A 72,089-nucleotide genomic window follows, 5' to 3' on the forward strand; every position below is an offset into this window, starting at 1 on the left:
ATCCCAAAGCTTCGGCAAAAAAATCTGTCTTTCCTGCACTCCCTGTCCTGTCATTTCAGATTGAACTTCTGAGATTTATTAGTTTTATTCTTCTCCATTCTTCTCAAAAAGAAGAGACATTTCACCCTTTCCTTTTGACTGGTTTAAAAAACTACAGAATTGTTTGTTCTGCCAAAATCTCAAAGACTCTTCAGTTCTACGTATGAACTTCTGTGCCACAGATATTTGTCAGTCACAGGATTCCAGAGCTTTCCAATGGCTCACTAGTTTAAAATAAGAAGGCCAAGAGTAACAGACTCTTCCCTCCATGTCAGCGGAGGCTCAGATGTTCTGAGCTGACTCTGCCGTTGGCCACAATTGATTGTTGTACGAGTTATCCCCAGATCCAAGGGGCGTTCATCAGAAATCTCTTCCAGGGTTTTAAGGTGAGATACATATAACAAAAACTTTACCATCTTAACCATTTTTAAATGTACAGATCAATAATGTTAAGTACATTCACGTTGTTGTGCAATCTCCAGAACTCTCTTCAGCCCACAGAGCTGAAATTCCACACCCACTAAACAACACCCCAGTCCTCCCTTCCTCCAGCCCCTGGCAGCCACCTTTCTGCTTTCTGTTTCTGACTATGACTACTCCAGGTGCTTCATATAAGCGCAATAATACAGTATTTGTCTTTTTGTGGCTATTTCACTTAGCATAGTGTCCTCAAGGTTCCTTTTCAGACTCCCTTCTTTAGCATATGTTGTAGCTTATGTCAGAACTTCCTTTCTCTTGAAGGCTGAAGAATATTCCATCGTATGTACATACCACATTTTGTCTACCCATTCATCAGTCAAGAGACACTTGGGTTGCTTCCACCTTTTGGCCATTGTGAATAATGCTGCTATGAATATGGGTGTACAGATACCTCCTTGAGACCCTGCTTTCAATTCTTTTGGGTACGTACCCAGAAGTGGAATTGCTGGATCATATGGTAATTCTATTTTTAAGTTTTTTGAGGAACCATCATACTATTTTCCATAGCGCCTACCGCATTTTACATTCCCACCAATAGTGCACAAGGATTCTAATTTCTCCACATCCTTGCCAATGACTGTTACTTTCATTTTTTGTTCTTTGTTTTATAGTAGCCATCCTAATGGGTGTGATTTGGTTTCCCCAGGATTTTTAACTGGAACTAAGGAAGTCAGTCTCTTCCCATGACAGAAGCTATGGAGGTGAGATTCTCAATTGTCATGTTTCTTGACATGTGAAGGCAGACAGCCTGTGTTGAGTTTTTAGGGCACTAATTAATCCTACCCTTTTCCCCTCCAAAGTTTGGAACCCAACTGAAATCTATTCACAGAAGCCAAATAGACTCCAATAAGGATCAAAATAGCAGTGCCAATACTTTTCAAGGAGGACTGGAGACGAGGACTGAAAGCCAAGTCCAGGCCAGTCTTCCCATTCCTCTTCCCCCACCAAGTGGAATTGACTTACCGGCAATGGCAGGGCTGCTCTGTCCACCTTACGACAGAGGCAGAGAAGGCCTGGTGGGTTTACTGCACAGAAACGCTGCATGCTGCCTGGGGACAGGCAGGGTCTGCAAGAGAGCCAGAGGGAGGGTCCATGCTTGTGTAACCACCCCTTTGCCGATCTCACCAGCCAGAATAAGCCACTCCTTCATCCTGGAAGCAAAAAGGGGGTTTGAAAAGAAGAATGGAAGCGTAGCCCCCAGAAGCTCTGAGAAGACGTACGCTCATCTCTGTGGGCTTCGGCAGACGCACGAAGGGAGGAGGAAATGTCGCCCCCCACAGCCTCCCCAGCAGTTCTAACATTGGAGTGTGCTTGTTTTTAACATCTTTATTGGAGCATAATTGCTTTACAATGTTGTGTTAGTTTCTGCTTTATAACAAAGTGAATCAGTTATACATATACATATCTTCCCATCTCTCTTCCCTCTTGCATCTCCCTCCCTCCCTCCCTCCCTAGCCCACCCCTCTAGGTGGTCACAAAGCACCAAGCTGATCTCCCTGTGCTATGCGGCTGCTTCCCACTAGCTATCTGTTCTACATTTGGTAGTGTATACATGTCCATGCCACTCTCTCACTTCGTCCCAGCTTCCCCTTCCCCCTCCCCGTGTCTTCAAGTCCATTCTCTACATCTGCGTCTTTATTCCTGTCCTGCCCCTAGGTTCTTCGGAACCTTTTTTTTTTTAGACTCCATATATATGTGTTAGCATACGGTATTTAACGTTTGGATTTCTTAACAAATAGGACTCAGCATTGCACAAATGCAGCTGTTCTTCCTGCGAAAGAATGCTGAGTGCATGGGAGCAGGGCTGCTCACCCCCTTGTGAGGCTGCTCTCTGACATCATCACGACTTCTTTGTGAATCCTCCCGAGGTCAGCTATGGGACCTGAAGGCTCTGAAGTGGGTCTGCACAAAACACCAATTAAATTTACTCGAGGCTATCCATGGCCTAGCCTGAAAATTCACTCCCCAGTCTGTCTTCCATTTCACATTCTCCCAGGGAGGACATTCAATAGAGCTCACTGGAGATTATGCAAGGAACTCAGATGAAGTCATGAAACAACTGCAAATAACAAATGCCAGCAATATTAAAATGCCCTGATTTGAACTATATGAAATGCCTCACATTATTAAATTCTCAGGAAGGAATTAAAGTCCCCCCAAAATAAATATCCTTTCTCTTGAAGGTTGAGCTCTAGAGAAATTAAAAGTCCACAATTATTTCCTGCCCAATTCCTTTCTGGTTCAGGGTCAGTCAGAGGGTCTCATTCAGCGATGGCGGTAGAGTCTGGCTCCTTCCACAGCTGCTTGCACTGCAGAACAATCTTGGCTTCAGGCTCTCCAGGCTGTCACTCCCTTGGCCGGTTGTCTGGAGTCCGTAACTTATGAACTTAAACTCAACTGGGAGAAACCCACTCTCACGGGGTCAGTCCTGCTGCCATGGGGCCCTCTCCTTGTCTGGCGGAAGTCCAAGGCAGGCAGAGGCCTGTGTGCCACGGTGGCAGCTCTCCTGAGAAGCCGCTTCTCCTGAAAACCATCAAGAGGAGACCCACTGCGAACAGGCATCTCTGCCTGCTTGGAGGTAAGACTTGCCCAGCTCCAGCAAGCACCTTGCCTCTTCCACATGGGACTCTGCAGTCCCTGAAGAAATGAAGCTGTTTCTCATTTCTCCAAGAAGGGAGGCCTGTGGTGCTAACATCGCTGGCAAGGCCTGTGACATGAAGAGCAGCCTGCAGGACAGGAGCAGCAATGAAAGCTGTCACAGACTTAGAAGGCAAACGACCTGCAAGACCAAGGCTCTGTAACCCAAGGCCGAAGGCATTCGACTCTCCTTCAAGGGAGAATGGGAGAGATGGAAAAATAGGTAAGAGGCATCTTTTCATTGTAGATAAGCATTATGGGTTTCAATAAATGCTGGAGAGGGTGTGAAGAAAAGGGAACCCTCTTGCACTGTTGGTGGGAATGTAAATTGATACAGCCACTGTGGAGAACAGTATGGAGGTTCCTTAAAAAACTACAAATAGAACTACCATATGACCCAGCAATCCCACTACTGGGCATATACCTTGAGAAAACCATAATTCAAAAAGAGTCATGTACCAAAATGTTCATTGCAGCTCTATTTACAATAGCCAGGTCACGGAAGCAACATAAGTGTCCATCACCGGATGACTGGATAAAGAAGATGTGGCACATATATACAATGAAATATTACTCAGCCATAAAAAGAAACGAAATTGAGCTATTTGTAATGAGGTGGATAGACCTAGAGTCTGTCATACAGAGTGAAGTAAGTCAGAAAGAGAAAGACAAATACCGTATGCTAACACATATATATGGAATTTAAGAAAAAAAAATGTCATGAAGAACCTAGGGGTAAGACAGGAATAAAGACACAGACCTACTAGAGAATGGACTTGAGGATATGGGGAGGGGGAAGGGTAAGGTGTGACAAAGTGAGAGAGTGGCATGGACATATATACACTACCAAACGTAAAATAGATAGCTAGTGGGAAGCAGCAGCATAGCACAGGGAGATCAGCACAGTGCTTTGTGACCGCCTGGAGGGGTGGGAGGGAGGGAGATGCAAGAGGGAGGAGATATGGGAACATATGTATATGTATAACTGATTCACTTTGTTATAAAGAAGAAACTAACACACCATTGTAAAGCAATTATACTCCAATAAAGATGTAAAAAAAAAAAAAGAATTATGGGTTTCAAGTCGAGAAGAAACCCTAAATGATTATAATGTCTCTGTAAGCTGTGGAGATTTACCTCAGGTTAGTGGAAAGTTCAATCCTTGTCCTGTTTGAAAGTAAATACTCAAAAGGCACGGAAAACTGAGAGTCTTAGGCCTGACGCTTTAACCTAAAGTTAAAGGTTAACCTCCAGAGGATAAACAAGGTCCTACTGTATAGCACAGGGAACTATATTCAATACCCTGTGATAAACCATAATGGAAAAGAATATGAAAATGAATATATATATGTATAACTGAATCACTCTGCTGTACAGCAGAAATTAATGCAATGTAAATCAACTGTACATCAATAAAAATTTTTTAAAGAGATTTTGTGAAGGTTTGCTTTTTGTTTTCCTTTTTTTTTTTAAGAGAGAAAAACTTCCTCTACATTTCAAGGACTTCGAGGACTATCTTTCTAAGACATTAAATAACCCAACTAATCCTCACTGATCTCTCAGGAACAAAGTTAATAATTATTTGGTCTATAGGTATCCTTAACCTACGTCTAAACTGCTTGGTTTCTTGTTGTTGTATTTTGAATTCACACCGGTTTAAAACTTACAAACTGTACGAAGACAGCATGGGCCTTAGGTCAAACCCTTTCAACCCTGTAGTACACGATGTGCCGGCGAGCAGCCAGCCACCCAAACCAAGTGGTTGCCTGAAGTCACCGGGCACTTGTCCTCTTGTTTTTTAAAACTCTTTGACCAAATTATATTTTAGACTTCTCCTGTAGATGTGTCAATTTGAAAACTCAAGCTTTCAGTATAACAAAAGGGCTTTTAAAAGAGGAATCTAATGTAAGTTACCTTAAGACTATTGGGAGTTAAAGAGCTCAAAAAAGCTGGGCTTTGGAAGTAATAATGCACAAACGGAGAAGGACTTTCAGCCATAAAATAACAAAGCAAATGGGGGAAAGACTTGGGTTCTCCGTGCAGCAGTTTTGTCAGCAACAGACACAGCAAATGTTTGAAGCACTCTAGCCAGTGTTTTCAAACTGTAGGACATAATCCATTAGTGAGTGGATTGTGAAACCCACTTAGCAGGTTGCAAACACAATTCTATTTAAAGGAATGCAATAGAAAAGAACACAGAGTGAGTCACTAGAAGTACAGTAAGAACTGTCTGGTGAAATGTTCCATTCATTATGTGTGCTCACAGGTAGGTTTGGGCCAGGACAATTACCCTTCCTTTTGCATAAAATACAATTTTTACTCTGGGTTGTGGCTTTAAAAAAAAAGTTCAAATACACTATTACGTAGGAACACCTCAGGGGTCCCAAGCTCTGAGAGGAGGTTACATAGTAAAGCTCATTTTCTACAGAGATATTAGGAAAGACACATTTTGAAAAATAAGTGGACATAGGACATAGGGTATCAGAGATTATATATTTGCATTTTCCAAGTTTTCTGTGATAATGAAAATTACTTGTCATCCATAAAAATATACTTATTAAAAAAACCCAAATAACCTAGAAGTAAATGAAGTAAATTACGTAAAGGCCCCTTTCATTCCTTCTCTCCCAATCCTAGTGCCTTGGGCAGAGGAAACCATCAACATCTTGATATACATTACTACAGACGTTTTTCTAGGCACGCACAGACACACACATGCCATATATATGTGAACGGGTTCGTAACCATATAAACGTAAACAGGATTGTGTGATTCAGTATTATTGTGCAACTTGTTTTTCATATCACCGTCTTAGGAATTTTTTTTTTTTTAGGAATATTTTTATGTCCACACCATACAGCTGTTTTTATCTGCTGCAGAGTATTGGATGGTAGAAGTTGGTATGTATTATTTCAACAATTTCTTCATTTATGTACAATCATGTTGTTTCAAATTTTTTATTATTTCAAAAAATGTTTCAATACACATGCTTATACCTGACTCCTAGGACTTGCGTGAAGATTTCTTCAGGTTGGATGCCTACAGTCAGAGCTGTTAAATCAGAGGCTAGACCCCTTTTAAGTATTGATACACACTGACAAATTGTCCACCTGAAAAGCTACATGGATGTATACCTTCTCCAACAATGACAGAGTGTTCATTATGTCCAGCACTAGTTATTACAAATCCTTTCATAGCTGCCTTTTCAAGGGATGGGAAAATGGTATTCATTTTAATTTCTGACTGCTTATGAAGTTGGAAGTTTATACATGTTTATATTTCTTCTTTATAAAAATATTTTTATATCTTTTGTTCATCTTTTGTTTGGTTTCTAGGTGCTCTTATATTAAGGATCTTTAACTTTGTTATATTTTACATAATCCCCCAATCTTTTGTCGCCTATTTATAGTTGTGTACAGAAGTTTTTTGTTTTTTTTTAAGGTAATCAAATCTATCAGTTTTTTTTTTTTCTTTCATGGATATTGGGCTTTGTATCTTGATTAGGAAGGCCTTCCTCACCCATTTATTAGAGATTTTTTCCAATATTTCCTTCTTTTTTTTATGTTTCCATGTTTAATTCATCTGGATTTCATTTCTGGTCCATGGTATGAAAGAAGAAAATGTTTTCCAAGTAGTAAATAATCTCAACATCATTTACTGAATAGTTCAACTCTTCCCTACTTATTTATAATGCCATTTCCAAATATTAAATTCCCATATGTATATATACTGCTCTGTTCCTGGATTCTCTGTTCTGTGCCTTTAACCTATTTGATTATTCCTGTGCTTATAGTGCACTATTTCATTTACTCTGGCTCCATGGATTGCTTTGATAGCAAAAATTGTTTCGTGCGTTGTCTTGTAGATGATCTTTATAATTATATTGTTATAGCCATTTAAAAACCTTGCTATGATTATATGAAATTGCTTTGAATTTATGTTAATTGATAGAACTGACTTTTTTTTTTTTTTTTTGGCCGTATGTGGGTCTCTCACTGTTGTGGCCTCTCCCGTTGCGGAGCACAGGCTCCGGACGCGCAGGCTCAGCGGCCATGGCTCACGGGTCCAGACGCTCTGCGGCATGTGGGATCTTCCCGGACCGGGGCACGAACCCGTGTCCCCTGCATCGGCAGGCGGACTCTCAACCACTGCGCCACCAGGGAAGCCCGAACTGGCATTTTTTATGTTAGGTTTTCTCATACAGAAATGTGGCGTGCCTCTCCATTTTGGGGGTTTCCTTTTATACCGTTCAGTATAGGTTTTTAAAATTCACATAGGCCTTAGATTTCTGCTGACCTTTTCTAGAGAATGCATTCTTTTCCACCATGCATTTCCTAATTGGTTACTGCCAGTGTATACAGAAGCTTTTGATATTGCAGTGTTGGTGGTGTGCCCTGCCTCTTTAACAAGCTTTCTCACTCGTTGCAACAGCATGCCAGTAGGTAACTACAAGGTTTCTTTTTGTCCAAAAAAACTTTACAATCATAGTTGTCTCACTTTCCATCGAGTTTACTTTTTAGTACTGTTTTTGTCTTCTTTCTGAGTCAGCAAGATGGGATGCTAAGAAAGTTTCCTTCTACTTCTAGACTGTTGAGTATCAGAGGATGTTGAATTTATCAAATGCTTTTTTTAGCATTGAAAATGATATGGTATTCTTTAATCTGTTGATTTAGTGAGCCACAGTGATTCTGCACTTCTGTTGAGACTGGCCTATACTTTTCCTTGTTTTATTTGTGCAGTCTTGGTATTAGGATTATGCTAACCACATGGAATGAATTAGGAAGTTTTATGTCTTTTTTCTATCCTCTGCAATGGTTTACAAATAAATGTGTTCCTTAAAGATGTGCCTAATAGTATTTGCCTTTTAAAAAGAAGTTTCAGGGACTTCCCTGGTGGCACAGTGCTTAAGAATCCACCTGCCAATGCAGGGGACACGGGTTAAATTCCTAGTCCGGGAAGGTCCCACATGCCGTGGAGCAACTAAGCCTGTGAGCCACAACTACTGAGCCTGAGAGCCACAACTACTGAAGCCTGCAAGCCTAGAGCCTGTGCTCCACAACAAGAGAAGCCACCACAATGAGAAGCCCGCACACCACAACGAAGAGTAGCCCCTGCTCACCGCAACTAGAGAAAGCCTGAGCGCAGCAACGAAGACCCAACACAGTGAAAAATAAATAAATAAAATAAAATTATATTTAAAAAAAGTTTCATACTGCTCTTTCAATTTCTTCTAAGATGTTTGGTCTATTTATATTTTCTATCTTTTGCCAATTTTTAGAATCTCTATTTTTTTTTAAGTTAGCGCATTTCATCTAGTCTTCCAAAATTATTGGAATGAAGTTATACAACCATATCAGGAGTAAATTATAAACAGTACTCCCTTGTAATTAAAAAGTCTATTTGTAGGTATCTTTCTAAAAATTATTCCTAATGCTAGCTATTTTTCTTTGTCATATTTTCCAAAGGTTTGCCTTTTATTGGTTTTTATTTTAAAAACCTTTTAGTTTCATTGATCAAAATTTTTTTGCTATTTTATTAATTTCTGCTTTTAACATTTAAAATTCCTCATGTCTTTCTTCTAGTTCATCATTTTTTCTAGCTTCTAAAGTTAAATTGTTATTTCACCTATTTTCAGTTTTCTTACTCCCTGAAAAATAAAATCTATAAAATTTTCTCTAATTCCTGATTTGGCAGAATCCTGTAGGTTTTGAGAAGTAGTTTTTTACTAATTCTAAATAGTTTGTAATTTGTTTTGAATTCCCCTATAAATGAGTTATTTAAAATGAGTTATTTAAAAGGTAATTTAAAAATTTCCAAGTGGACAAGCCTTTTGTTATTAGTTTTATTGTATTATGAAAGCAAACAGGTCTGCATTCTGTACTTTTTTACCCTTATATGAATCCCTTCTATAAACAGTTCATAAGTTTTCCAAGAAAACATTTTGTATTCCTGATGGATAGAAAATATAAAGAATGTTTTGAATTCATGATGGATACAAAATATTTATGTATCTTCCCTCTCCTAACCTACTGGTGGGAGGGGGGTGGGCCTGAGATTTTTGTTTTACAATTATTATACAGTAAAAATGATGCTTTTTTTAGGGGGGGTACAGTTCCCTTAAATTAACTTAAGTATGGATTCATGTTACCACCAATACAACCAGAACAAGGAACAGCTCATCACTGAAACTCCCTTGCACAGCCTCTTTGTAACCAAACCTTCCCACCCCAACCCCTGACAGCCACTCATCTAGTCTCTTATCACCACCGTTTTGCCTTTTCAAGAGTATTATATAAATAGGACTTCCCTGGTGGTCCAGTGGTTAAGAATCCGCCTCCCAGTGCAGGGGACGCGGGTTCAATCCCTGGTCGGGGAACTAAGATCTCACATGCCGTGGGGCAACTAAGCCCATGCACCACAACTAAACTAGAGAGTCCGTGTGCCGCAAACTACAGAGCCCACACGCTCTGAAGCCCACGTGCCCTGGTGAAGATCCCGCATCTCGCTACTAAGCCCCGATGCAGCCAAAAAAAAAAAGAATATTACATAAATGGAATCATAAAGTATGTACCTTTTGAGATTACATCAAGATGTAACCTTTTGGCTTCTTTCACTTAGCATATGACTTTGCGATTCATCCAAGTTGACATATGTATTAATAATTTATTCTTTTTTATTGCTGAGTAGTATTCCATTGTGTGGACACACCATCATTTGTTTATCCATCCACCTTTAGGAAGACTTTTTGATGATTATGAATAGAGCTGCTATAAACACCACATACATGTTTTTACATGAACATAAGTTTCACGTAACTTGTGAAACTGCTGGTGTATTTATGTTTAAAGACACTGCCAATCTGTTTTGAGGGACTACATCATTTTGTGTTTCCACCAGAATTTCAGTTACTTTGCATCCTCACCAGCCCTTGGTTCTGTCAGTATTTTCTTATTTAGTGAGTAGCAGTAGATCCACTGATTTGGAAGAGAGATGTGTTAAAGTCTCTCTCATAATTGGTTTGCCCACTTTTCCTTGTATTTCTGTTTTTGCTCTATACATTTTGAAACTGAGTTTTTAGATTGCAGATCCAATTTCAAATAATCTTTCTGCAAAACTATACTTTTTATCAGCCGAAATGCTTTTATTTTCTCCCACTTAATGGTTTTCATCTTGAGTCCTATTTATTGTTTATTCTGAGGTTAACATAGTCACATACACTTTTGTTAGCATCTGCCTGGTATGCTCGTTTACTTCTTTATAATCCATGAAAGTCTTTTAGATTTTTTTTTTGCAAATAGCACATAGTTGGATTGTTTTTTTTACTCAAGCTTAAGGAATTCCAGAATTTAATTTACATTTATTGTGAGAAAAGCATTTGGTCTTGCTACCGTCTGTACGTGTGTGTTTGTGTGTGTTCCTATTTATCTTGTTTCTTTCTTCTTTCCTGCCTTTTCTTGGATTTTTAAATTCCATCCCCCCTTTCCTGGTGGTTTGGGGGCTATTAAAGTTGTTGACGTATATTTGCTTCTCTCTCTCCTTGTCTTGGCACACAGTAAGTCTGCATTTCCCTGCTCAGCTGAATTCAGCCGTGGCCATGTGATTTTCTTTGGCCAATGAAATGTGAGAAGTGACATGCGTTCATCTAGGCAGAAGCTTTAAGTCAGGGTATGCTGCATCACAATCTATTTTTGCTTGGGTATTGTAACAAGCAATGTTCCAAATAGTGATGCTTCGTCAGCTGGCTCCCAGGTTGAGGGGGACATGGAGTAGGGCTTCTAGCCAATCTGCCAAACGCATACAGAATGAGCACAAATAAACCAATGTTGCTTTAAGTCACTAAGATTTCAGGCTTGCGGCTGAAGTATCGTCACATAACCTATCCTTACTGATATGCCTTTCACTTCAAATATACTTAAATATATTTTTCTATCAACACCTAGAGGTAAACACTATATTCTTGCCTTGAATAAGACAAGATCCTGAACACTGTTCCACTTTCTATATCCTGCTTCCATTCATGTTAAAGCCTAGAATTTTAGCTCACTTCATTTTTATATATGCATAATATTTACTTAGATTTTTCCTTATTATAGGCATCCATGGTGATTATAAAGGGGAAACACAGATCACATGGCATCATCAGTTCCTTTGATTTAAAATCTTCCATGGATTCATTGCTCATACTGATATCTGCACTATCTTATACAACAAATATTTGTGCACTTACTGTATGCCAACTCCCGTGTTCTTCTAGTCTTTCTTTTTCATAACTTTTATCTTTCATCCCTTTGCAATGCATATTAAGGGGATCTCTCAATCAGATCTTCCATTTCATGAATTCAAGCTTCAACTGAATCTATTCTGCTATCTAGTCCATCTTCTGTATGTTCTGTTTTCACAATCGTATTTTTAATTTCCAAAAACTAAGTATCTTTTTCCTAGCATCCTATTCTTTATGGATGCAACATCCCCATGACTCTTTGAAGATCCTAATTGTACTAATTTTTAAACTTCTTCTGTTTCTTCTAGTAACTACTTTCTTGAACAGGTTACTTTGTTTTAATTTGGTGTCTCCTTTTATGTTAGTGGTTTTCTTCAAATTTGATGATTCTTGGCATATTTATAGATGAGGGCCTAAGACTAAGGTTTGAAGTGCTTTTCCTCAGCCAAATGAGAATTCTGGTTCACTTTCAAAGAATACAAATTCTGATTATGGGCACTCTGGTGATTATAAAGGGAGTGGCAGGTCACCGTAACCAGAAGTGTGGCAGCTTATCTTCGGTTCCTGCTTGGAGTCATTTTGGATAATGCCCTTGTTCTCCAATCCCAGTGTTTCCTGTGTCAGGACCCCCACTTCAGAGAGCTGCTTTCTTAGCCTGAGCCTGGTGGCAAACTCCATAATTAGGTACTCCACAAAGAGGTGATTGGAATGGCTTAGCTGTTCCACTCTTCAATTAACTCATCTTTCAATAATCTGCTCTTTATCTTCTAGGAAGTCCACATTGTTCATTTTCTGGTTTTCCAACTCTGCTATTAATTTATTTTTGTTTTAATATTTCTCCAGTCTTTTCAATGGGACTCTGGAAGAGTAAAAGAATGTGTTCAGTGATCCATGTTAAACCATAAGTTCTCGTATGTAGTTTATAATCAGGATCTTCTAAAAAATTAACCATCTTGCTGATCTTCTGAAAATCAAGTGTTACTATTTTGAGATTAGGGATTATTTTGCAAATATCCATTTGAAATTAGACTGATTCCTGGCCATAGTATTGGGTATGCATACAACAGTAATTTTTGACCAAAAGTAATTACGGCATATTTAGGGCAAGATGACAAGCTCTTTGCTACTGTATCACATCTGACACTGTTTAAAAAAAAAACAGAATTCCTGTTTGCATAGATTGCGTATGCTCTGGTAAACACTCAGCAAAGGTACACAGTAATTTCTCAGTAAAAGTACATGCTCATAAACTCTAACCCAAATGAAAATATTTAATTTCAATTAAGTGACATTGCTTTAGGTTGAGTATTGAAAGTTTAACGAAGCACTGAAATTGTACATATTAAGCAGCAAAGTATCCATATTTATAATTTTTAATGGAATCACTTTAAATGATCAATAAAACATGTAAATATGAATTTTAAAACTATAATTATGTATGTGTATATATGTCTCTGAAAAATCTGTGTCAAAGAAAACTGAGGCTATCAGTATAAACTCATTTAACTTCTATCTCTTCTTACCTCTATTTCCTCCCAAACTTACCAGTATCCATCCAACTCGAAGGATATAAGTGCTTTTCATATACTGTGCAAGGTTTTTTTCTTATCCGTATTTCCATGTTTCCCCAATTCTCTAAGTTACTTATCTACATCTTCAGGATCTTCTTTATCGGTTCCTTCATTTCAACATATAAAATATAAGTCCTTCTCATTCTAAAAAATTCTTTTTTGCTAATTATTTTCTCTTTTCATCCAAACTCCTTCAGAGTAGCCTATTCCCACTGTCTTCACTAGCCCTGCCTGGCCGCCTTACACCCTCAATTTATTGCAATCTGGCTTTCTTGTCCACCACTTCACTGAACTGCTCTAAGGTCACTGGGGACCTAACTGCCCAAATCCAATGGACACTTACAGTCTCTGAAGTATGACACTGTCATCTACTTCCTCCTTCTTGAAACTCTATCACCTCTCTCCTTCCCAGAATTCTTTCTCTGCTTATTACCTAAACTTTGACAGTACCCACAATTCTCTGAAATCTCATCCATTTTCATGATTTTAATGACTGCTTGTATGTGCTGATGACATTCAAATTTTTATCTTTCCATGTCTTCACATGCATATCCAGTTATCTACCAGTTTATCTCCTGAATTCTACAGGTGCTTTAAAATTCAACATGTCCAGAAGTAAAGTCTTTTCCCCAATTCAGTTCTTTATTCCCTATTTCCAAACTCAATGATACCACCACCCAACCTTAGTCACACAGATGGGGGTCCAGCCTCCGCCTCCTACTTCTTCCTTACTTCCCAAGACCAAGTCTTGCTTGTAATTTTCTAAATACAATTAGAACTTATTTCCTCCCTTCATCTATACCTTATTTCAGACCCCTTTCTTCTTGCTATTACCTGGTCTAGAAGTTACCAAATTGCTGTTTGGTGGAACCAGTTGTTAGACACTTCTATTAAAAAAGGACTCTACAATCAAATATATTTGAGGATGGCTGTGTACCATGCGCCTGCTGTGACGATCCAGAATGAACACTAGCCTACAGCAGCCCCGAGAAGCTGTACAGTAAAGAAACCTGATTAACTTTACTTAAGCCAGGTTCTCCCTTCTGCCGGCCTATAAACCTTTCAGTAGGGACAGGAGAGGAGGTGGCAGCGTGAAAGTCCCACTTGAAAATAGAAAACACTGCTCCTCAGAAGAGTGGGGCATAATTATCTCCAGGCTTCTTCAAATTCCTCATCCATACTGACGTCAGTAGTCTAAAATGCCACCTGAACTTGTCCTTTCCATTCTTAGCTACTTTCTGAGGAAACCAGCTCCACGCACATGGGTGGTTAAGACCCGCTCTCCTCCTCCTCGCGGCCTCCTTTAGGGGCACTTGCCACTGCCTGGGGACACTGCACTGATCCTTCAGAGCCTGTGCCTGTGGCTCCGTAACACACCCCTCGCACACTCACGGCTCTGGACTTCCGCTGTCCTCTCTGCCTTGAGTGTCCTTTCCCTTCACCGGCTGACTCACCAGTTTTTCACGAGTCCTTTAAGACTTAGCTTAGGGACTGCCTCTTTCGATGACTTTTCTTTGCCTCACAGCTCCCCCTCTTCTTCCACAAACACTGACCAAACGCCCTGAATATGCCCATCATAGCATGTCACGTGCAGGATGAGACATCTGCTGTGCGTCTTCCCCTCTCACTCCACTGCTAAAGTACATCTTGCTCATTGTTTCACTCCTCTAACACTTAATACATGACTAATGAACTAAACTGTAGTAGCCCTCTTAGTAACAATCAGGCAGGACCTTCTAGAAGAAATCTGACACTCCAGCTTTTCTCTGATCTCACCTTTCAGTCTGGCTGAACTAAAGACTTATCTGTGCATGTTTACCAGGGAGACATAATTGAATCCAGAGATGTGTCATCACATACTCTTACATACTCCGCCGTTTAAAAATTCTGCTCACGATGGGGGAAGGAGACAGGTGTGCTTTCTGACAGCCCCACTGTTTTGCACTTCTAGTGCTCACTGGCTTCTCTCTCGGTGCCTTCCTTAAACCCTTCCTCTCTTAACAAGGAAACAGGATAACAAAGTAATTAAGAGCCTGGGTTCTGCCTATCTGTGAAACAGAAACAGAACCAGGGACATAGAGAATAGACTGGTGGTTGCCAAGGGGGAGGGGGTGGGAGAGGGTTGGATTGGGAGTTTGGGATTAGCACATGCAAACTGGTGTATATACAGGATGGATAAACAAAAAGGCCCTACATGGGACTTTCCTGGTGGTGCAGTGGTTAAGAATACGCCTGCCAATACAGGGGACACAGGTTCGAGCCCTGGTCCAGGAAGACCCCACATGCCACAGAGCAACTAAGCCCGTGCGCCACAACTACAGAGACTGTGCTCTAGAGCCCATGAGTCACTACTGAAGCCCGCGTGCCACAACTACTGAAGTCCATGCACCTAGAGCCCGTGCTCCACAACAATAGAAGCCACGGCAATGAGAAGCCTGTGCACTGCAACGAAGAGTAGCCCCCGCTCACTGCAACTAGAGAAAGCCCACACGCAACAATGAAGACCCAATGCAGCCAAAAATGAAAAATAAATAAATACATTTATTAAAAAAAGTGGATGTATTTTAAAAAACCAAAAAGGCCCTACTGTATAGCACAGGGAACTATATTTAATATCCTGTGATAAACCGTAATGGAAAAGAATATGAAAAAGAATGATTATAAATGTATAACTGAGTCACTTCCCTGTACAGCAGTAATTAACACAACACTGTAATTCAACTATACGTCAATAAAAAATAAAATTTTAAAAAATTGTCATAAAAATAATCACATAAGGGGGACTTCCCTGGTGGTCCAGTGGTTAAGACTTCGCCTTCCAATGCAGGGGGTGAGGGTTCGATCCCTGGTCGGGGAGCTAAGATCCCACATGCCGTGCGGCCAAAAAACCAAAACATAAAACAGAAGCAATACTGTAACAAATTCGATAAAGACTTTAAAAATGGTCGACATCAAAAAAAATCTTTAAAAAAAAAAATCACATAAATCAGAAACAAATGAAACATAATAAAGCAGAAACAAATGAAACATAATAAAGCCCATACATTAAAAAAAAAAGAGCATGGGTTCTGGTCACATCCCAGCTTCCCACTTACAGCTGTGTAATTCTGGGCAACTCACATAATGTCTCCTCAGACTCCTCATCTGTAAATGGGGATGGTAACAGTTCCCTACCTCAGAGCGTTGCTGTAATCCATAACCACGGTTAAGTGCCTTGGTAAATTGTTTGATGCTCTCTGGTTATTGTGAATTAAAATATGTCAATGGCTTCTGGCCATACGATTTATAATAGCTTGACAGTTAACCAAATGGTAAAACTATTCCATTTATTATTCCCATCTCTTTTTACCCCTTACCCTGCTTTGTTGTTTATGTTTTCTCCCACCAGAGTCTTAGTTCCAGGAGAGTAAAGGCTTTTTTTTGTTCACTGCTGAAAGCAATAGCATCCAGAAAATTACTGTACATATGAAGCCCTCAGTAAACACTAGCTGAAGAATGGTGCAAACTGTCACAAGGAAAAATACACCCAAACTTTCATTATAATAAAAAAGTAGAGATAAATCTTTCTCTAATGGCTTCCAGTCAAGTATTTTAAAATACCATATGCTATACTAAAAACATAAGTAATTTATTAAAATTTGAAGGCAAAAACATAATTTTAAAAGATTTAGACCTATGTTAGGCGTGATAGAGTATGGATGCTTTCTGGAAATTCACAATCAGATCCAAGAGTATCACTTTCAGAATGTTCTAGTAGACTGCGTTTACTTTTAGTTGTCTTTGATGAAACAGTCACTATTCTACTCTCTTTCTTAACAGAAATGTGTTTTTTCGAAGACTCACTTTTAATTGCTTTATTAACCAAAGAATTATTTTGCCCAATTTCTTTGTTTTTCTGCTTTACAGGTGAGTCGGAGGAGGAATGCAGGTCCTTCCCAGGTTGTTTCTTAGCAGAGTATTTTTTGGTATATTCACCTGCTTTGGTCATTTTCTCTGAAGACCTGCTATTTCTAGATAACTCCTCTTCTTTTCTTTGACTTCCAGGTCCAGAAATGACATCTGCTGAAGGAGGACATGTTCTAGCAATGAAACCTTCAAAAGACTCCTGCCGCTGCTCTGTGACTGGGAACCCCAGGTTATCTTTGGAAGTTTCTAAGGCCTCCTGAGTAGAGACTGGGACCTGGAAGGAGTCGAGAGACAAAGGAATCCTAGTATTACCTGTAATTTTCTGAAACTGGAAGGAAAAACAAAAGACAAGACAAAAATTCAGTCATGAACAAAGCCAACCATTAAAAAGAAGAGTTCAAAACTTCAATGTTACTCTGCGATATTATTATTAAGACAGTCAATTGATTATTCAGAAGATTTCAGAGCCAGTTTCTTTCTAATTGTATCTTGCCAAGTGATTCTCAACTTAACCTAGCTATAGCCAAGGCTATGTCCGCTATATTTTCAGACTTTGGTGATTGGGGTAGTTATTACCCATTTCCTTTCCCTCACTAAAAATAAACCCTACTCTGTAAGAAAATTAATTTCTTTTCTATCCTCCAGGCACATGTAAACAGTATATAGTTTGTGACCAGACTGTGTTCTCAAGCTTTCAGTTCCCAAGACCAGTCTGAGATTGGCTGAGGTGGGAGAAGGGGGCTCCAAGTGAGGCTGGAGGAAGAGGTGACAGGTTTCCCCTCCCATTCCCATGACCAGGGGAGTCACTATAATATGTTACCTATTAGGTATGTCTGGATTACTTATTTTAAAAATTATCTATATCAGTACGTGTACCTTCATTAGTGTTCCTTCATTGTAAGCTGACTGCATACAAATAGAAACCTAGATAAAATATGAATAGAATAGACATTTATACAATTTAAAATTTGGAATATGTTCTCTAATGTTTTCTTTCTTCATTAAGAATAGTTTGCTTTAACTCATAAATTTTCTGAAGAACTTTCAGTTTTTTAATTTACAACAATACAGTATCATGAAATGGGCACATATTTACTAATCTCAGATTTGGAAAGGACTCCAGAGTCTTCTAGTTCCCGAGCATGTGAACTATTAGAGACTGATCATTATTGTTTTCTCCCTGACCTGGTTATTTCCTTTTTGCTAATCACTCTTAGAATCATTAAGTGCTGTTCTGTCCACTTACTTGGATATTTTGCATTTGTCCTGGGGCACCCTGTTTTGATTCTGATTTTTCTTCTTCAAGTGCCTTCTTTTCTTCTTTAGGTGGACTACTAACAGTAGAATTCATCTGGGGACGACCTAGTAAATGAAAATCTGACTGATCTATACCAGCCATTGTGGCCAGCTGCCCAAGCCTGGACCAGAGGAGGAAAGGAGAAAAGACAAAGGTTATTATAATCACATAAGAACAGTTTAGATTTCCCCGGACCTACAATCATGAAATACTTCTAAAATCTTAAAAGTCAACATCCTACCCCTGACTACAAACCTCTCTCTCTCCTAAATTCTCAGCCCTTTCCAGATTCATCCTCTAGGACACATCCCATCTCCTTACCTATTACCGCTCCATTTTAAACACTGTCTCACTAGCAGCTTCAACATCTACCACGCACCTCGTCCACTGCCTGTCACACCTCCATTCCCACACCTCTTTACCACCTTTCTTCCAGTTGTGTTTATTCCTTCCTTCCCAACACCAATTCATTCACTGACAAAACACCACTCCATCAACTATCAATCTCCACTTCCCTCTTTCAGCAAAATTGCTCCCAGTTGAGAACCACTAACCTATATCTTCTCTGCAGATTAATACTAATTTTTATGTCTAAGACAAAAATAACTTTAATTTAAACTTATCAAACGAGCAAATAAGTGAAAGATAGGAAAATTCTTATGCATTCCCAAATATTTTCAATGAAAATTGCCTTCAATTTAGTCTTTACAAAAAACTATACCTACTAATTACTCTGTCTACAGGTTACTCTTCTATAATGGGCTCCCCACTCTACCAAAGCAGGCTCCCCTATCTGCAGTTCTTAAAAAATTTAATTCCTCATTTTAAAAAGTCAACTATATTACCTATAATTACACAAAATATGCCCATGGAAGTGACGAAAACTGCTCCAGTTCCTCAGCAAACTACCATTATAGTCACAAAGAGAAGAATGCCATGAAGAGAAATGAACTAACCCGGCATCTTTAAGGAGATCCAAGAAAGCGTGGAACTTCTGAAAAGAATTCTCAATGCTGCCCAAAACACCTTCATCATCCAGGATCATGCTTGTCAATGAGTGGGCATGAAGGGCTTCAGACAAAGAGAAATTTATATTTCTTAACTGGGCGTTTTCATGTTCCAGCTATAAAAGAAAACTGAAAATGTCTGACATGATTTTTTCTCATTGTCATCAAAAGTAGCCTTGTCTAGTTTCAAGGAACAAAACTAAAACACTCAAAATGTAATTAATTTGCAACTAACCTAACTCTCCACCAGTAAAGACAGAGACCGCATCACATAATAACCAAAACCCAAAGGCACCCAACAAAGTTTCCTATATAACACGTAGGTGGTATATAAATAAACCAAAGTTATCATTTTATTAATGAACTTTCACAAAAGATCACATTTCTAACTGGTTAAAATCATACTGAAGACTCATTCCACATTAGAAAATTACCTGCTTTAAGTTTCCCTTAAATTAGAAAATGAAATATAGAATCTGATTTGGACAAAACATATTACAACTCTGCTGAATGTTAAGAATTAACTTTAGTGAGCAAAATATCTAATGCTTACGTTTAAAAGTCCTAAATCATACCCAACCCAATTTAATAAATGTAGGATCACCAATATTTTCTTTGGCTTCTTGAAAATATTCACCCTCGTGCACTCTTCCCCTTCCACTCATCATCTATGCACTTAAAACCCCCTGTAAGCTCAACTCTAGTATTTCTCAGAAAGACCATTATGTTCATGATGCCCCTTTTGCCTTATATAAGCAGGTGCTCAACATTTATTGAATGAGTGTCTGCCAATCCAATGGATGCACTTTCAAAAATTCCTCCGTACACTCACCCTGTGACAAATTATATTTATATAGAACTTTTTAGATTATGCCCTGCTTTCATGTACATTACCTAATGTAATTATCATAGTATATATTTTTATCTTTCATTGCATTCTTAGAAGTTTTCTAATATCTTAAATTTATTTAAATGATTCCCTTTCCTAATTCATTGCCAGGAGAGTCTCATCATGTCTTTTATGTTACTGTATATACAGTATATGCACAAAAAGTGCTTTCTTGAATCAAAGAACCATGAACAGAAAATAAGCTAATGTCATATAAAAGCACACACACACACACACACAAAACCAAATTTTCACATTTTTAAAAATATGCTTTCTGGAATATAGATCATTAAATACCAGTAAATGCAAAAGTCCATATGATACAACCAATTTGCAACATATTACAGTTTTATATACATATTACAACATATTACATACAAACTATGTGTATATGGCTTAAAATCTAATCAAAATAAAACCAAAACACTCTCAAAAGTGTAAGAAGAAACTTGTTTACCTCACTGACTCGTTTATCAGCCTTAAGTCTTATTACTCTTTCCTCCTTTAACTGTTTTAGGCACTCCTCCAGTTTTTCCTAAACAAACAGAGTAAATATTATGATAATTCGTAGTATAATATCCAAAAGCCTTTCCAGCTATAGGTCTCATCAGGATTTAGGGGCAGAGCCAGAAGTGAACTCAGATTTTAGTCTGCTACTGGTAATATCATACCATGCTAGTGAAATGAATTATCAAAATCTATCAAATTAGCATAGTAAAGATTTATTTAAATCCCACTCTTTCCAACATAAATTTGTGGCAGCCCACCATAAAAGCCATATGTGTATAACATAGTAAGTCAGAAATAAAAAGTTAAGACCAAGAAAGAAAAATTCTATTTTTATTTGTGGGTCTCTTTATAGTAGGAAGTCCTATTAATGAACATGCTTAACATAACTGAATTGCATAATTGCAGATTCAAAAGCATTTTTTTAAAAAAGTAATCACTTTTAAAGCAATTTACAGTCAAGCACTGTTCCTGGAGTTCTCTGGGCATTAAATAATCTAATCATCAAAACCGTAAGGGGGGCTTCCCTGGTGGTACAGTGGTTAAGAATCCACCTGCCAGTGCAGGGGACAAGGGTTCGAGCCCTGGTCCAGGAAGATCCCACATGCCGCGGAGGAACTAAGCCTGTGTGCCATGACTACTGAGCCTACGCCCTACAGCCCATGTGCCACAACTACTGAGTCCGTGTGCCTAGAGCCCGTGCTCCGCAACAAGAGAAGACACCGCAGTGAGAAGCCTGTACACTGCAGCAAAGAGTAGCTCCCGCTCAACGCAACTAGAGAAAGCCCGCGCGCAGCCACGAAGACCCAGCACAGCCAAAAATAAATAAATAAAATAAATTTATATTAAAAAAAACCAATAAAACCCTAGGAGGAAAGAATGATCACTAACTCCATGTTATTTTACAGATGAGGAAAACAGAGGCAGAGAAGTAGGGTAACAGCCAAGGTCACACCACTAAGTAGCAGAGCCACACTGGGAACTCAGGAAGCTGGGTGCCACTCCTGTTCACGGAGGTGGTAGTCTTCCCATCACCAAGGTCAATGAAATAAAATGAACACTGATAAACTCTCTTATGAGTTTTAAGAACTAAGACACTCAGGTCCTTGAAGTGGGGACACTGCTTGCAATAGGCAGAATTCTATAAGAGCCCCTAAGACTCCTACTTACTGAAGTACACAAACCTTCCAATCATCCAATCAAACCCTAAATCTAGGTGCTGGGGTGAAGGGATTTTGCAGATGTAACTAAGGTTCAAAATCAGTTGATTTTTTAAGATAGGGAGATTATTCTAGGTGGATGTGACCTAATCAGGCACCCCATAAAAAGGACCTGAGGGCTTCCCTGGTAGCGCAGTTGTTGAGAGTCCGCCTGCCGATGCAGGTCACACGGGTTCATGCCCCGGTCCGGGAAGATCCCACATGCCGCGCGGAGCAGCTAGGTCCGTGAGCCATGGCCGCTGAGCCTGCGCGTCCGGAGCCTGTGCTCCGCAACGGGAGAGACCACAACAGTGAGAGGCCCGCATACCGCAAAAAAAAAAAGACCTGAACTCTTCCTAAATTGAAGTACAAAAGGGACAAGAGGGAGACTCTCCATTGCTGGCTCTAAAGAAGTCCAATGTTGCAGCAGGGAAGGCAAGCGAGAGGCCTCTAGGAGCTGAGACTGTCCCCCGACTGACAGCCAGCAAGGAAATGGGGACCTCTGTCCTGCAACTGCAGAATCTGAATTATGCCAACAAGCCGAAGAAGCTTGGAGGCATTCTTTCCCAGAGCCTCTGGATGCTAACACAGCCAGACTGACATCTTGATTTCAGCTCTGTGACCCACACAAACTATGGTGAACATCCATTGTTTGGGGCTCAATGTCTTACACTTAAATTTCACGTGCTTTAACACTCTCAGGAAGGACCCCACATGTTCCCGTGTGTATCTGAGCAGGAAAGCCAGTCACGCTGTGCCTGGACTTCTGACCTATGGAACTGTGAGCTAGTAAAATAGGTACTGTTTGCAGTCAGTAGGAGTGTAGTAAAAGAATTAATATTCTACTCAACCTCCAGGTTCGTGAATAAAATAAATGACTGTCATTGTTTTAGGCCACTGTTTCGGGATGGTTTCTTATGCAGTGACACACAATCAGAATACCTATACTTATGAAAACAGTACAGTATATTTATACATTTTAACTGCTTTGAACAATCACTTAAAGAATGAGGAACTCTATTATATGCCATCATTGGGAGAGGAACTGGTATCACTTTCTGGAGAGTGGCTTTTGGTACCTAACAACAATCCTACATCAGGAGTATACCCTAAGGAAATCAAAGATGTGGGCAAAGATTTATGTACCAACATGATGTCATAAGATTGTTTATAACCAAACCCTAGAAGAAAGCTAAGAGCCTCCAAATTGGGATTGGTTTAAACAAAAACAGCTCACCGTATGAAGGAATGCACTATGAAGCCACTAAGAAAAGAATGACAACAGGTCTCAACCAGAGTTAATGAATGGGCTTCAGGAGTTCTACATTCAAAATATATCTATGCGTTTTTCCTGGGAGATGGTGCATAAGCTTCATCAAATTCTCTGATGTAGAAGAGTATTTAGTGATAAGACAAAGTATTTTTCATACTTTTTTAAGACAAAAGAGCAGATCAGGTGTGTGTACATGCAGAGGTGGCTTTTATTTCCCTCAATAAGTTGTTCGTTGCTTTCAAAAATTTGCTCAATGAACATTTTTTTTTTTTTTTTCCGGTACGCAGGCCTCTCACTGCTGTGGCCATTTGTGGAGCACAGGCTCTGTAAGCGCAGGCTCAGCAGCCATGGCTCACGGGCCCAGCCGCTCCGCGGCATGTGGGATCTTCCCAGACCAGGGCACGAACCCGTGTCCCCTGCAACGGCAGGCGGACTCTCAACCACTGCGCCACCAGGGAAGCCCCTGAACATATATTTTTATATTTAGAACATATTTTAAAAATTGACAGTTTAATAACTTCAAATTCTTTAATGTTTCATTACTAAAGCCAGCCAAGTTTTCAATGGCGAAAAAGGGAAAAAAATTGCAAAATTCCTCTGCTTTTAATATAATGGTTTAATAAATCTTCTAAAACTGATTTCAAAGAAATTCTAAACAAATAAGCAAACAAACAAAAAAACCTCACCACAGTCAGAGGAAAGTAGACTAAAAATTCCTGACTGGTTCTAAATAGCACATCAAAGTGCAATTACATGAAATAGTTTCTCCCTCTAGTGGAGGGAATTAGAACACAGTGTTAAATTTTTGTGAAAAAGTGTACCCTCCTCCTACAAAGTATTCATAATTCATGTCTCTTACATGGAAATATGGAAGCAAAAAAGTTAGAAAGTAAAATTGCTTGATATTCTATTACTTAAGTAAGACTAATGATAAGGCTTTGGAATAATCTTCCTTCCTGTCATCTGCTCTCCTTCCTCCCTTCTGTACACTGGCTAGGGTGATTTTTCTGGGACAAAGCTCCCATCATATTGTATATTAAATTTTATGTTCAACTTTTTTCCATTTAACATTGAAATAAATCATTTCTCATATAATCAGGGGATTCATAACCTTGATTTTTTTTGTGGGCTACAAAATATTCCACTGAGTGGGTTTACTGGTTAACCATTTTACACATTTAAATTCTTTCCAACTTTTCAGTATTATAAGACAAAATAACCGTTTTTATGCATGAAGGCTTTTTCCATATTGAGAATGACGTTCTTGCAATAAATCCATAAAAATGAGTTTGAGATCAAAGCAAATGAACATTTTTAAGGCTCTGAGGTACCTATCTCCAAACTTCTTTCCAAAAGATTTCTAAGATTTTATACTGCCATCAGTGATGTATCACTTGGTATATAATGTCTACTATAACTGTTGGCTTACCTCCTCACTTAGGGTGCAAGTTATTTGAAGAAAGGAGTGTATTTTATTAAGTGTTTATCCCCAGCACCTGTGCCTAGCACAAAGTAGACGGTCAATAAATAATTGCTTAATAAGGAAAATCCCTGCCAATACAAGATGTATGTGTGTGAAAGATAGACTGTATGTTTTTTTCTAACTGGATAGATGAAAACTTGTCATCTTCTTTAATGTACAATTTTTTTGCTTATAATTAGTAATTAAAGTCTCTTTTAGATTATATTTAAAAAATTCAGATTCTCTGAGGCAAATGGGCCTAGCCCTACCCATTTGCTATATAATCTTGGACAAGTTCTGTAACTCTAGGTCTCAACTTCCTCATCTATAAAATGGAGATAAGCTCCCATATCACAGAGCTCTCGTGAAGATTACGTGAATTAAAACACATATAAAATTAGAAGAGTGCTTGGTACATAGAATATGTTCAATTAATGCTGAATGAATGAACATGCGAACGCAAACAGTAGTGAAGGGCTTAAAATGAAATGGTCTCATCCCACTCCCACATCCAGCACTCAAGAAGCGACCGATTCTTTAAACAGGTTTTTAACTGTAAAATACGATATGCGTACTGAGAAGCGCACAGAAAAAAACTGTCAATGTGACAAATAAAAAGAGAATCCTTACATAACCACTACTCAAATCTGAAAGTATTGATACTTGTCAGCATCTCAAAAACCCCCCATATCCTTTTCTCATCACAAGCTCCTTCCCTCTTCCCAGTTAAACACCATCCTCATTTCTTGACAATCATTTCCCTTAACCTGCATGCATCCCTAACAAAATAGTTTATTTTTGTCAACATCTAACTTTATGTAGAGGATCATAGTATATGAAGTCTTTTCTATCTTATTTCTTTCACTCAACATTGGTTTAAAAAATTCATCCACATTGCTGCCTGTAGCTCTAGTTCATTCAGTTTTATTGCTTGATAGTTTTCTCACTGTACGAATACACATAATTTATTTAATTTTTTTTTTTTTTTTTTTTTTTGCAGTACGCAGGCCTCTCACTGTTGTGGCCTCTCCCGTTGCGGAGCAACAGGCTCCAGACGCGCAGGCTCAGCGGCCATGGCTCACGGGCCCAGCCGCTCCGCGGCATGTGGGATCTTCCCAGACCGGGGCATGAACCCGTGTCCCCTGCATCGGCAGGCGGACCCTCAACCACTGCGCCACCAGGGAAACCCTTATTTAATTTTTGACTCTTAATGGACATTTGTATTTTTTTCAGTTTGTGCTATTGCAAATAATGCACACGAATCCTGCTGTACCGGTTATCCTGGTGCATTTATACAGGGCGGGGGTGAGGGCTGCTGGGTCACGGGGTATTTATATACCTTCAGCTGATGGAGAGTGCTAAATGCTTTCCAAAGTAGTTGTGTTGATTTATACTCCAGTATAAGCAGGGTAGAAGATTCCCATAGTACTCCAGGTCTACAGTACCTGATACTACCACACTTTATTTATGTATTTGTCAATCTGATTGGCATGTAGTTTCACTGGTTTTGACTCACTTTTCTCCTATTACTTAATGAAGTCGTACGCTTTTCCGTGTTTACTGGCTGTTTGGATTTCCTTTTTTTACGAGGTTTAAGTCAACTATTGTTATTTTTAAACTTTTAAATTATTATTTATTTATTTTTGGTTGTGTTGGGTCTTCATTGCTGCCTGCAGGCTTTCTCTAGTTGCGGCGAGCAGGGGCTACTCTTCCTTGCGGTGCGTGGGCTTCTCATTACGGTGGCTTCTCTTGTTGTGGAGCACAGGCTCTAGGCGCATGGGCTTCAGTAGGTGTGGCTCGCAGACTCCGTAGTTGTGGCGCACGGGCTTCGTTGCTCTGCGGCATGTGGGATCTTCCCGGACCAGGGCTCAAACCCATGTCCCCTGCATTGGCAGGTGGATTCTTAACTACTGCGCCACCAGGGAAGCCCAACTATCGTTATTTTGAATTCTTCTCCATTTCCAAGTAATACTCTTACATAACTATTTTCTCACTAAATTTGACGCATTATCTGTTAACTTTCTAATTTACTAAGTAAGGGTTTAGTTCCTTTACACTCTTTCCTATGTCCACACTGCTCAGTAAAGTTATGTCATCATTAGTTATTCCACTGTTCATGATCTCTTTGACTTGTAGTGACATACTTAAAAACCTACATTGTTGATCAACTATAAACTCTCTCAACGTCATGCTTTGTAAAATGAGGACATTCATACCATCTTCCCTTTTTTCTACCTCCTGTCTACCTTCCAAACCTAGCTTTTACATTCTCAAAGTTGAAATTTATATTCTGTTCTATGTGCAGTTAAGTCTTCCGTTATTTGAGAGTCAGTACGGAGTAATGTTTAAGAGAACAGGCAGAGCGCCTAAACTCAAAGCCTCAATTCAGCCCTAAATTAGGTACAGTCTGGGCAAGTTCCTTCCCTGTCTTAGCTTCCTTTTCTGAAAAGTGGGAATGATATCAGCACCAACCTCATAAGGCTATTCAGAGGATTAAATGAGTTAATATATGCAAAAACACTTAGAGCCTAATATATATTAAGTACATACTGGTACACAATGCATTTCAGTACATACCACGTTAATACTAATACATACTAAGTATAGTTATGGTTAGTTATTTGTTATTACATGCAAGTTGACAATAAAAGCTGCAAACCAAGATAGTATTTCCATTATTACAATTAAATTAATATTGCCCACTGCAGATGTACTGTGTCTCTGTGTATAGACTACACCTCCTTCTATACTGTTTCAGTGTCACTGCCCTTGTGTAGGGTGACCACATACCCCAAGCTGCCTTGGGCTGTTCCAGTTTATACCTGTTGTCCTGATGTTACAGCATTAGAGCGCCTCCTTACACTATTGAAGTGTTCTGGTTTGGACCACAAATTAGATAGGTGGTCATTACCCCTGTGTGTCACTGAAAAGGGGGACATCTATAGTGTCAAGTCTAAGTGGATTCTTCTCTTGCTCACCAATGGTAGTTTAAAAATCAACCATAGTTTAGTTTGCTTCATGTTTATGTCAGTATAGCCTTTCCTCCTCTGGAGTTCAAGTTCCTTCTCCCCTTCCTCTCCCTCCTCCCTTCCAACAGTGCCTAATACCTAGTAAGTACAATATATCTCAAGGTGTTTCTAAGCTCTTAATCACACAATCTCAATAGAAGCCTCTCAAATCTAAACTAGCTGCTCTCTGCACTGAATCCCCTATTACCTTCCTTCTTGGTTTATTCCCTCATTTTGCTGGATTATTTCTATAAATAGCTTGAGGTGTAGCACAGGCACACGTAATTTTCAAATTACGTACAAAATATCTTATTCAGCCTCCACTTATGACTGATAGTTTGGCTAGATACAAAACCTTAGGGTGAAAATTATGTGCCTGAAAAACTTTGGAGGTATCTTTCTAATGCCTTCCAGGATCCATGGTGCTGATGACAACTATGATAAAGTCAGATTTTAACTTTTTTTTTAGGTGACCAGTATTTTTCTCTCTGGAATGGATGTATCCTCTCGGGAGTTTATTCTATTGTATTTTAAAACTTCACAATGAAGGGTGTCTGGGTATGAGTCTGTTCTTGCTCATCTTGCAGCTGTTTTCAATCTGAGGCCTGATGTCTGCTTTCAGCCGTGGGGAATTTTCTTGCCCTTTGACAGCTTCCCTCCATTTTTTTTGTGGGTCTAAAGTTTCTAATAGTAACATGTTGGATCTCCTAGATGCAGCCTCTCCAACATATTTCTATCACATTTTCCATTATGTCTTACTTTTTTATATACCGAGAAATTTTTTAAATTCCTACTGAATTTATTTCAGCAACCATATTTTCATTTCCAAGAGACCTCTTTTGCTTTCTGACCATTCTCTTTTTAATTAACCCCCTAGTCTTATTTTATAGTTGCTAGCTCTTTTTAAACCTCTCTCAGAATACTAATTGGGGCTTTTCTTAAATTATTTTGTTCCCTAAATTGTCCCTGGTCCTACTAGGATATGCTTTCACTCTTTTTCCCCCTCTCATGTTGGAAGCTTTACTCAACTATCAGGCAAATGATATTTATTTTCTATTTAAGAATGAGCGCAGAAAGCTCCCTGAAGTCAACGACTGATTGGCTTCTTATGCAGGAAGAACCTGGGAGTAACTGTAATAGCATCCCCCCGAAACACTCCTTTCTAGGGGTAAAAACTCACACTAGCTGCCTTAGTTCTCCCCAGTTTCACTGTTTTCAAAATGAAATCATCTCATTTCAGGAGCGTGAGGGCGGGGCTGGGAGTCCATTCCTCCAAACACAACCCTTCAATGAGCTCCTCTATTTGAGTCACGCTTTTACCTAACTCCACCCTCTCTCCTACACGCGCATCTGAGCACGGAGCTGCTTCTGCAGGTGGGGTCAGATTCCTCCTCAGTTGAAGGTGGTCTGTGTGCATATTCTAGGTGATGGTTTTCCTCTGTTCTACTGCTTCAGTTTCACACTCTTCCACTTGTCTTCCGTCTTTCAAAACTATGTTGAAATCTCTTGATTGTTGTGGGCTTATATACTTAAACACTTTGATACCATCATTTTAGTGTATTGTCAAAACAGACAAGAGCTGAAAGGGTTCTCAGTGCATATTCTGAATCTGCTCTTCTGTGGTCCCAGTGTTTAAACTTCTTGGTCTTCCCCAGTGTCTATAATTGCTTTTAGAAATACAATCTTCTTGTCTACTAGTGAAGGAAATGAACACAACACATCTAAAATGACAAGGAACGGGGGTTAGATGCTCTAGGATCTTGTCATACTCTGTAACTTACTAATAAACCACTTACGTGCTACAAATTTTAGGTGCTCATTTATAAAACAAAAGGGGGTAACTCTAAATGAACTATAGATTACTCCTACTCTAACATTTCATAATTTTCTAAGTTCTTTTCTTAAAATTTCTCTATATTATCATTAATTTTAATTAAAAAAATAAAAATCTAACTTTCTCTTTTGAAAATCAAATAGTAATTTCCATAGTCCTACAATAATAGGATAATTAGTTCTGAAACCTGTCAAGTTTCATGTTTCATATGAAAAGAAAATCATATTAAGTAATTTTTTAAAATTAAACATGGACTTTGCAGCACAAAGACAAGGTCCCCCCAAATGGTGTTCCCTTATTTACTAGAAATTTTCAGCTCTGCATTAAAGTTGAAATAAAATAAATGTATTATTTTTGAGGTTCAAAAATTTGTTATGAAAATCAATTTTTCTTTTCTGTCCATACAAACAAAAGTATGGAATGACATTAGATATCAGGTTTATTAGGTAATATAATGTAGCTTCTTGATATTTTTTATTTTAGGAAAGGAGAATATCAACCTTAAAACTTTTTTCAACTTTACTTTTATTTAAAATGAGGTCGTATCTTCCTCTTATAAAAAGAGAGTTCAACTAGAACTGCCAATTTTCTCATCTGTAAAACAAGAGCACTGAATCAGCTGACTATATTCAGAACTTAATTTCTTATCGTATGATCACTAAGGTTCTCCCTAAATCCTAATATCCTAAGGTTCTAAGGAAAGAAAAATATATTACTAATGACATGTTTTGACTTTTATTTCTTAGAGTTCAAATGTCCACCATTCACCTTGGTCTAAGCTTAAGGAACCATTCAAGGGGATACAATGCAGATGGGAGGGGAAAACAGAACCCTCACACAAGCTATGCAGTGTTGCAATCAGGCTTCCACTTGAAAAATAATCTTCTCTATAGCTTTAAAGTGATAACTTTGTACCTGCAATGCTTCTTGTTTCAAATTGATTTTCTCTGGCTCTTCCTGAATACTTTCTGAGGAATCATCGACCTCTTCGATTTCTGAGGAGGAAGGACTCTCTACTGTCACAGTCACAGGAAATTCTGACTGCTTGAAGAAAGAAGACAAGATTGTATAAAAGATAACACAAGCAGATACCAAATATCCAAATATTAGAGGACATTTAACAAAAGTGATCTGAGGTATCATTATTTATAAATGTCTCTCACTGCTCCTTAGTCTAAAACAGGCAATGACTAAGTAAAATTACAGGAACTTATTTTTGCTATGTTACTGTACAGACCTCTGTTGTTCATGGTTAGGATTAGTAATGGGAATTGCCCATATTATTTTATTAAGTTTCTTTCGCAGAAGCCAAGTGAAGAGCCAAGGTAAACATTTTTCTCAGATCAACTTCATACTGCGAATGAAAAATTTATTCTTTACCATCAGACAAAAACAGTCTGGAAGAAAATGTAGTTTTTCGGAGGAGAATTCATCAGTAAGGGGACTGATAAAGAATCAGAATAATAATCAGAAAGTCAACATATCTAAGCTGTGAATAATAAACATTAGAATTTTAAAAAATAAATCACATACACAACTAAAACTGACCCATCAAAAATTTCATCTTCTCTTCACCCTTAAGCCCAAACTAGTGTAATAGTAATACAATTCTCCTGTCAAGCTTCACTGCCACTGCAATGTTGTTCAATATGACATTTCCAAACATTTAAAAACTGACCTGGTCACAACCCCATAAAAGTCTACAGATCATAAAGGAGTGTACTGGGATTATATAACTACACAGAAGACAAGTCACTAGGACATCATTTTGACAACAAGCAGCAAACCCTGCAGCATAGGAAAATCCCAAAGGTAGAACGAGGCACACACCCCTCCCTCTGGGCATGCAAGGGCAGGACTGACACCCAAGGTGCTCTTCTCTCAGTCTCAGCAGTGTTGCCTTTCACAGAGCAACTATGCAGTCTCCCAAGACCACTGGGAAGGAGAATCTGATACTGACAGTATTAGCTTGCCATGAGGCCAAAAGAGAGGGAATGTGTGTGGCCTTGGTGAGAGAGCAGAGGTTTGGTATATGTTGCTTTATATTGGCTTTAAGATCAGGAATTTGTACATGTAGCCCACAAACAACATTTCTTGAAAACATATGAACATTCTTGAGTATGACAGCTCCATGTGAGGGCTCAGAAATGGCAGTCAAGTTCGTTTCACTGGGTAACAGCTGATTTGTGGACCGGAGAACAGGCTTCCTTGTTTACAGACATAACCACAAGGCTGCCAGTTGTGTGCCAAATCCACACAACTACACAGTTGCATTGGGAGAGCGACCAAACATGTTTTACATGGATTTATTTCAGAGAGGGAAATGCTTCTTGTAAGGCTCTGTCAGTTTAAAAAGCAAAAAGAATGACCATCCCCCTTTCCCAATTCAACCCCCTATATATTATAAATATGATAGCTACATACCTGCAACTGATTACATACATCACGAGCTTTGATGCATGGAAAACCCCTAAAAAGATATCAACAAAACGAAGTTAGATCTTGATGTAAATACATCACCAGTTAAACCCAGTTAATACAACTATTTAGTATTATGTACAGTATCCATACAGAATTGTGTATGAAAATAAGCTCAAAAGAAGGACCTGGAGGGCTCTGCTATGGAGAAAACTGAACAGAATTCAGCCGACTGGCTTGGTAATAACTCTCTGAACTGCTGAGAGGCCCCTTCAGTTCCTATGTTCAGGATGGTTGAGATTTCAGGCTCACTTCTTTAACTGGTGATATTAATCATTCTCTAATTTACCACTACATGTGACAAGGATGGACCTGACATGAAGTGTCTCAGAAAGAAGATAGGAAACCACAGGGTTGTTAAACTCAAGGGCAACGACTGGGGATTCAACACTATAGTTTATGCAACAGCAATTCACATTACCATTTGCAAAAAAGTAGTCGGTTGTCCAATGGGGATTATAAACATCCATTTAACATGAGCAACTGAACAGATATTTTACACAGTAACTACTTCAAGTACTATTTAAAATCAATTCTCTTTGTTCTCTTAAGCAATTGTTAACCTCCAATTTCGTGAATACTACCAGGTAAGTCACTTGAAAATAATCTAGAGCCATCTATTTCACTTAGCAAGCCTAAAGCTATAGTTCAACAATTTTATTTACAGTTCTATGACAAAAATTACTATGAACAGCTATCCCCTGGATAAGTAATCAGCTAAAGCTAGTTTGACCCACTAAAGCTGATTTACTGAGTTAAGCCAGTTGGTTTAGAATAGATCTACTCCATATTTCTCATCCATTCTGCATTAAACTATTTCCCATGCCTAAAATGTTTTTTTTCCCATTCGTACATATCCAAATTCCTACTTCTGTGCTGTAGGGCTTGGCTCAACTACACCTGCCTTTAGTGAAACTTTTCTCACCTGCACAATTGGAGATAATTTTAGTCTCCTCATGACGCCCACGGGTTACCTCTGTTGTGACACTTGAGAAACAAGCTGAAACTCCCAATTATTTTCTGTTTTTCTTCCTTAGAGGGCTCATTAGGCCGAAGCCATGTGTGAGTTATCTTTTTTGCTCTATAGAAAGCACCAGAGACTGCCCACATAATAGAAGTTCCAAAACAAAGAATTCTGAGTGACTGAAAAAGACAGGGAATGCAAGCACGTTACCTGTTCCTTTTTGCACGTTCTGCAGTACGCCACGGCAGGAAACCAGACACACCAGGTGGTAGAGGTTCAGGAGCATAACATTCTTTACCAGCAGAGTGTTTCCTTCCATTACTTACAGGTTTCTTTGTGGCCAAGCCTATGTTTGACAAAGCATGATAAGAAGGAATCAAGATGCACCAAAGGTCTACAGAGCAACTGTCACACGTGTACACTTTGAAAGGAATCAAACAGGCACTTGACAATGGTGCCAAGGCCATTAAAAAGAGGATCGTTTTGTAAAAAGGTTTTACATAAGCCAGCATTTTTTAAAAATATAAGTTCTCTACAGTAACAAGTTATTTTAACTAAAACAAAAGTACTGAGATGTGCAGAAATGCAAAAATAAATTTTTAAAAAATCCCAAAGAATGATACATTTTATGTATCATGCAGAAACACTCAAGTTTATTGACTCTTAGAACACCTTTGGCATTTCTGAATCTCCAGGATAGAGAAACACAGATACACACCCATGACTTCTGACAAACAGAATCTTTAGAATTAGACCAAAATTTCAATTTAAGATGAGTTTTTCTATGTAAAAACAATAAAAGTTATAAGACTACAAGTGGTAGGTGAGTCAACGTTACCCTCCTATAAGCCTGTCAACATTCACTGCTCATTTGATTTCATATAGAAAACACACAAAAAAACAAATGAAACCCACTGGATAAAAGAGTGAAATGTGGAGACATCCTATATTTCAGTAGTAGAGAGTCAAGTATCTTTATATGAAATATTTGGTAGCAAAAACTAGACCTACATGTTAATATATTATTTAGAACAAGCCATATGTTAAAATTCACATTTAAATATTTAATTTGTATTTACTGAAAACAAACATCATAGGTTAAAATGGTTATATTTATCCTTCAAATCTACTATATTTTATGTTATATTATTTATTTATTTTAATGGATCTTTATTGGAGTATAATTGCTTCACAATACTGTGTTGGTATCTGTTGTACAACAAAGTGAATCAGCCATATGCATACACATGTCCCCATATCCCCTCCCTCTTGAGCCTCCCTCCCACCCTCCCTATCTCACCCCTCTAGGTCATTGCAAAGCACCGAGCTGATCTCCCTGTGCTATGCTGCTGCTTTCTACTATATTTTAGCAGCACTAGGATGGAGTGCAAAATAGAGTGCATGTGGTGATATAGGACAAATATTTCAGAGTGTAGCTTATTGATAATCACCACATGATCCTGTGCGACTTACATGTCTCTTAAAAATATATAGGAGCTCAGTTCATTTTGTGCTATTCTATTTTGTCTAACTTAATTACCCTCAAAAAAAAATGTTTATATGCATGTGGTTTGTATGTGTATACCCTTCCTTTACTTTCAGAAACTAATGAAAATATATTTGTAATAAAATTTTTTAAAATTACACTTTTCTTGTTAGGAGCTAAAAAAAATTTCTAATAAAAGTTCCCATCTTTTTTTAGGCATACATAATTACAATATAAATGTGACACAATTCACACCATTATTTCACCCCTATACTCACCTGGATCTAACTATATACCCAGTCATTGATTTGGCTTACCTCTATGTCTCCAAATAACTGAGGCAAATACAAAACAAAGCCCAAGAAATAAAATTACTCTTAAAATAGCTCAATGAGCTCGTATACTTCAGTTACATTTCCACTTTGTTTAATCATGCTAAATAAAAAAAAATTTAATTGTTTTATTCTCATTCCATGATGCCCTATTATATACCACCAGGTACTAATATTATAGAATTCCTAATATGTTTTACATATACATGTTTTACTTATATATATTTTTATTTCTAATATTATAGCAAAAGTCAACTTAGCTGTTTTAAGAATGCTTTACATGATATAAATTTTTAATAATAATATGTAATTAGTGTGATATCACAAATCTTCTTTGTATGTACTATTTGATTATTAAAATATCACTGTCTTGAAATAACTGGCAGACAAATCATAAGCTTTTTTTTTGATTTAATAAACACTCTTAACAACTTCTATTTAATACACTATTGTCCAAGCAAGTTGATTAATGGAGAATCAAAAACATACATCTTTAAGTAGGAAAAAAAAAGGCTGTATTTATGAAGATGTTTACAATAGTTTATTTTAGGTTATTTCCAATTTTTCACCAATTTAAAAAATTGACCAACTCAATGGAAACTTGTGAATACAATGTTAAAAAGTATAACTATGAATCATAAAATTTAAATTTAATATGAAAAGATAAGAATGGCAAATTATATTTAAGCTATGTGGAATTATGTTTATGGACAACAGGAGGAGAAAATAAAAATGTAAATATTGCTTGATAGGATAATGAGACTAGAGGTGGTCTTTTAAATTTTTCATTCTTATGCTAATACAATACCTTTATAAAACCTAAAAATCTTCAAACAACATGTTTTTTAAAAACTGTGGTAAAATACACAAAACAGAAAATTTATCATTTTAACCATTTTAAAGTGGACAGTTCAGTGATATTAAGTCAACAAATTTTTAAAACTTTCAGATGGCACCTGAATAAAAGATGTGTTGTTGTCCATTGGTGATTTTTAATGTATCTGGTATATAACTAAAGTCACCACAAAACTTTTTTTGGGAAATTGGCAGATCATAAACATAAAAAATTTATTTTGCTTTATATTAAACCTTATTGTTTTACTGTTTCAAAATTCAAATTTACTCACAAGAAAGAGTCAGTTTCATATTAGATTTGGTTTCACAAATGCTGCTCCTGCTATTCATTCTTAGCAACAACAAAAAAAGACTATTTGTGACTAAAGATAATATGTTCCAGAAAATAAAAAGTTAAGGTCTCTTAGAAACAATACAAACGTTATCAGTAGAAGTGAATTACACCACATTTATATATTCAGGAGAAATATGAAACTTATTCCATTGATTGTTAAAGGGTTTTAAAAGCTTTTTATTACATTTGGTAACAAAATTATAGGCTTAGTTGTAAAATCTATCATTTTAGATTTTATGGGTTAACTATCTATGGGTTAACTATCATTTGGAAAATTAAATACACATTACAGTAAACATTTAGAAAATGTTTTTCTAAAATGTTCCATCTAGGTCAATAAACTTGTCTGTAGTAGTCTTTTATAAGGATAATACATATTTCAAGTTTTTGTTATCATTGAGAGAAACAAGATATTACCTGAATCAAAAATTTAGGTAAGAATTTCTAAGAAAGAAGAAGGGAACAATGGGAAGGTTGGAACTGGGAAGAAATTTTGTTTCTTATAGCGCAAAAAGTAATTCTGCATTAAAAAAACAAAATCATCCCTCAAAAGCACCACTACTAAAATTATCATCAAAGTGCACCCCAAATTTCAATTGCAAAGTATTAGAAGTAATCATCAACCAGGAAATATTTTCAAAATAATGAACTTTTTATGAAATCCAAACAATAATGTTGGTTAATATTAATATCTCTTTAAATTCATTTATTATATCTACATTCTATAAATTCTCATAAGTATCAAAATAATTATAGTCCTCCTAATATGCATGTGATTAATATTGGCTGTTTTAATTTTAGCACACTGGAAAACATAAGGGGTATAAATTCTAGTAGCATTAAAAACAAGAAAAAGTTACCAATTCTAATAGTAGCTTTTCCTTTTCGACCACTTCCCAAAATTATAGTTCTCTTTTTCTGTCTAGCAGCTTTGGATGCTTCCTTCACAGATGGAGAAGTTATCCACTGGTACTAAGAAATAATAAATATGCCATTTAAGTTCCAGGTAATTTATGAGGGTTTGATCTTAACTGGAAATTAAGATATTTTAAGTTAATAAAAGGTTTTCAATCTGCATTTCTCAGAACCTAAATTAAAGAATCACACAACATTTTCAAAGACAGAAAAGCCATTTGATTTGACTAAAAACTTAGTTTTAAGATGGCAGAAAGTACCTTGATAATTTCCTTTTAAGGAAGAAAGAAAAACAAACCATTAAAGAGAAATTATTCCGAGAGAACTAAAACACATTATATACCTCTGACTTGGCACTCCTTCCATTCTGGAGAACTTTTTTGATAACTGATTTCATCACAGAATGATCTAAAGTAAAATAAATTGAAATTAGAATAATTATTTCCCAATGAGTAGCTATTTCCATTTAAAACCAAAAGCCAACTAATTATTGCTCTTCCCATAAATTTAAATATGAAATCTACATTACGTAATTATACACTTATTTCCCCCTTTGTGTATTCTAATTTCTTCCTCAAAAACCTAAGATGCCATCTTGCAGACTGCCCCCAATGGCTACTATTTTGGCAGCAGCAAAGGTCAACTTTAAACATTTTGCATCTAAAGCGGCTTTGGATACCTTTGGATAGAAAGTACAGTCTGAGCATCATCCAGACACTTAGATACCTAAAGGGCATCTAAGATATCAAACCAAAGCCCTGATATTCCCTCAAAAGCCGCTCCTCCCATCAGCTCCCTTCTTCTATGTGATACCACCCAGTTGCACACATAATCATCAACGACTTGTCTCCTTACTATTCCCTTCATACCCCACATCTAATCTATCTGCAAGTCTTGTTAGCTACACCCTCAAAACACAACCTGAATTCAACCACTTTTCACTTGCTCCAAACTTCCAGCCTAAGCTAAGCCATAAACATCTCTTATTTGGACCACTGTGATAGTCTCCTAACTGGTCTCCCTGTTTCTCTTCTTTATCCCCCCAAGTCTATTCTCTATACCAGGTCATCTTATTGAGATACTATTTGGATCATGCCTTTTACCAGTTCAAAACCGTCTACTCATTTAGAATAATCCACATCTTTACTCTGGCCTTGAAGACTTTACAAGAGCAGACCCCTGGCCAGCTCCTTGACCTCATGTCATGCCACACTCTTCTTCACTCAGTACTCTGGCCATGTTGGCCTCCTTGCTTTTCCTTAAATACTCCACCCACCTACATGCCTGCATACGCATTGCCTCCTTGTCCTGGAATGTGCTTACCCCATATCTTCCATGCTTGCTCCTCTCTTCATTCAGGTCTCCGTTCAAATGCCACTTCTCCAGTGAAGCTGTCCCCTAACAAACCTGTCCAATGGAGTCCTACCTGCCCCCCGCCACTCTCCTTACATTAAGATATTTCTGCACTTCCTTCTATCTAAAATTATATTACTTATCTGTTTACTCATTTCTATCTGAACTCCTTCACCAGAATGTAAGCGCCATGAGGGCAAGGCTTTTGTTTGTCTGGCTCACTGCTTTTTCCCTAGTGCCTAAACCCGTACCTGGCACACAGAAGGTATTAAAAATATTGTTAAACTGACAAATGAATAAAGTACTCCTTGCAAGAATTCAGAGGTTGCACAAGAGGGAAATAATGCTCTTGGTGGAAGCAGGCTTAGTATCTAGGTTCACCTCTATTCAGAGTAGAGATAAGAAAAATTTACAAGTATAACTCACTTTAATTGGTAAATTATCTGCTAAAAATGTACAGGAAGTGCAACATTAGAAAAGTACAGTTGACGCTTGAACAACATGGGTTTGAACCTCGTGGGTCCACTGACACACAGATATTTTTCCATAAATATGTACTATCGTCCTACACGATCCAAGGCTGGTTGAATCCACAGATGTGGAACCACTGACTATAAACTTATACCCAGATTTTCAACTGCTTGGGGGGCGGCATCCCTGACCCCCACGTCGTTCAAGGACCAACTGTATACGATCAGGAAAGTTAAACACATGAAGTTTTAAAAACTGTCAATACGTGAACAAATTCTTTTTGTTTTGCTAGGTGTTAATCAATTAAAAAAAAAAGTGACCACATACCGACAAGTGGGTTTTTTCTTATATCCAAAACGACCAGAGTTCTGTTGGTTTCAAGGGCCTTTAGTAAAGCCTTTGCTCCTTCACTGGTGAGGCCACACTGCTGCAGGTCAAGTGCTTTGGATGAAAGACAAAAGGTCACTTGCTAACTCTATACAGATTTGACATATAGACAACTCTCATTTTCTCACGTGTGGAAGAGTCCTGCACAAGACCAGTCATGGCAGGTTTGTAATTTTGGGTATGGAAAAAAAACAGAAACGTATACACACACACATAATGCATAATCCAATTTAAAAACCTCTTCTTGGATGTGCAATAATAACCCTGCCTTTAGTGCCAATAAATCATCCAACATATTTTACAATTAAAGAACTGAAGAATAACTGTATATAACCTATGAGCAAAAAACATCACAAAATGAATCTCAGTTCATAATTAGCAAGGGCGGCAGTGGCATGTAAACCTCACAAGCAAAAACTGGTGGAGCTCAGAAATGCACTGCGTTCTTTTGATCATGATCTTGAGCTCCAAATCACACTTGAAACTAGTTAAAAGGGGAAAACAAAATAGAAGAAATGTAACAACTTTTCCATGGTTCTGTTAGTTTTAGAACAAAAAGACAAGTCTAAGAGGATACAAATAATAACAAATTCAAAGAATGTGTGAATAGAGAATACATACTAAAAACCTATCTTGAAAGTATCATGGTCAAGAACTCTCTCAGTAAAAGGTCAGACAAAAACCAGAACAAATGATCATGACTTCTAGTAGTTCTGGGGCTGAACAACCTACTCATTTAAACCAAAGGGATCATCACAAAAGCACAGGTATTAAAAATATTACATGAAAGGAAACTATCATGAGTCTTTTTTTTAAGTGCTCTGTGTACCATCGCATTAAAATAACTGAAGTCTTTCAACACCCCACGACACCCAGAAATAGCAAGTCAGACATATGGATCTGACAGGATATGATACAACCCTTACAAACTCTCACTACAGAAGAATGGACACACGGTGTAATTAACCAACTAGCCAAATTAATACAAACAGCCAGTAAACCTCTCTAGTAAATCAAATGAATACAAAATAAAATGTGGTTATTCTCCTATCAGATTAAGCCAAGATTCTGTAAGAAAAGTCTTCAAAATGTCTATACGCTTTTGATCCAACAACTCTCTTTCTAAGAATTTAACCAAAATAAATAGTCAGAGATATAGGTAAGGATATATATCAGAGTACTATTTGTAACTGAAAAACTGGACATAGCTTATATACAAGAATGGATAAGCTATGTGTACTGTGGCATATTCATATAATGAAACACTGAACAGTCACAAAAAATGATGCAGTAAACGCAAATTTACTGACTTGCTAAAATGCTCATACTAAATTAACTTAAAAATGTTATAAAATTTGGAGTAATCCTACTTGCATAAAAAAGGGAGAGGTACTCATTTTTGTAGTTTTACAGTTTTTTAAAAGTGCTACAAGCCAGTGTTTGTGAGAGGGAGGCTTCACATCCACTGTTGGGGTGGACTACAAATTGGCATAGCATTTCTGGATGGTAAGCTGGCAATGTGTATCAAAAGTCTTAAAAATATGTCACATTTAGTCATTCCACTTCTAGTAACTTATTCTACAGAAGTAATCCCGATGGACACAGAGATGTACATACAACGTATTCACATTGTTTCTGACAGGGAAAAGCAAACTAAATCTAATTGCAAAGAATTGATTAAACTATGGGACATCAATATGATGGAATACTACATGATACATCATTAAGTGAAAAAAGCAGGAATATGAAATAGCAAGTATACTACAATTCTATTTTTGTAATCCCTAAGTGTACAAATATATTTATAGAAAAAAAAAGACTGAAAGTATATACACCAAAATAAACAGTGATTATGTCTGGGTATTCAGATTATAGGTAATTGTTCTCTTGTTACTCTGTATTTTCTATAAAGGATATATGCAACTCTTAGAGAAAGTTTAAAAGCAAAATAAAAGCTGTCAGAGAAATGAGGCTTTAAAAAAAATCCTATCACAACGTATCATGCCAAAAGCTAAGCACATATAATATTAAAAATTCAATATTTTCAATTTTAGAATTTACCTCTAAGCCATAAATCCTCACTAAGAGATTCTGCAAAAGCACTTGCACCCAGGTCACCAATAAGCGTGTTGCAGTTCAGAGTGATGCGCCTCAAACCAGCCATACAGTCAAGATCAGGTCTCCTGTAACGAAGACTCTCAGCCCAGGTTTCTTCATGCCTTCTGATAGTCTGATACTTCAAAGATTTAATGGGATGAAATTAAGATGCTTGAATAAGGAAACACGGTGTGCCTACTGAGTATGGCTTATTATGTCAGAGATTTACACACACACACATCAAGCATATATGCCAGGAGAATCAACCTGAGAAATTAAACAGTCAGTTCTGGTTTACGAGTCCAGTGACCCAGATTCTAGTCGGTCAGTGATTAGATTCCAGCCACTGGATGACCTGTTCTTGAACACTTACGTAAAGTTGGACAACTCAATTACAGCCCATGAATTATTTTCCTTATCTTCTAAGTCAGGAAATTGGTTCTAAATTCTATCATTGCTGAGGTTCTAAATTTCATCATTCTGTCCTACGGTCTCCAAACACCTGACTGGGCAACCCATAAGAAAACTTTTTAATATGCATCTTATTTATTAACAAATAATATACACGAAGTTCTATACATATAATTTATGTACATTATAAACTACACAGATATTTTTTAAGTGATACAAAGGTAAACAGGTTCTAATATTTTCTTTTCCTAACTCCTAAGGCATTATTTTATTTATTTTTTAAAAAATATTTATTTATTTATTTGGCTGTGCCGGGTCTTTAGTTGCGGCATGCCAGATCTTTTAGTTGTGGCATGTGGGCTCTTAGTTACAGCATGCATGTGGGATCTAGTTCCTTGAGCAGGGATCGAAACCAGGCCTCCTGCATTGGGAGCGCAGAGTCTTAACTGCTGGACCACCAGGGAAGTCCCAGGCATTATTTTAAAAACTATATTTACAAAAATGGATCTCACATGCTCCCTAGGGTATGCACACAAACTTCAGAGGCCTGGACTATGCAGAGCCAGTTTGATGTGCCTTGGGAAAATAATGGTTTGACATTTAACCACAAGTATTGTCTTAAAGACATTCAATTCTTTATATTTATAAAATAAATTTTGGTAACAGGGAACACTGACTTTAAATGAAAAAGTCTTATTACATTCTTGAAAAAATAAGACTCAAAGTGCCTTTGACACTCTAAAAGGAAAATCATTAGTGTCATTTTTCTATTAACAATAACTTATAAAAGCTACAAGCAGAAATAACAGCAATCACTTACACAGTGCTTAGTATGTGCCAGGCACTATTTATACAAATTAGTTCATTTAAACCTCATAATGAGGCACAGAGGTTACATGATTTGTCCATGGTCACTAGCTATGAAATGGGAGAAAGGGAATTTGAACCTAGGCCATTTGGCTTTGGCACCCAAGTTCTTGACTGCTTTCTATCCCAGGGGTCAATGGACTTGCCCTGTATGGGCTCAAAGAATTTTTCAATTTTTAAAATCTAAATTTAAAAATTTCCAGCTTTGTGGGCTATACAGTTTCTGTTGCAACTACTCAACCCCACTGGTGTAGGGTAAAAGTAGCCACAGCTACCATGTAAACAATGGGTGCGACTATGTTCCAAAAAACCTTTCTTTACAAAACCAGGCGATGGGCTGGATCTGGCCCACCAGCCATAGTTTACCTATCCCTGATCTGCACCAGCAAACTATTAAAAAGGCTTCACGTAAAATTATTAAATAACTTTAAGCCTAAATACAGTCATTATAACCACTGTAAAGTTGTTAAGGCATTATTTTAAAAACTATATTTACAAATTGCTGATGTAGTGATTTTTATTAGTTTATAAACTACATCAGCTAATAAACACTGGATTCATTTAAGTCTTGAAGACTATAATGGCATAGTTTCTGCACAGCATCACAATCAATGTTTTCAGTAACTAAAAATACATGAAAGTATTATTATGTATTATATATTAAATGTCTGATTTCTAAAATTAAGTGGACTATCTTTACTAAATGGTAGAATCCCAAACTGAGACTGGTCACATTCTTTCAACAAAACTAAAGCTGCACTCACAGGTATCAAAACACAAAAATGAACTGCCATCTGTATCAATATGTTAATGTGCTTCAATCACATATGTTTTCATGAAAGTTTAAACATAAAATCACCTTTAAGATCTTGGCCATGTGATCTGCTCCCTGCCATGTCAGATTACACCCCGTGAAGTTTACTGTCTTAAGAGTGATAGAGTTCTTTATACCTTGACAAATAACTAAAAGGGAAAAAAAAACCACACATACAATAAGATGAAGAGCCTATACATTTGTCAATCTTGACTTATTTGCTTTTCTTGAGTCAATTGGAGGTTTATAGCCACATTCTTGAAATCATTAACTACAATCTTCCCAAACAGGTAATTGACGAACCGATACATTCTAAAACTTGTCAGTAACAAAGTGTTATTCCAGTTTACAGCAACAGTTTAATTCTATTTAGATACTAAAACTGAATACACTGAATACTGCAAACTTTATTCCCAACCACTAAAGTACTACATACCTTTTGAGACATAGGAAGAAAAAGAAAAACCTAAAAAGCATAAGACTCTTCTGATTTTCATTTCCAATGATACATCCCAATCTTGATTATCAATCAACAATTTAAATGTCAACTATAAATCCAGTATTTTATTAGGTGCTATGCAATATACTAGAGCAATAGAAGATAGAGGACCTCAAGCACTCTGTTCCCTCAAATTGAAAGGCAGGCTTCCTGACCCCTCCAGACCACTACTGGACACAGGGAACACACACTAATATTTCAGGACCCCAACCAACAGTCACCTGCTTTGTGATTACTTCCATGACACACCCCCGCCAACACCACTGAGTTTGCTGCTCCTATGGGACGTTACATATATTTCCTATTTTAACACATACCACAGTGCATTATAATTATGATTGCAGATAGATGTTTTAACAATTTAAAGATAATGATGACTTTTTTGCTCTTTACATCTTGCTATTTCCCTTCCCATAATATTTCTTGAAGAGAAACCATAAAAATATAAACAAACACAAAAAACAGAAAATATACAAAATGTGTGGTTTGTGGCTTAACACAAACTTAAGTAAAATTAGTTCTGACAGTATCCAGCATGAGAAACTTCCATGGTACAAATGAGAATGGACCAAGGTTTGAGCAGGTACAGGAGACAATCCAGGCATGAACAACAGCAAGAAAAGGTGGACAGGAAGTAACATGGTGTGTAGGAAATCATGAGACCAGTCTGATGGGAAGAGACTTAAACAAGACTGAAACTCACTTTCTAAACCTCCATCTCCAATTGGACAATTCGCAAGACACAGGTGCACCAAAGTGGCTGATTTATTCAATCCCTTTAATGGGGAGAAAAAGTTTAAAATTTTATTGGTTTAGTATGCTCCCAAAGCAACTATCAAATGTTGGCAGGACACAATGAAGGCTTACCTTTGTTAACATAGTTAAGTCTCTCTCTCTCAGAACTAGCCCATTTAGCTCCAGGTTCCTTAGCGCACCCGACGCACTTACACAGCATTTAAGAGCTTTACACAACTGGAAGGTCACATCTTTATTTCTTATCGCAGGAACACGACTTCTGTAAACTTTATTTCTGTCAGAACCTAAAGCAAAATTATTGTAAGATGAGTGATTTAAACCATACATTTTATCATCATTAAAAAGCACCTAAAAAAAAAAAGCATCTGCTCTGTGCTAAGGATTAGAAACAACTCCTGCCCTTAAAGACTTGATTAAGGAGGGACATGTGTAAACTCAAAATTTCAATCACATGAAATAAAGAAACATAACCTTTATGCACAGAGATTCCTTTGGAGGCAAAAAGTTATATCTAAGTGATGGCTTCATGATAACCCTGAAGTAGAATCTAGAAAGATGAGACTATGCAGAGTTGCAGTAGGAGGTGCATTAACTGCAGAGAGAGCACCTGTGCAAAGACACTCAAGCCTGACACCTGCTGGGCACTGTAAATACTGCAGGTGGGGATGACTAAAGGCCAGGGGTCCAAGCGTGAGAAGAGACAGAAATTAAAAGAGATGTTGGCCAAAGCAAGCCTGGGAGAGAGCATGGCTTGCATCCCACAGGTGATGAGGCCTGGGGCTACCACTGGCTGAGTAAGGGTGCCTCCGCTAATTAGAAAAAGGCGCCCCACTGCTGAAGGACCGATTAGATAAAGGGAGTGATCACAGAAAGCTCCCCTTCCTCAGGGTCAAATAGCCCCATGAGGCTTGGAAGAGCACAGAAAGCTCCCCTTCCTCAGGGCCAAATAGCCCCATGAGGCTTGGAAGAGCACAGTGCAGACTACACGCCTCTGTGCAGAGTACACGCTGGCGGCTAGTATGCACTAACTCTCTGTGGGCAAGCCATTAGCGCGTTGTTTTAAGCGTATCTTTCTATTGTAGAAGATCACTCAACCCAAGTAGGCAGATGAACTTAGAGGAACTGAGCCCAGGGGCCGCGAAATCACCTAGGAGCTTCTGCCATAGTCCTGGCAAAATGTAATATGGATGAAGAAGCAAATTTAGGAGGAGGCCAAAATCTACAAGCTAGACCCACTGGATGCAAGACATAAAGAAAGTTCAGTGAAGGAGCTCTGAAGAGAATGGGCTCTGCAATAAATTTTTCTTACATTCAATGTAAAATATTAGGCAAAATTAAGTACAGTGGCCTTTACGGTCCCTTCCAGCTATAATTTCTTTTGATTTCTAAGGTAGTACTCTGGTTAAGTAAAGTCCCTTCAGAGGTACAGAACAGTTCCTACACCTGAATGGGATGCAAAGAATAATCTGACTTCTCTTCACCAGGGGATGAGTTGAACTGTCCTTGAAGAAGAGATAACAGATGGTGTGAACCCCAGATCCTAGAAAAGGGCCAGGCAAATGACAAGTATTCAGGTTTTTGAAAACAAATGAACAATCACTTCCTCTCCTAGATCTTCATACCCTTCCTCTGCTGGCTACTTTTTCTCAGCTTATAAACATCCTCAAATATACCCACCTAAAAAACTCTCAGACCTATGATTCTTTGGATCTTCTTGTGGGTAACCTAAGTCTCTCCCATGCCTTCAAACACCTGTCCTCCCAAAAAGCCCAGATCTGTACCTTGGGCCCAGACCCATCTACCAGGCCCCTCTAAAGCACTGAAGATGAAGTAAGATCCTCTCCCCATCCCCAATCCCTTCCTACTGTGCTCTGTATCTCACAAAAAGATGCAGCTGTAAACTGTCACCCACACTTGCTGCCCTCCCTTTTCTAACTGGTCACCAGGCCCCACCCAATCTCTCTCAGATCTCCAAAATCCAGTCCCACATTTTATAACTTAAGTGGGACCCTTAGATTACAATTCACCCTGCACCCAATCAACTGCCTTCCATACGGAGGTCTGAGTGAGCCTCTAAACCAGAAGTCCATCTCACTGTTCTTTAGTGTTTCCCTCAGCCTTCAGGATAAACATCCAAACTTCTGACAGGACAAACAAGGCCCCTTTCTGTTGGGCCCCACTAGGTTTCCAGTATCAACTCTCATTTCTTTCCCAAACCCTGAGTTCCACTCCTGTACCTTAGTTTTGCCATTTTTTCTTATATTTCTCAAACTTTGACACACACTTCTCCCTCCTACTACCCCAGGAGCTTCTACATATCCTTAGAAAGGATGGCACCTCCTCCAAGAAGCCTACCCTGAACTTTCCCTTCCAAGATTCTGTGCTCTGCAAAGGGGAAAGGTGGGGGGGGGGGGGATAAATTAGGAATTTGGGATTAACATATACACACGACTATATATAAAATAGGTAATCAACAAGGACCTACTGCATAGCACAGGGAACTCTACTCCATATCCTATAACAACCTGTATGGGAAAAGAATCTGAAAAAGAATGGATATATGTATAACTGAATCACTTTGCTGTACACCTGAAACTAACACAATATTGTAAATCAACTGTCCTCCAATATAAAATAAAAATTAAATTAAAAAAAAGAAAGATTCTGTGCTCTTTAGCACCAGAACTCACTTCTTCCAGAGCACTGACTACTGTGCTTGTGTTTACCTGCCGCCCAGTAGAAGGGAAGATTACCTATGGCAGAAGCATCGTCTCCAGCAGCCCTTGGTTCTGACAACTCATTCAAGTGCCAGGATACTTTACCCACATAACCTACTTCATTAATTCTAAGAACCCACAGAAAGAGTGGTTTTTAATGTCATTTTACAAGTGTGAGGAATGTAGTTCAAAAGTAACCTGCCCAGGCCACAGAGCGCATAAGCCCTAGAATTCAAACCCTAAGCTGCCTTCACACCTGTGCTCTTCCCACTATATGATACGACTATTTTGAAAAAAATTTTTTTTTTCCTGAGCCCTGTTTTAATGGAAAGGAAATGAAGCTGGGATATATCAATTTCCTAATCGCTTTGGTCTGTACGGGACAAAGTCATGCAACAGACCAAGTAACATCTGTGGAACAATTAACGATGCTCCAAACTGTGCTAAGTGTTCTACATTGTAGAGTCTACAAGCATTAACAGAGTGCCTCCTTGTAACCGCCACAGAGAGTGGGTCCTGTTAAGCCCATACTACAGATGAGAACACTGAGACCTAGAAGCTTTAAGGCACTCCGCAGGAGTCCTAGGCCGCACGCCCCGTCTGGTGCACGCACACCCGGGCACTGGGCACCGGTTCTAGTGCCCACCCTCCACCTTGCACCATCAAACCCCGCTTCGCAGCGCCGACACCAGAGCCCCTGGAAGCGGGAACTACAAACCTGTCTCGCCAAGCCATGGCTGGAAGAAGCTCCTGATACAGATCAGGGGCAGATCTTTATTAATCTTGAGGGTGCTCAGAAGCGGCGCCCAGTCCAGCCCGCGGAGGCGGTCGGCGTTGAAGTCCAGCACGCCCCCCCGCAGAGAAGCGCGCACGGCGGGCAGAGGCACCGAGTCCTGCAGCGCGCACAGGTACTCATAGTGCGAGACGAAGTCGGCCGCGCTATCGCGGCGCAGCTTCACCGAGTGGATCATGGCCCCAGCGCGGCCTCGGGGGACGCTGGCTGCGGGCACGATGCCCACACCCGCCTGGGGACCCCGGCTCGCCTCCCGGTCCCTCCGGCGCCCACAGCCCGGCGGCTGCGGCCACGCAGCGTGCGCAGGACCTGCGTACCAGCCAGAAGACGGAGGGCTACGGGCCCCAGCTAGGCCGGCCCCTCGATGCCGCGCTCCCGCGCCGCTTCCCGCGCCGCAGAGAAGGCAGTTGGCGCCAGCCTCATCGCCCTCCGCGCCGCGGGGCTGCGGTTCAAGCCGGTTGGCGGCGCCGTGGGGGCGGGGCTAGAGGACGTCAGCGCGCTCGTCGTGCGTCAGCACGCAGCCCCGCCTCCCATGGGGACCCGACCTGAGGAGCAGGGGAGGGAGCTTCGAGACTAGGGCAGCACGAAAAGTAGGTGGTTTGGAGAATTGGGGGCTTCCAGAAGGCGTTTACTGACTGATCCAAATAAAAGTGAGATATGGTTGTATCAATGGATTTTATTTATTTTTTATATTTTTTATTTTTTGCGGTACGCGGGCCTCTCACTGCTGTGGCCTCTCCCGTTGCGGAGCATAGGCTCCGGACGCGCAGGCTCAGCGGCCATGGCTCACGGGCCCAGCCGCTCCGCGGCATGTGGGATCTTCCCGGACCGGGGCACGAATCCGTGTCCCCTGCATTGGCAGGCGGACTCTCAAACACTGCGCCACCAGGGAAGCCCTCAATGCATTTTAAAAGTAGTTAAACTCCCGATAAGTGTCTGTGCTCGCCCCGCCCAGGAGAAAGCGTGCACTCCGTGAGGGACACATGAAAAGCTGAGTGCCTGTGGTCCCTTACCTCGTGCACGGGTGTGTAAATTTCTGCGGAGAGCTCTTAATTTCTGTAATTTCTGCTGACTTGACAAGGTGGTTGGCAAATGGTCACGTGTTCCATTCAGGACATGATCGTGGTTACTAATAATCACTTTGTTTTGTACTGATAATGATGGCTAACTCTGGTAACTAGTACTTTCTGTCTCCTAGGCATTATTTTAAGCACTGTTTCAGTATGAAATCATTCAGTTTTCCTAACAACTCCACAGAGAATTTACTACTGAATATCCACTTTACAAAAGAGAAACTGAGGCGTAGGAAGTGACGTAACTAAATAAGAGAAAGAACTCAGACAATTGGTGTTAATAAATTAACCCTGCAAGGAGGCCGTTAGACTAGTGATGTGGCCGCCTGCATAAACCATCCAAAATCTAAGCCTGTAAATGCCTCAGGATTACGAAAACCGCTAAGGACAACCAGTCACAAACCACCAACTAGGCTTTAAAGCCATAGCAAGTCAGTAATTTACTTGCTTTGCTTCTGCCCTTTTAAAATAAAAACCTCTGCAGCTCCTGTGGCTGGAGTGCTCCTCACCACTTTCAGTTTGGTGATGCCTGAATTGAATCTATTTTTGCTCAAATAAACTCTTAAAATTTTAAATATGCCTCAGTTTGTCTTTTAACACTGGCCGTGGAAGTTGGATGCTCCAAACTGTATCCAGTGTCTAGAACAGCGGTCGTCCTCTGGTCAGGCCTTAGGTGTTACGTGTACAACGTTCCTCTTCTACCACCACCTTCTGGATGCCTCCACCCACTACCATCTCCCGCGCATCAGATCCCCTAGATGTGGTCAGCAATGGCTTTCACATGCAGCGTGCTCACATTATAACATCGCAGACACTCCTCCGTCCTCCAGCCAGTGTGTGAAGTGAAACATTACCATTCCTGTTGAAGAGTCTGGTGTGACCACTTTCCCAAACACAGCCACTCCCCAGCTGACCCTGGGTAACCACTCTTCTGAACTTGGTCTCCATCACTGCCATGGATGTCTTTAGATTTATGCTATATTTTTAGGTATTCTTAAACAGCATATAGTATTCTACTATGTTTTCTCTTGTTACTTGCTTTATTTAGTGTTATCTTTGCTAGGTTCATCCATGCTGACACATAAAGATCTGTCTAGTTCATGTACTTTCCTCGCTATGTAAGATTCCCATGTAGGGAAATAGAATAATATGTGTATTTTCCTGTTGATGGACATTTAAATTGTTTCCAATTTTCAGTATGATTTCTTTTTTAAAAAATTTTATACAATCTTTAAAGGTTGCTTTACATTACAGTTATTACAAAATATTGGCTATATTCCCTGTGTTGTACAACACATCCTTGAGCCTATCTTACAACCAGTAGTTTATATCTCTCACTTCCCCACCCCTGTATTGCCCCCTCCTCCCCCTCCGCACTGGCAACCATTAGTTTGTTCTCTATACCTGTGAGTCTCCCTCTTTTTTGTTATATTCACTAGTTTGTTGTATTTTTTAGATTTCATATATAGGCGATATCATACAGTATTTATTTTTGTTTGACTTATTTCACTTAGCATAATGCCCTCCAAGTCCATCTATGTTGCTGCAAATGGCAAAATTTTGTTCTTTTTTATGGCTGAGTAGTATGCCATTGGTTTACATGTACCACATCTTCTTTATCCATTCATCTCTAGATGGACACTTAGGTTGCTTCCATATCTCGGCAATTGTAAATAATGCTGCTATGAACACTGGGGTACGTGTATCTTTTCAAATTAGTGTTTTTGTTTTTTTCGGATATATACCCAGGAGTGGAGTTGCAGGGTCATATGGTAGTTCTATTTTTATTTTTTTGAGAACCCTCCATACTGTTTTCCACAGTGGCTGCACCAATTTACATTCCTACCAACAGTGTACCAGGGTTCCCTTTTCTCTACATCCTTGCCAACATTTGTTGTTTGTGCTCTTTTTGATGCTAGCCATTCTGACAGGAGTGAGGTGATACCCCAGTGTAGTTTTGATTTACATTTACCTGATGATTAGCAATGTTGAGCATCTTTTCATGTGCCTGTTGGCCATCTGCATTTCCTCTTTGGAAAAATGTCGATTCAGTTCTTCTGCCCATTTTCTAATCGGGTTGTTAGTTTTTTTGATGTTGAGTTTTATGAGCTGTTTATATATGTTGGATATTAATCCCTTATTGGGCATATCCATTGCAAATATTTTCTCCCATTCAGTAGGTAGTCTTTCCATTTTGTTGATCATTTCCTTTGCTTGCAAAAGCTTTTAAGTTTAATTAGGTCCCATTTGTTTATTTTTGCTTTTATTTCCTTTACTTTAGGAAATGGATCCAAAAAAATATTGCTGTGTTTATGTCAAAGAGTGTTCTGCCTATGTTATCTTCTAAGAGTTTTATAGTATCCAGTCTTACGTTTAGCTCTTTAATCCATTTTGAGTTTATTTTTGTATATGGTGTTAGAGAATGTTCTAATTTCATTCTTTTACATGTAGCTGTCCAGTTTTCCCAGCACCACTTATTGAAGAGACTGTCTTTTCTCCATTGCATAATCTTGCCCTCTTTGTCGTAGATTGGCATAAGTGCATGGGTTTATTTCTGGGCTTTCTAACCTGTTCCATTGATCTATATTTCTGTTTTTGTGCCAGGACCATACTGTTTGGATAACTGTAGCTTTGTAGTATAGTCTGAAGTCAAAGAGCATGTTTCCTCCAGCTCTGTTCTTCTTTCTCAAGATCGTTTTGGCTATTCAGGGTCTTTGGTGTTTCCATACAAAGTAAAAATTTTTTTTGTTCTAGTTCTGTGAAAAAATACCATTGGCATTTTTATAAGGATTGCATTGAATCTATAGATTGTCTTGGGTAGTATGGTCATTTTAACATTATTAATTCTTCCAATCCAAGAACATGGAATATCTTTCCATCTGTTTGTGTTATCTTCAATTTCTTTTATCAGTGTCTTATAGTTTTTGGAATTCAGGTCTTTTGCCTCCTTAGGTAGGTTTATTCCTAGGTATTTTATTCTTTTTGATGCAATGGTAAGTGGGATTGTTTCCTTAATTTCTCTTTCTGATAGTTCATTGTTAGTGTATAGAAATTCAGCAGATTTCTGAGTATTAATTTTGTATCCTGCAACTTTACCAAATTCATTGATGAGCTTTTCTTTGTGTAGTATCATGTCATCTGCAAATAGGGACAGTTTTACTTCTTCCTTTCCTATTTGGATTCCTTTTATTTCTTTTTCTTCTCTGATTGCTGCGGCTGGGACTTCCAAAACTATGTTGAATGTAAGTGGTGAGAGTGGGAATCCTTGTCAGTATGATTTCTGTGTCGCTACATCCATTTTTTTTAGTCTCCAGCATCATTTAATGTAGTTGTCTCCTGTCTTCTTAAAGCTCCCTCTTCTGTGTTTTCCATCAAGCCACTTGATTTTTTTATCCCTCTCTAATTCCTTCTTCACAGTCTCACTCTTGGGTGTCTCTTGCTTACCCAGTTTCAATGTAGGTGTTCTTTAGGTTCCCATCCTCAGTGTCCACCCCTTCGGACATTTCACAGTTTCTCTGGGTGATCTTATTTCCTGTTCAGGCTTAACTTCCCCCTCCAGGGTGATGTCTTTATTTTTTTTTTTTTTTTTTGCGGTATGCGGGCCTCTCACTGTTGTGGCCTCTCCCGTTGCGGAGCACAGGCTCCGGACGCGCAGGCTCAGCAGCCATGGCACACGGGCCTAGCTGCTTAGCGGCATGTGGGATCCTCCCAGACCGGGGCACGAATCCGTGTCCCCTTCCTGGAAAGCCGCATATTTCTCATTGTCCTCAGCATCAGATCTGTGTTCCTTAGCTTGGCATATAAGCTCCTTCACGATTTGACTACCTCTTTTGTCTTACTTCTGGCTACACTCCTTCCTGAATGTCTTCTCTAGACATGTGGACCAGCTTGTAGTTTCTGATGTTCTATCATTCCTTCCTGGGCCTTTACAGATGCTGCTTCTTTACTTAAGACCCTCCTCTTCTGCTTGCTCTTCAGAAAGCTGACACCCGCCTGTTTCCCAGCCTCAGGTTGGGGGCCAGCTTCCCTGGGAGGCTTTCTTTCCCTGACCCTCATCTCTCCTCCCCTTCTTGTTTAGTGCCTCACTACTCTGCTCCCTGACATCCCTGTATCATAATACTTAGTGTCTCCAATGATAAGCATCTTTTTAGATAGTTTTCCTTCCATAGACTATAAGCCCTTTGAAGGCAGGGAAAGTGTCTCATTCATCCTTATATTCCCTATGCCTAGCACAGTGTTGGTACAGAGGAAGTGCTGATTAATGACTACTGGGACTTTCTCATCTATTCTCCATATAAGTCATTACTAGCACCTTGTGGCTACTGCCTACAGATGAACTTCAGGGAAGCTTCATCATATTAATTAATCATCTAACGTATTAATTTAAAATGTGTTTTCCTCGAGCTTCCCTATTTTCTGTCTGGCAATCAAGGCTTACCTGATCATCTCTTCCCTCCTTAACATTTAGTTATGGCTTAATAGTGGCTTTGGTTTTCCTTTCAGCATCTGGTGTGTTCCAGCTTCCCTGAACATGGTGAGCAACAGCTGCCTCCCCATAGCACCTCTGGGATCCTCTGACAAGCCAGATCCATGCCTGGCCCAAGACAAGCTGCCTTGGCTTCCCTGCAGGTACCTGCCCTGGGAGGGACATGGCTACTGGGCAGTACAAGATGTGGACTCTCCTCCTTCAGGGCTCTGGTGACTGTAAGTTTGACTAGAATACAGTTTATCATTTTACCTCTGATTCCCTGTAGTTGACTGCTGGTCCATCATGACAACATTATACCCAGACTGCCAAACCATTTTACCTTCCCATGGAACCTCACTGCAGATGCATTCTACTCATCTCTAACATTCATCTTCTCTGGACCTGCTTTCAGAGCAATGCGTTTGTTAGATCCAGTCACAGAGCTATGTCAACAACACAGGCTGTCTTATTTTAACTGACATGTGGTCCCCATTTCTTTTTTCTACTCCCTTACTTATGGCTGTTAACAATGACTCTTTCTCCACTCTTTTCATGTCCCACTAGACTCTGTTGTGTGTCCTTGTTCTCTCACCTGAAGAGGATACCTCTTATTTCACCAAGAAAGTAAGGTTTCAGACACAAACTTCATCATCTTCTTTCTGCTGACTCTGGCTGCCTTCCAATCCACGTTCCATGACGCAGACACCACCATCTCCTCTTCAAATCCTTCTGTGACTTTCCATTGCTCTTAGGATAAAGACAGACCTCCTCACAGTGGTGTAAATGTGGAGTCACAGGCTGGCTGCCGGTTGAGAACTGTTGCCATTCTGTAAGATGAGGCCCTTGCTTTAGAATGTAAATCATACCTCCACTAGATATATACTGTTTAGTTTAACAGGCAAGACTTTCTTGATGAAAGAAACAGTGCGTTGACTTGCATTCTAGAGCAAGCTTCTCATCTTGTTGTGCACTGGCACTCTGGGTGCACTAGTCTGCAGGGCAGGGCATCCCCTTGGCAGGATGGAGCATGATCTCTGCAGCCTCGTCTTGCACCTCCTTCCTTTCATTCTCAATCATCCAGCCCACAGTGGCCTCCTTTCAGGCCTGCATACTTACAACGGTACATTGCCCATGCTGCCCCTCTGCATGAAAAGTCCTTCTGTTTAGTTTGCAACTGATTGATGCCTCCTCATCCTTCTCATCTTTTCTCATGTGTTACTTTGTCAAGAAAGTGTCCCCTTACCTACTCAACTCATCACATCCCCCTACCGTAGCTCACATAACACCACGTACCTCTCGCTTATAGCCTTCATCATATTTCACATCCAGTTTTAGATAGGTGTTTACCATATGGTCTGAGAGGAAGAAATCATGTCTGTTTTGCTTACTCTTGCATCCCCAGCGACTAGCACAGTTACTGATAACCTTTGTTAAATGGATAGATGAATGTATCCAATCAATGACCAAGCCCTGACAGTTTTTCTTTATAGGGTCTCTCATACTCCTCCCTTCCATCTGTGTTGCCGTTACTCTAGTTCTACCATTTATTATTTTATACCTGGATTGCGATGATTGCTTCGGAGAATAGCATGTCTTCCTATCTTCCTCCCTACAACCTCTGTTACACCTCCTAAGGTTCCCGGATTATGCCATTGCCCTGTCCCAAACCGTCCATGACACCCATTGCCAACACAATACAGCCAAACTCTTACGATTGACATTCAAGACCCTCCATAATTTGGCTTTAATTTCACTTTCTAGACTTTTAAAAAAATAACTGGATCTAATTGTCTCTGCATCTTTGCTCCCTTTCATACCTACCTATTACATTAATTTTTTTTTCTAGTCAATCTATTTTACACCTCCTTCTCTGGGAAAACTTCACTGAGAATCCAAGCAAGATATGGATCCCTTTTCTCCCCTGAACTTGTAAACAGTTTAACAAGACATATATGGAACTGCCATAAGGCATCTACATCTTATCTCCCTCTCTGGTATCTAACCTCCCTGAGAACAGAGGTACATCTCTGTGTTCTGTGCAGTTCTCGGCACAGTATTATACACATAGTAAATATTTGGTAAATGAACGAATAAGTGAATGAGTCACCATGAGAAGGGTATCTCTCATTCTTTCTCTCTTTTTCCACTTTCAAGTTTCTTTAGTTAGTTTCCTTAGACAAAAGGTTTCTTCGTAGCTACACAGTGTCCAAGCTCACAGAGTGTTGCAAATAGTTGCTAAGAGCATCCCTCCACCACTTTAGAATAGCTTGCTCTCCCTCTCAAGTGGAGAGAGCAGAATTCAATATTTATTAAGTGCCTTTGTTCACTTGGCATTTAGAGGCACTCAGGGCATCAGTGCTCTACACTCAGTGAAATGCCTATTTTGTTTGTAATTTTCCTTTGTGAATAACAGCTATCTACAAAGATGTTTTGTTACAATTTTCCATCCTTTTAGATTCATAAAAAGCATTTTAACTACATAGAAGCAGAAAATGAATAGAAAGAACTTTGAATTACATTTAATAAAAGTTTAGGGAGATCTTTGTGGTACATTAGTGAACTTATTTGGGGAAACTTCAGCCATGTAAATTGTGTTGGAGAGGCACCAAGAGTTCAAGAATTCTCAAAATTTGAGTACACAATTGCCTTACATGTAGGCATGGTGGCAGCCATCTACATAACAATGATTTGGAGGATGTTGTATTAGTCAGCTCTTGCTGTGATAATGCTTTGGAACAAATCGCCCCAAAACTCAGTTACATAAACAAGAATTTATTTTTCTTGGGCCTATGGGCTAGCTGCAGTGGCTCTCTTTGAGACCTCTAGATGGCTGCTTTTGCTCCATATTTTGGGTCAGTTTGAGGTCTGTCCCACACATCTTACTCTGGCGCCCAACTTTGAGGCCACAGCTCCCAGGCCCTGTCTTCTTACAAAGTTCACTGAAACATAAGAGGTGAGCCCAACCATACAAGCCCATTTAAGGCCTCTGTTGCTCATTTAAGGCCATCATGTCTGCTCACACTTCATTGGCCAAAACATGTCACAGGTCTTAGTTGTATTTAGAAAATGTGTACTTGTTTAAAATTGGGTGGTCTCACAGAAGAATATTGCATTTTGGACAGTGTTACCTTAGCATTTTCACTGGCATTTGCAAACGTGATAAACTTCGTGTGAACTTTTTCACCTTTGAGAACTTTTTGAAATTGTGGGACAATTTCTATGGGAAAAGAGGAAGGTACACTTTAGAACTCAACTGTAGTTATGGCATTGTTGGGAGAAGAATTAATGATGATAAGGTCAATACAAATGAAAGATTTGGGATTCACATATTCATCATTAACATCAGCATTCTACAGAACATTCCTGGAGAATTGTGATGCTAGCTTTATGTGATTTCTCTCATAAATCATTATAATTTGACAAAGCCACTTCAGTAAAACATACATCATACAGTACATCACATTTTAGTTTTTCCTACCACTCCACAACTTATCATCAGTACTGTACCATAACACAGACACAGAAACAGAAACTGGGTGAATTCATTGTTAGCAAACGGGCTTCACAAGAAATACTAGTGGAAGTCCTTCAAATGATAGCAGGCAGTAACTCAAGCCATAAAAACAAAACAAAAAATGCTGACTAGAGCAGTTGTGTAGGGAATTATAAAAGATAATGTAATTTCAAATTTCTTCTCCTTCTCTTAACTAATTTAAAAAGTAAGTGCATAAACAATAAGATTATATTGGATTGTTCTGTATATAACATAAAGAAATGTCATATATTTGATGATATGGTACAAAGAAGGCAGTGAGAACAAAGCTGTATTAGAATAAAAATGACACTAGATCATAACCTGAATCCGCAGGAAGAAAGGAAGAGAACCAGAAATGGTAAATAAATAGATTAACCCAACAAACTCTATAAATATTTATTTGCTCTACTTTCTTCTCTAAGCTCCTTTAAAAGATAAGCTTGTGTGAAGTAATAATTATAATAATATGTTGTTAAGTATGTAACATATATAAATGTAATAAAAACAAAAAAGAGGAGAAGTAATGCAGCTCTATAAAAGTACAGTTTCTGTTTCTCACTGGAATGAAGTTAGTATAAATCTGAAGAGATTTTGAGAAGATGTATTACATAAGCCCTAGAGCAGCCATTACTCAAAAAATGTGGTTAAAAATCATTAAAGGAATTAAATGTTACAGTAGAAAATACCCACTTAATATAAAAGGAAAATGGAGGAACAATAACAAAAAAACAAAAACATGAGACATGTAGAAAACAAAAGGTAAAATGATAGACATAAATAAATCCTACCATATAATAATAAAAACTAAATGAAAATGAATTAAACAATACTATCAAAAGAAGGCAGATATTGTCAAACTGGGTTTAAAAAAATGTTTTCCATAGGAGACACTCCTTGGATTCAAAGGTCTAATGTGTACAAAGTAAAAGGATGAAAAAATATACATCATGCAAATAGCAACCATAAGAATGCTGAAGTAGCTATACTAATACCAGAAAAAATAGACTTTAAAACAAAAAAAAAGTTACTAGATATGAAAAGGGACATTTTATGATTAAAAAAAAAGGGAAGATACAAAAATTATTAACATATGTGACCTGAATAAGATAAAACCAAAATACATGAAGAAGATACCAAAATACATGAAGAATTGAAATAGATAGAAATAGATGAATGAAGAAATAGATAATTCCACAACATTAGGTAGAGGCTTCAGTACTCCACGGTCAATAATGGATAGAACAATTAGGCAGAAGATCAACAAGGATATAGAAGACTTGGACAACACTATGAATTAACAAGACCTAATAAATGTCTATAGAACACTCAACTGAACAGTAAAATACACATCCTTCTCAACTACATGTGAAACCTTTTCCAGCATAGATGACATGCTAGGCCTTAAGACAAGAGATTGAAACCCACATACGTTTCTGGTGGGAATGTAAAATGGTGCGGCCATTTTACAAAACAGCTGGACAGTTCCTCAAAGTGTTAAACATAGAGTTACCCTATGACCCAGCAGTTCCACTACTAAATATATACTTAAGAGAAATAAAAGCTTATTATCTGCATAAAAGCTTGTACATGAATGTTCATAGAAGCATATTTATAAAAACAAGGTGGAAATAATTCAAATGTCAATCTGATAAATGAATAAACAAAATGTGGAATATCCGTACAATAGAATAGCATTCAGCTATAAAAAGGAATGAAATATTGATCCATGTTACAACATGGATGAACCATGAAAGCATTATGTAAAGTAAAAGCAGCCACTCACAAAAGACCACATATTGTATGGTCCCATTTATATGAAATGCCCAGAATAGCAAAGCTGTAGAGACAGAAAGTAGATTAGTGGTTGCCTAGGGCTGAGAGGCTTGAGGAGAATGAAAAAACCTTGTTAATATGTAATGGGTTTTTTTGTGGGGGGACAAAAATCTAAAATTGGATTGTTGTGATTGTTACACAAGTCTTTTAGTGGTTACACTAAGAACCACTGAATTGTATACATTAAAGTGTTGAAATTACGGTATGTAAATTATATCCCAATGAAGCTGTTAAAATTATGATAATTTTTTATTTATAAATTTGAAAATTCATCCAAAATTATAAATTCTTAAAAAATGCAACCTAACAAGCCTAACCCAAGAAAGAAAAAATATCTAAAAAATCTATATCTACTCAAAAAGTTGTTTGTATAATTAAGTACCTTTACAGAAAATGATTTCCAGGGATAAATGGCTTTCCAAGTAAATTCTTCCAAATATTTAGGGAAGAAATAATGGTAATCCTACATAAAAATCTTCCAGGAAACAGAAAAGAATATATTGCTCAGAATTTTTATAAGCCCAACATAAGCTTCAGATCAAAACTAAAAAGAATATTACAAGAATAGAATCACAGGCCAGTTTCTCTTTTGAACATGCATGCAAAATGTGTAAACAAAAGCACAAACTGTATCCATGATATGTAAAACAATAATATATCACAATCAAATTGGCTTTATTCTAGTAATGTAAGGTTGGTTTAATGTTCAAACATGAAACTGATCCCAGGAATGAATTAGAATGGGAAAAAAAAGTCATTTAAAAAAGAAGTCTTGGGAATTCCCTGGTGGTCCAGTGGTTAGGCCTTGGCACTTTCACTGCTGGGGGCCTGGGGTTCAATCCCCGGTCCGGGAACTAAGGTCCTGCAAGCCATGAGGCAGGGCCCAAAAAAAAAAGAAAAAAAGAAGTCTTAACCAGGAGAAGCACAAGACTGAATAAACATAACAGATAACACCTTATGAAAAGTAGGTGAAGATTATGGAATATCTAAAATTAAAAAATAAAAAGAAATTGTTAAAGATTCAAGAGGATGTGACAAATATTGTACATGGCAAAAAATAAAATAAAATAAAATATACAAATGATGGGAGCCCCTAAAGAAGAAAATCAAAGCAAGGAAACAGAACAAATACCAACAAAATGATTCAAGAAACTTTTCTAAACTAATAATAACAGTAATAATAGAAACTGCATATTGAAAGAGTACATCACATGCCTGAGACTATTAAGCCTGAACAACCAACACCAAAGTGTATTCTAGAGAAATTTTTAGACTTAAAAAAAGAAGTGAGCTTGGAATTTTAATCCCAACAAAACTAACTTTCACTTATAATTGGAGACAGGCCGCCTGTTATCAACATACAAGAACTCAACGTATCTTAATTACATAAACCCTGAAAGAATCTATCAAAGAATAAGCATCATACAACCAAAATGACTAGAGGCAATCAGTGTAAGAACCGATGGTGAGAAGTAAGAATATAGTTTTTATAGAATTAGAACTAAATGAAGGTTAAAACGGAGAGAGTATAGTATATAATGGCAATATGCTCTGGCAATGGAGATGTCAGTCCTTTAAATGAGAGAGAAAGATTGAACAAATGCCAAATGAAGTTAAAACAGTTTTCAATAAACGTATTGTTTACCAAACATAATATTAGAGTTTCTGTCCTGAGTCTGTTTTGTAATATGGAATAGAGCAAATGAACAATTATGAAATAGTCTAATTATAACACCCCTTGTGAACTTGAGAACTAGGGTTCTCAGGGTGGGAAGAAAGGAAACACAGAAGTAATATAGAAGAGGTTAACTAAAAACTCTGCAGTGCTGAATTTGAATTATCTGTACTAATAAGGTATTTTAATGATATATATAGTTCTACATATATTTAGATTAGACATGTAGATAGTTAGGCCTATTTCTATCTATAATACATATTAACTGTATATCTGTACTATATAATTATATATGACTATATATGTGTATACGTACACATGTACACACACAAAAATACATACATACACATTCTATCTCTGTTCATTGACTAGGCCTAGAAATAATGACCAACAAAATAGCAAAAGTCATCCATAGGGTCCAGATTGTGGTCTAGAAAGCTGATTTCAGGTCTGGATCATTTGTGTGAGACGAACTTGGAAAATCTTGTGATACCAAATAACAAGAAAGTTATCAAAGACTACTAGGGTTATTTCAAAAGGACTTAGCCAAAGGTAAAGAGGTTCTCAGTGGACAGTGGAGCAATTTGAGCATCAATAAGGATAATAATTACAATGAATTGAAACTCATCAACTGTGTTTAAATCCATGGGTTTCTATGGATATTAAAAAAAGTCAACTTGTGAGTATAATTGGGAGAAAAATCATTATAATGAAAACTGATTTTTAAAAAGGCAGTGATGTAGTGAGGTGGGGGAAGAAACAAGCCTTTATCCTGTCTTTCCATTATGAACTGTACCACTATGTAACAAAATTGTAGATGAGGGGATAGATCTCTTCCTAGACATATTCCAGCCAATAAATGAAAAAGAAATGATCAACTTAGAATATCATAATTTTGCAATCTGTGATGAGTTAACAGATCTAGACACTAGGTATCAGTGGCTGCTAACATCATAAAAGGAGAATAGCTAGATGTTGCCTGCTTCCTGATGAAATAATACACCAGACTATAGTCTTCCCAAAAGGATTGATCAGTTTCCCATTTTGCAGGAAATAGGACAGAGGAACGTGTTGAGCTGCACCATGGACATGTATTCAGCAAAACCCATATTGTGGGAAACTCTACATGTCAACTCTACATGTGGGAAACTCTACATGTCAGCAGGTAAATTGAAGGGCAATAAAAGGATGGAAAAGCAACCTGTAGATTAAAAGAGAAAAAGTCATTATTTAAAACTGGGCAAAACTAAACGATGCTGTCTAGGGAGGCAAACTTGGGTGATAACATTTATAAAGAAATTTAAGGAAGAGCCAATTATAAAAGTCAGGAAAATGATTACTTTGGGAAAGAAAGGAATTATAATTGGATCAGGACAGATGGAGGGGCTTTAGGCAAAGTTCTATTTCTTCACCTGGGTGTCAGTTAAAATGGTATTTGCCTTGTAATATTAAGCTATAAATTTGTCTTATGTGGTTTCCTGAATCTATTTTTATTTTATAATAAAAGTGTTTTTAAAAAATCAAACACCTAGGAATAAATATAATGAAAAATTTACAAAAATTCTACACAGAAAACTGAGAAACTTTATTGAGAGAAATTAAATCATATTTAAATAAATGAACAGATATATCATAGTCATTGATTGCAAGGCTCAGCATTGTAAATCAATAATCTCCACACTTTCTACAGATTTAATGCAGTAGGAAAATCAGTAATCTCCGCACTTTTTACAAATTCAATGCAATAAGAAGCAGAATCCCTTGTGTGTGTGTGTGTGTGTGTGTGTGTGTGTGTGTGTGTGTAGACTGACAAGCTGAGTCTAAAATTTATGTGGAGATTCTTAGGACCAAGAAATAGTAAGATATGAAAAACAAGAACAAAGCTGTAGGACTTACACTGTCAGACAGCAAGACTCATTAAAGCTATGATAACTAAAACAATGTGGTGTTGACACAATAGAAATAGAGCAATGGAACAGAAAGGTTTGGACTGTGACTCATATATATGGTCACTTTGTTTATGACAAAGGTGAAAGTACAATGGATAAAGGATTTTTTTTTCAATAAATGGTGATGTGTCAGTCTTCATATAGAAACAATTAATTTTGACCCTTATCATGTCAACTCATATACAAAAATCAATCCCAGATGGATTGTCAATCTAAATAATCAACAAAATAATCACTGAAGAGTGACAAACCAAAGAATGACAGTTCTTTTCAATATCTATTTCTGACAAGACCTTGATTCCAGTTTGTATCAGAACCCAATAAGAAAAAGACAACTTGACAGAAAAATGGACAATGCTTGAACAGGCATGTCAAAAGGAAGAATATCCAAAATAACCAAAAAACCTGAGAAGGTGCTCATCCTAATGCGGGAAATGAAAGTTAAGTAATTAAATTAATTAAATTAAAACAAACATTAATTAATCAGGGAAATGCAAATTAAAACCATAATGTAACACTACTATATGTCCATCGTTATGGCTAAGATGAAAAAGAGAACTGATGAGGATGTGCAGCAACTGGAACTCCACGCACTTCTGGTGGAGCAGTAAATTAATATCAGCACTTTACAAACTGCTGGCAGTACTGTGGAAAGCTAAACAGATGCATAGCCTGTGACCTGGCAATTGCACTCCTAGTGCATCCTTAGCAGATGTGTGTACATATGTGTCCCAAAAGACATGCAGAAGACTGTTCAAAGAAGCACTATTCATATAGCCCCGAACTAGAAATAACCCAAATGTCTTCCAAGAGGAGAATAAATAAATTGTGGTAACTTCAATACAATAGAATACGATGAAAGTGAATGAACTCTTGCTATATACAAAAATATGGCTGAATCTCACAAATTTAATGTCGACTGAAAAAAGCCAGATACAAAGGAGTACATATAATACATTGCTTCATGACAAATTACCACAAAATTTAGCAGCTTAAAGTAACATATATTTATGGTCTCAGTTTCTGTGGGTCAGGAGTCCAGGTGTGGCTTAGCTGGGGGCCTCGGCCTCAAGGCTGTAATTGAAGTGTCAGCTGGGGCTGTGGTCTCATTTGAAAACTCAGCTGAGGGAGGATCTGCTTCCAAGTGTACTTATGTGGTTCTGGACAGGATTCACTCCTAATAAGCTCTGGACTGAGGGCCTCAGCTCCTCACTGGCTGTGGGGTGGTGACCTCCTTTAGTTCCTTGCCACACACGTCTCTCCCTAGGTCAGCTCGTGACAGGGCAGCTGTCTCCCATCAGAGGGAGCAAGTGAGAGAACAAGGTAGGGCTTTCGTCAGCTAATCTTGGAAGTGCCATCCCATCACTTTTGCCACATTCCATTTAGAAGCAAGTCTCTAGTTCCAGAGGGGAGTATAGCAAGGACATTAATACCAGGGCGTAAAGGTCATTGGGACTCATTCAGAAGCTGCCTACTACATGATGTGATTCCGTTTTTGAAGAGCTGAAACAGGTGAAATAAATCCATGGTGATAGTAAGCAGGATTGTGGTGAATACTGACAGGGCTCTGGGTTGCTGATAACGTTTAAAGTTTTGAGAAGTTTTGTGAAGATCTGGTCCCACAGATGTACTTTATAAAAATTCATTGGTGCTTCTGATTTGTGCACTTTTTCTGTGTATGTTACATTTCTATTAAAAAATTTACTTTAAAATAAAGAGTTGGGCTTCCCTGGTGGCGCAGTGGTTGAAAGTCCGCCTGCCGATGCAGGGGACACGGGTTCGTGCCCCGGTCTGGGAAGATCCCACATGCCGCGGAGCGGCTGGGCCCGTGAGCCATGGCCGCTGAGCCTGCGCATCCGGAGCCTGTGCTCCGCAACGGGAGAGGCCACAACAGTGAGAGGCCCGCATACCAAAAAAATAAATAAATAAATATAAATAAATATAAATAAATAAATAAAAATAGTTAATGTTCTCCCCTAGAGGCCCATCCTGCTGATAAGCAACTTTCATTGCCTCTAGTCATCATCTCCCCGCCTCTCCTCAGCCAGGCAGTAAAATGCAAATCCAGTTTATACTTTGCTGCTTAAAATCTGACAGTTTAGCATAAGTGTAGGCAGCATTATGTTTGGGAAAAATATGGGTTGAGGAGTCAGACTAGGATTCAGATCCAGGTTTTACAACTCATTGGTTGTGCAACAGTGGTCTTCATTTTCCTCATCTGTATTATAAGTATGCGTCAGAGGATTGAATGGCAAACTAATAACTGGAAATCATACAGTATATACCTGTTGTAAAATGACTTGAAGTTCCCCCCAAAGACTTGTAATGGTTTCTAATTGTAACATCTGTTCAACTTCCTCACGTTAACGTGGCCTTCATGCTCAGTGTGGTCTGACTCTCACACCTTTGTGCATCCTCACCCAGAATATTTCTGAAACCTTCTCTTAGGTTTAAGTTCAGGCAGATTGCTCTACTTATCCGTACATATCTTCATCCTAAAAAGTAACCGTCTCTCAGTTGGCCTCAGAGAATACACCCATGCAAAGATGTGTCACCCATGTAAAGAAGGTATTTGCTTTATTTTCTCCTCAGCTATTTTCTTTTAGGAATCAGTGCGTAATCAATAGGAAATTGGTTAAATGAATTATGCTACATTCCTTTTATGGAATGGTATGTGGCCAATAAAACATGCAGCGAATTTGCATATGTTGATGTAACAAGGTATCCATGGTATATTGTAAAGTGAAACAGGCAAGATACAGGATAGTTAGACAAGCACTATGCCGACTGGAATGTAAGATAATGAAAACAGAGACAAGGTGTATCTGATTTATCTGCAGCATCAGCGTCTAGTGGACTCATAGTGGACATTCATACATATTTGTGGACTGAATGTAAGAGCACAGAAAATAACCTGGAAGGATAAACATCACATTGTTTTCAGAATTACCCTCTCTGAAGGAGCAGCATTGGAGTGCATTTTTGTTCACTACCATTTCTGATGTTTCAAGTAGGCTTTTTAGAGTGTGTTTATGTTTTGTGCTTTCTAGCACCTAAGGGGCTTGGCACCCCCTAAGAGCCGGCACCTGTGTCTCTTTGTTGCTAGGGTGCCTTCAGGCTACCAGAAGCAGCTTTGCTGACGACCTGGAGAGCAGAAGTGCTGGTTATTTGTGTCCCTCTCCCTGTGCCCCAGCTTTTAACAAATAACTGACAAGAGGAGTATAAAGATTCCTGCAGCCTAGCCCTTGACTGGGCAACTCAAAGGTGTATTTTTTGATTCTGTGTGGCTCCCCTGAAATTCAGCCTAAATGACTTTGTTGACCTTAAGGGTCTTTACTTGAAATTGTACTTTCTTCCTGGCCTCCTTCCAGTTCAGGTCCCACTGGATTGTCCTAGAACAGTTCCCCCTCTCAGCGTCTGCTTCTGGGGACCCAATCTAAGTCACTTGTGTAATTCAAAACAATAAAAACAATTGATGCCTATTGGAGGATGAGGTGGATAACTTCTCACCTCAAACTTTTCACCCTCCATGGCTGTAAATTGATCAGAAGAAATGTCCAGGCACAGCCCCATAACTTATGGGGCCTAGGAAAAAATGAACATGTCGGGTCCCTTGTTTGAAAAGCAGGAAAAAAGTGGTGTTAGCAGGTTAAAATAGAAAACCTCCTCTTTTCAAAAGTCTCTCTCCCTCAGCTTGTCAGGTTGTTTTTTATTTGCTATAGACTATTGTTCTAAGTAAAGAAAAATTTTAAATTTGCATTAATAGTATGAATTTTACCATCTATCTTTATATTGTACAATGTGAGTTTTAAGTGCAACCATAAGAGCTTTTTGCTTGTATGCAAAATTACCAAAATTACACAACTTATACTTGGTAGATTGTACATGCATATGTATTTTTTTTCTTACACATACTGTGGAAATGCCGCACAAAACTAACTCAACTGTTTCACCTTCATTTCTCAACACATGTGATTTCTACCATGATTTCTACCTTCAGCTTAGTGTTGTGTAAAGAAAGAGTGAAAGCGAAAGGAACAGTGGGTTGCCCTGTCTTTCCCTTCCCTTCTGTTTCATCATTTTCAGTGTAACCAGTCGGCTAATACAGAGAAGTAAAAGAGTGAGAAAGGGTATGGTAGTTTCCTTGGTCATTCATGTTTCTTAGAACACTAGGCACTTTCAGGCAATCCCTGTACCTCACCTCACCCTCTGCTTTGCTTGGATCCCTGAGCTCAAAGCCTATTGAGTTCCACTTCTCCAGAGATTAATTACCAACCCTTCAGGCAGGGAGCAGGGTGGGGATGCCATAGAAGAAGGAAGCTCTTTGGCTCTTCAGTGATGGGTGGAAACCAAGGATGGGGATCTAATTACCCAGATCTATAACCAATCCCTTGTTTTCAGCCCCATGCTTCCCTCACTCTCCCTTTTTTCTTTTTTGCCGTACGCGGGCCTCTCGCTATTGTGGCCTGTCCCATTGCGGAGCACAGGCTCCAGACACGCAGGCCCAGCGGCCATGGCTCACGGGCCCAGCCCCTCCACGGCATGTGGGATCTTCCTGGACCTGGGCACGAACCCGTGTCCCCTGCATTGGCAGGCGGACTCTCAACCACTGCGCCGCCAGGGAACCCTCTCCCTTATTTCTTATTTGGTGTCTCCAAGGCCCATCTCCTGGTGCTTTGTGGGAAATATTTAAAAACATTTTATTTGGAAATAATTGCAGACTTACAAAAAAGTTACAAGAATTCATGTATTTTTAACATGTTATCTCATTTAGTCTGTCTCGCTCTGTATTAATCTCCTTCCTGAATATTCTACAATGAGCATGTATCATTGTCCCTTTCCCTGAGTCCTTCAGAGCGTATTTCCAAGAGACTTCTTTACATACCCACATTAAATGTATCAACTTCAGGAAATCTAACATTAATAGATTTTACTCAGTCTACTGCCTGTATTTTGCGTCTGTCAATTTACTCAGTAATGTCCTTTATAGCATTGTCTTTTCTCAAGTCCTGGATCCAGCAAATGTCACACAGGTATATAAATATCATGTCTCTGTGGTCTCTCAAGATTTAATATCCCCAGCCTTTCTTTGTCTTTCAGGATATAGACATATTTAAGGAATACAGCTGATGGACCATTTGCATAGCCCTTTCTTCTCATATGGAAATTTTATTTTTTGAGCTTATCTACATTTAATCTCTGCAGGACATTTGAGGAATTAAGTCCTGGGACCTTTTGGGTTTGTTAGGGCCAGAGTCAGTCTGTAAATGCCAACACCAGAGATGCTATCATGTGTAAGGGACTTTGCTAAGAGTCATCTTACGGTGAAGGGAGAATAGAGAAGGCAAGTCTTGAAGCATAAGTTCTTTGGAAGATGGAAACTGTAAAGAAGCTGATTTTGTGGGAGAAAACAGCAAAGAAAAGCGCTTTCAACTCTTTTAAGTCTTCTTCATGTGGAGGGGAAAGGTGTGAGTGTCCTAAGCATGGCTGATTTGTTAAACTTAGGAGGAGAATTGAGGAAATCAAAGTGAGGAAATGATATGGTGCTTGATTGCAGCAGTGTAAGATCTTAATGACGCTGTAAACATCACAGCCCCTCCCCAGCCCCAGCCCCAGCCCCAGGGCGATGAGGGGAAACCAGTTGATACAGAGATATCGGGGAGGCAGCTCTGAGCCTTGTTCATGCACTGCCCCCACAAAGAGGTGCTCATCGGTGACCTGCTTCCCCTCCGTCTCACTCCCAGTGAGGCTTGAGCAGCTGAGTGAGGGACACAAGTGGGTGAAATGTGTGCAGGAACCTCAGCTCTCTCCTGCTGGGCACTGTAGCCCAGGTGAGGTGAGGGTTTAGTGTCCTTTCTCTCCTCTTGCTTCCTCCAACGGGAGGATGCCAGAGAGTGAAGAGGGCAGAAGAAAGTCTTGGCAGAGCTGGGAGGGGAAGGAGGACATTCCAGGGTTGGGCAAGAAATCTTTACATATCGCCAAGTGGCACTCGGTCACTCTCCAGCTCCAGATGAGAGCTGGATTCAAAGCCATGGACATAAATTTTGCTTTCTGGTCTGATCCAGCTCACTTGACTGCCCACCCTGTATAACCATGCAATAGCTGCACTGAAGCAGCTCAGGGACAAGAACATTTTGTTGAAAACTACCACTGTTTTTGTCTTCCAGCAAGCATAGCCAGTGTCCAGGGGACACAGATCTGGTGGGTCTTAGATGAAGGTATGTGCTGTGGCAGGGATGTGCTCCAGCTATGCTGGGAGGGCCAGGGCAAAACCTAGAGGAGGAACTGTTGTGCCTGGAGAGTTGACCTGTCTGGGGACCCATCTGAACTCAACCTTGAGGTTTTCTGCTGGCTGGGTGTTTTCTCAGACTGGAGGCCCTCCATGGTACCTGCGTTGGTGACGTCACGTAGGACAAAGGGAGCACCTGTCTATTAGTGATGGGAGTGTTCATGGTACAGCCACACAGAACCTCGGGGAAAATGAGACAGAGAGTGAGGGAAAGCTTGATGGGTGTTTGAGTCAGAAAGGATGAAAAGATGGAAGAAGGAAGAAGCAGGTAGACGGAATGGGAATGTTCCCTTCCTGCTTATTCCTGGGTCTCATCCTGCCTTCTCCTGCCCTCAACCCCCAGCCCCAAAGCCTGATTCAGGCCTCAAGGCATTGTGCCTGATTCAGAGCTGACCGGGTCATTGTGCAGCCCTTGGGTGCCATCCTGGCAGGGGTGTGAATGACTTTGTATGTGAGCACAAGGCAATATTGGCATGTATGCATGTTGTCAGGCAAGGCATTTCCCTGTCTTGGGAAGGTGATACTGGTGCCTTTTTCCAGCCATGTAGGATGACAACTTGTTAGATACTGTTCTTGATGCAAACTGTTTGCTCATCACAGTTAGGTTGCCACCTTGTGGTCTTCATGAGCCTGGAGGAGCTGAAATAGGTGTCCTGCAGTACCCTCTTAGCTGATGTGGGCCCTCCCCTTTGTGCTGAGGGTTCAGGGGTCCTGGTCTCACCTTGGATCCCCACTCAGCCTGAAGTCAGAGAGTCCAGAGGCACCCAGTGCTTCCTCGCCCTCATCCCCATCTGTGTTATCTGGACATAGCCTGGAAGGGCTGAGCGGAGCAACACTTCTCAAAGACTTCAAAGAGGGTGAGGCCACAAAGGACAAGGTTAGGGAGGCATGGGGGTTGCCTGTGAATGTGTGATAAAAGAAGCCACTGGCATCACCTTTCATTCCAACGCTGTCCTTTACTCCCAGGGGGTGGAGAAGTTAGGGGCAGTGTGACTCCCCCAGCTCCCCCAGGCCACTCCCCTGCCCTAGCTTCTGGATTGTGGTCCTAGCAAAGCAACTTTGGTTCCTGTTGAGTAGGGCAAGCTTAGAGAGCAAGCAAAGCCTTGAGTCTGAGAAGATGAATTTCTGATTTTGATTATCTGTTGAACAGTCCTGCAGGTCTATCACCATGTGTGAGTTTTCCAACTCTCCAAAGTGCAGAGATTCTCAGTGACCCACTAGGTAGAAAAGGCAGGACTAGAGACTTGGGGGATGAGCCTCCCATACCAGTGATCTCTTTCACATACTTAGGGATCAAGGACTTCTCACCAAAGGAGACTTTGTGGCTTGAAAGAGCTCAGAGACTGACCTTTATTTACATGGAAAGTCATTTCTGGATCCTGTATCTTTGGGTATCTCTATACACACCCAGGTGATGGAACAGTCAGACAGGATTTCTGTACTAAGAGGGCTAGTATGAGACAGTCCCAAATGGAGAGGGGGGATTTGTCTAGGAGAGATGCCCCAGTTTTGCTCTGTTTAGCACATTTTCCTCCTCTTCCCCAGCTTCTGTCCATATGGCAACACATAAAAGTAGTAAAGCTCAGTGGCTGAATAATGGCAGGAAGATGAGGGCACTGGTACTAGGGAATATTTTCAAGTGCTTTGTTTCCACTTCCAGGGCTCACAGGTGGTTCAACCCAGGGGCCATCATCCATTTGCCCAGAGTTGTACAGAGAGCACAAAGAGTTCTTCCTTAGCAGGTGTCACTGACATTAAACACAAGGGGAATGGGACTCCCTGGACTTATACACCACCAAGTCTCACACCCCACGTCTCATGTCAGGGCAGCCAAAATGCATAAATTGGATGCACCTTGAAGTAAAGAACACAGAACATCCTCAGAGCCCAGCTTCTTGGGCCACAAAGTTCTTTAAATTAGCAGGGACAAGTCGATGAATGTTCTAGATTGTCACTAGTTTTATGTCGAATCATATACTGAAGTCCATTCAAGGCTCTCTTTGTAGGAATAAAAAAAATGGAAAATGTTTGCAGCTCTTGCTGCCTTTGGGGAAAATTACATACATACATACATATATACATACGTACATACATACATGTGTTCCCAGGATAAACCTTCACTTATGAAACTAACACCAGCACGTAATCTGGTAAGAAGTGAATTCTAACTTCAGTATCTTTGCAACATCCAGTTAAGAATACTGAAAACCTTAGATATCCCAGGATACAGAGTTCAGCAAAGCAGCTGCCCAAAGATATTCAAGTCCCATGGATTGGGATTTTCTTCTTGTGGCAGATTGTATTTCCCCAAAATGAACATAGCAGTATTTCAAGCCCCACAATCTCTTCCAGAGCTTTGCTATTCTCTGTTAAAATTTGGAGTCTCTTTACCTTTCCCTTAAATTTGGGTGAGACTTTATGTCTGTCTCAGTGAATAGAATGCAGCAGATATGAGTGTGTTACTTTCTTAAGGCTGCCATAACAAAGTGTCTGGGCGTCTTAAACAACAGAAATTTATTCTCTTACAGTTTCTTAAGGTGGGAAGTCTGAAATAAAGATGTCAGCAAGGTTGAGTTTTTTGGAGAGCTCTGAGGGAAAATCTGTCCCATGCCTCTTTCTTAGCTTCTGGTGGTTGCCAGAAATCCTTGGCATTCCTTAGTTTGTAAATGCATCATTTCAATCTCTGCTTCTGTTGTCATTTGGCATTCTTCCTTACGTTTCCTGTGTCCAAATTTCCCTCTTCTTCTAAGGACAAAAGTCATTGGATTAGGGCCTAACCTAATCTAGTATGAGCTCATTTTAACTTTGTTATATCTGCAAAGACCCAATTTCCAAATAAGATCACATTCACAGGTCCTGGGGGTTAGAACTTGAACATATCTTTTGAGAGGACACAGTTCAACCCACAACAGTGAGGTTAAGTGATTTCTAAGGTTAAATCATAAGAGGCAATCCAACTTCTGTCTGAATCTTTTTCTTTAAGGATGCTCACCTTTGGAACCCAGCCACCATTTTGTGAGGAAGCCCAGGACACATGAAGAGACCACAGGCTGATTTTCTGGCTGACAGCCCCAGCTAAGGTTCCAGCCCATGGCTAGTATTAATAACCAGTCATGTAAATGAAGAGGCCTTCAGGTGACTCCAGTCTCAGCCTTTGAGCTGTACTAGCTGGTGCTGAGACGAACTATTTTCATTGATCCCTGTCCAAATTGAAGATTCATGAGCAAAATAAATGTGGATGCTCTTTTAATCCACCGGGTTTTAGGATAGTTTGTTACACAACATTTGATTACTGGAACACTACCCAGTGTCCACTGCCCTACCTGAGACATCAGGAGTCTTCTGTGGTAGGACAACCCTCTGTAATGAAAATGCGGCCTTGGGATCTGGCTGTGGGTTTCTTTGGGA

General features: G+C 39.1%; 1 protein-coding gene across 3 annotated transcripts; it reads right to left on the reverse strand.

Annotated features, from left to right (window-relative positions):
* Positions 1–12,163: 12,163 nt before the first annotated feature.
* Positions 12,164–48,141, reverse strand: CEP78 (centrosomal protein 78). Of its 3 annotated transcripts, XM_082842087.1 has the most exons (17): positions 47,785–48,141; positions 44,461–44,633; positions 44,297–44,369; positions 43,140–43,243; positions 40,967–41,141; positions 38,846–38,959; positions 37,038–37,102; positions 36,640–36,751; positions 32,983–33,118; positions 31,755–31,800; positions 30,246–30,374; positions 20,505–20,582; positions 19,108–19,274; positions 18,101–18,272; positions 17,731–17,778; positions 16,924–17,182; positions 12,164–12,236 (listed from the first exon to the last, which is right to left on the reverse strand). In XM_082842087.1, the coding sequence occupies exons 1-17, from the start codon at positions 48,035–48,037 to the stop codon at positions 12,226–12,228; spliced, it is 2,115 nt and encodes a 704-aa protein (XP_082698213.1). In that variant the 5' UTR covers positions 48,038–48,141; the 3' UTR covers positions 12,164–12,225. The 3 variants fall into 3 exon arrangements, with proteins under 3 accessions (XP_082698213.1, XP_082698211.1, XP_082698212.1); XM_082842085.1 differs by lacking the exon at positions 12,164–12,236 and having other exon boundaries at positions 16,578–17,182; XM_082842086.1 differs by lacking the exons at positions 12,164–12,236; positions 17,731–17,778 and having other exon boundaries at positions 16,578–17,182.
* Positions 48,142–72,089: the final 23,948 nt, after the last annotated feature.

This window comes from Leucopleurus acutus, assembly GCF_964270905.1.
Source record: "Leucopleurus acutus genome assembly, chromosome: 7".
NCBI lineage: Eukaryota > Metazoa > Chordata > Mammalia > Artiodactyla > Delphinidae > Leucopleurus > Leucopleurus acutus.

Bases quoted from the DNA above. Each gene is read 5' to 3' on its own strand.
- CEP78 (XM_082842085.1), bottom strand. From the start codon at position 48,037: ATGATCCACTCGGTGAAGCTGCGCCGCGATAGCGCGGCCGACTTCGTC. The intron at 41,142-43,139 runs GTGATTTTATGT...AAATCTTTGAAG, and splicing joins ACATGGCCAAGATCTTAAAG to TATCAGACTATCAGAAGGCA. The intron at 19,275-20,504 runs GTAAACAAGTTT...TTTCTTTTATAG, and splicing joins CTGATAAACGAGTCAGTGAG to CTGGAACATGAAAACGCCCA.